The sequence below is a fragment of the Peromyscus maniculatus genome, chromosome 1, assembly GCF_049852395.1.
Source record: "Peromyscus maniculatus bairdii isolate BWxNUB_F1_BW_parent chromosome 1, HU_Pman_BW_mat_3.1, whole genome shotgun sequence".
NCBI lineage: Eukaryota > Metazoa > Chordata > Mammalia > Rodentia > Cricetidae > Peromyscus > Peromyscus maniculatus.
Window position 1 is genome coordinate 165,775,208 of NC_134852.1, and position 72,089 is coordinate 165,847,296.

At 37.3% G+C, this 72,089-nt stretch overlaps 1 long non-coding RNA gene across 1 annotated transcript; it reads right to left on the reverse strand.

The window, feature by feature from the left end:
- Positions 1–20,090: 20,090 nt before the first annotated feature.
- LOC143270481 (uncharacterized) lies at positions 20,091–46,081 on the reverse strand. The gene is made up of 4 exons (XR_013047658.1): positions 44,727–46,081; positions 30,160–30,212; positions 29,088–29,137; positions 20,091–20,339 (listed from the first exon to the last, which is right to left on the reverse strand). It is a non-coding gene; the product is annotated as an uncharacterized LOC143270481 (long non-coding RNA).
- Positions 46,082–72,089: the final 26,008 nt, after the last annotated feature.

Consider the following 72,089-nt stretch of genomic DNA (forward strand, 5'->3'; position numbering starts at 1 on the left):
TTTGAAGATCTGGTAGAATTCTGCGCTGAAACCATCTGGTCCTGGGCTTTTTTTGGTTGGGAGACCTTTAATGACTGTTTCTATTTCCTTAGGGGTTATTGGACTATTTAAATAGTTTATCTGGTCTTGATTAAACTTAGGTATGTGGTATCTATCCAGAAAAATGTCCATTTCTTTTAGGTTTTCCAGTTTTGTGGAGTAGAGGTTTTTGAAATATGACCTTATAATTCTCTGGATTTCCTCAATGTCTGTTGTTATGTCCCCCTTTTCATTTCTGATTTTGTTGATTTGGATTCTCTCTCTCTGTCTTTTGGTTAGTTTGGATAAGGGCTTGTCTATCTTGTTGATTTTCTCAAAGAACCAACTCTTTGTTTCATTAATTTTTTGTATTATTCTCTTAGTTTCTAATTTATTAATTTCACCTCTCACTTTGATAATTTCCTGGCATCTATTCTTCCTGGGAGACTTTGCTTCTTCTTGTTCTAGAGCTTTCAGATGTGCTGTTAATTCACTAGTGTGGGATTTCTCCAACTTCTTTATGTGGGCATTTAGTGCTATGAATTTCCCTCTTAGCACTGCTTTCATAGTGTCCCATAAGTGTGGGTATGTGGTGTCTTCATTTTCATTGATCTCTAGGAAGTCTTTAATTTCTTTCTTTATTTCTTCCTTAACCCATTGGTGATTCAGTTGAGCATTATTCAGTTTCCATGAGGTTGTAGGTTTTCTGTAGTTTTTGTTGTTGTTGAAATCTAGCTTTAAACCATGGTGATCTGATAGAACACAGGAGGTTATTCTGATTGTTTTGTATCTGTTGAGATTTGCTTTGTGGCCAAGTATGTGGTCGATTTTAGAGAAAGTTCCATGGGGTGCTGAGAAGAAAGTATATTCTTTCTTGTTAGGATGGAATGTTCTGTAGATATCTATTAGGTCCAATTGGGTCATGACATCGGTTAAGTCCTTTATTTCTCTGTTAAGTTTCGATTTGGGAGATCTGTCCAGTGGTGAAAGTGGGGTGTTGAGATCTCCCACTATTAATGTGTGGGGTTTTATATGTGGTTTAAGCTTTAGTAATGTTTCTTTTACATATGTGGGTGCCCTTATGTTTGGGGCATATATGTTCAGAATTGAAACTTCATCTTGGTCGATCTTTCCTGTGACGAGGATGTAATGTCCTTCTTGATCTCTTTTGATTGATTTTAGTTTGAAGTCTATTTTGTTGGATATCAGGATGGCTACCCCTGCTTGTTTCTTAAGACCATTTGATTGAAAAGTCTTTTCCCAGCCTTTTATTCTTAGGTAGTGTCTATCTTTGAATTTGAGATGTGTTTCTTGTATGCAGCAAAAGGATGGGTCCTGCTTTCGTATCCATTCTGTAAGTCTATGTCTTTTTATAGGTGAATTAAGTCCGTTGATATTAAGGGATATTAATGACCAGTGATTCTTCATTTCTGTTATTTTTGGTGGTAGTGTGTGTGTACTTCTCTTCTTTGGGGTTTACTGTTGTGGCTTTATCTATTGCCTGTGTTTTCAAGTGTGTATCTGACTTCCCTCGGTTGGAATTTTCCTTCTAGTGCTTTCTGTAGGGATGGGTTTGTGGATAGGTATTGTTTAAATCTGGCTTTGTCTTCGAATGTCTTGTTCCTTCCGTCTATGATGATTGAAAGTTTTGCTGGGTATATTAGTCTTGGCTGACATCCATGGTCTCTTAGTGTCTGCATTACATCTGTCCAGGTCCTTCTGGCTTTCAAAGTCTCCATTGAGAAATCGGGTGTTATTCTGATGGGTTTACCTTTATAGGTCACTTGGCCTTTTTCCTTGGCTGCTCTTAATATTCTTTCTTTATTCTGTACATTTAGTTGTTTAATTATTATGTGTCGAGGGGACTTTTTTTGGGGGTCTAGTCTGTTTGGTGTTCTATAGGCTTCTTGTATCTTCATAGGCATTTCCTTCTTTAAGTTGGGAAAGTTTTCTTCTATAATTTTGTTGAATATATTTTCTGTGCCTTTGAGTTGGTATTCTTCACCTTCTTCTATCCCTATAATTCGTAAGTTTGGTCTTTTTATGGTGTCCCAGATTTCTTGGACATTTTGGTTCATGACTTTGTTGGCTTTAGTGTTTCCTTTGACTGATGGAACTATTTCTTCTACTGTATCTTCAATGCCAGAAATCCTCTCTTCCATCTCTTGCATTCTGTTGGTTATACTTGCATCCGAAGTTCCTGATCTTTTACTCAGGTTTTCTATTTCCAGCATTCCCTCTGTTTGTGTCTTTTTCATTTTTTCAATTTCCCTTTTCAGATCTTGGACTGTTTCCTTTGTTTGTTTCATTGCTTTTTCATGATTTTCTTTCAGTGCTTTATTGTTTTCTTCCAGGATTTTAATGTTTTCTTCCAGGACTTTATTGTTTTCTTGGAGGGCTTTATTGTTTTCTTCTAATTTGTTTGCCCTTTCCTCTAGTTGTTTACAGCGTTCTTCCAATTTTCTTGTCTTTTCCTCTACACAAGCCTCTACCTTCTTCATGAAGTTACTCATAAGGCTACTTTCTTCTGCTTCTTCCAATTTTTGGTGTTCAGGTCTAGATGTTGGAGTCGAGCTGGGTTCTGGTGATGCTGTATTGCTCTTCATTTTGCTGTATGTCCTTCTGCTTTGACGTCTGCCCATCTCCTTGTGATTCCTTCTTGGTCTTATCAGTGGACTTGTTTCACAAAGAGCTGACAGACTCAGGAAGACTCTCTCTCTTGTCCAAAAGGGAGTTCTCTTGTCCAACTCTTTGGTCCAGAAGGGAAGTCAGGGGCAAGCTCTGGTCCAGAATGGCAGTCGGGGACAGGCTGGGAGCTGGGGGCCGGTCTCTAAGTCTCAGGAAGTGGGTGGGGTCTTGGGCAGATGGGCGTGGGGGCAGGGCGCGGAGACTGCAGGGGCTGCCGGGGGCTTGGAAATGGGGATCCCTCCCGGTGGGGCTAGAAGGGGAGCTGCCCGGTGGCCAGAACCTGGTGCCAAGTTGGGCAGGCCTCTCAGGAGTGGCTGGTGGCCAGGGATGGGGTCCTGGCTGGACCCAGGCACTCACCTCTGGTCCAGAAGGGAAGTCGTCCCCAATATCCAGTTCTTATGATAAACTTAACCCTAGTTCAAACATGAGCCCTGAATATGAACTTAGACCTAAATGAAACTGAAACCCTACATCTCGATACTATGCCTGAACTAACCCTAATACTAGTTCTTACAGGTGGGAAATCCAAGAAGAGATACAGAGAGAAGAAGGGTGGAGTGGAAGAGACACCAGCCTGCCACTGTGAAAGAATCAACAAGATACCAGGAGATTGGTAATGCCATAGCCATGTGGCAACATATAGTTTATAGAAATAGGTTAATTTAAGATGGAAGAGCTAGACAGCAAGAAGCCTAAGCCATAGGCCATACAGTTTGTAACTAATATAAGCCTCTGTGTGTTTACTTGGGACCAAGTGCCAAGGAGACCTGGTGGGACCTGATACAACACAGGAAAACTTCCTTCTACAATATACCTAGCATTAACCCTACCATAACCAAACCTCTAACACTATTTAATCTTAGAAGTATCAGGTACTATCTAAAACAATCTTTAAACTAAGCCTGTGAAAACCAAAACTTTAATCTTAACAATTTTTAAGCTTAATGTTTAAATCTAACATTAATCTTGGAAATAAATCTAAAACTGTCTGTAGCCTTAGCAACAGAGCTAGTGAAAACTCTAACATAATCATAACCCTAACATAACCCTACATGCATCCCAAAGAAAAATGCTATTGCTAAAACTAATGATAAACCAACTTAGAACATTGACTTGATTGGCTATATCCCTAACCTAAGATATGAGCCTTAACCTAGCTCAGATCCTAACCAAAAACCAAACCATAAATTTAATGCTCACATTGCACAATTTGTAAGTGCATAAATGTACCTGTAGACTAACATTAATTTAAAAGTACATCTAAAACTGTCTTTATTCCTAACTACTAAACCTGGGCTAAGTATAGCTGTAAGCCAAATGCTAACTCTAAAATTAATCTTAGAAATAAATCTAAATCTGTCTGTATACTTAACTCTAACCCTAGCTCTATTCTGATCCTAAACCTACAACTAAATGAAACTACAATTCGAGGCATAACACTGACCTTACCCTAGCACTAATCAATATGCTAACCCTATCAATAAGGAAAATCTACCCCTAACCATAACTTTAATCCTAAACCAAGCTCTACACCTAATTTAAACACTAGTTCTACCCCTCACCTTAACCCAAAAGCTAACCCTAAACACAGTCCTGATTCTAATAGCCCTAAGATTACCTTTGGCAATAGCTTTAACCCTGGATCTAACACTAAACCTACAATTAGCTTTACCTTATACCTATTTAGGCTACTAACCTAAACAATAGCGCTCATGTTAATCATACCTAGCTCAAATCCTAGCCATAAATATACCTCTTGCCCTAAATAAAAGTTTACTGTACCTTTAGACTGAACCCTAAAACTAGGTGTAAAACTCACATTAATCCTAGTTCTATTAATAAGTTAGGTACTTACACTAACTTTATACCAAACTCCAAGTTAATAGTATCTGTAATCCTAACCCTGATTCAACCTACCAATTCCAATACAAACCTAAACAAAATCTAACCTAAAACCTGGGGTTAAAACTAAACCTAATCACAAAGCACCTATAACCATAAACTGAAGTCTACCAATACCTCTAAATCTATCATTATAGAAAATACTAAAAGTATCAATAGCCCTTACTCTAACTCCAATTCCACAGATAACTCTATCATTAATGTTAGAAATATTACTATAACTGCCCTTAGCCTTAATACTAATCCTAATATCACCATAAAACTGTCCATAGCCCTAACACTAAACCTAGTCATAATCTAAACCATAACCCTAATATAAAATAACCCTATTGAATCTAGTCAAAATCCCAAATCTAGGATAAACTTGATAATTAGGTGTGGTGATACTTTATTTGTGCTGAAATGTGGTAATGTTTTATTTGTGCTTTAATAAATATAGCTTGCCTGGACAATCAGAGGAAAAAGAAAGCCATTTTAAGTAAACAAAGGAGTCAGTCAGTGTTATCACAATCCCTTAATCCTATCACTTGGCAGGCAAGATCTATGTGTGTTCAAGGCCACACTGCAAACAGAGCCAGGTGTGGTGGCACATGCTTTAAATTCCAAAACTAGTTAACCATGGAGGTCTGGAGTTCTGTACAGACAGACAGGAAGTAACAGAGCTGTGTAGGAAGAGGAAGTGATGTAGCTGAACAGAGAGAGCAAATCAGATGGCAGAACAGCAAGGTATATAGGCATACATAAACAGGAAGTTATGGAATTTAGAAGCTTCAGAGTTGGTAAGGTTGGCTGGTGGCTTTCCCTATTTCCCTGATCTCTCTAAGGCTTTCGCCCCTATATTTGGCTCCATGTTTTTTTATTTAATAAGACCATTTAGAAATTCATCTACAATTGGCACTCCAATGTGGCAAGAATCATTAAAAAGCTGTTTGTGGGTTTACAGGCCCCTAGCTCAGGCCCAGTTGCACTGCTCAGGCTGGAGCACATGGCCAGAATCTCTTTGGCTTTCTCTCTCCTGGTGGGTGATGGGCTCACTCTCTCTCTCTGGATTCCCATCTCAGTTTGCCACCATACTAATGTAGCTGCTTTGAAATTATCTCAGATTTCTACTGTTCTATGCAGTCAACAGACTTGGTGAGTCAATTAAGATATCTTAAAGGGTGAAAGCAGTTAAAAGAGAATTTTTTCCCACATTAAAAAATGGGAAACATTTTTACTATGGAAGGAATTTGGTCTCTGTTTGATAACACATTAGGCAGTCTGAAAATGGAACAATTAAATGAGAGGATAATTAATGTTAATGGGATGTACATAATACCAATTATGAATATTATTTGCTTGGTCATTTTTATTTTAGCATTAAAAAAGTGGGTCAATTTAAGTGCCAAGGTAAAAGCTTTAGAAAAATAGTTTAAAATGAATCATAGAGAAATTCAGATCCAGACAGGAGAATTTAAAGGTGAATGTATCTCAGGATTGACTTTAGAAAAACCTGTTTAAATGAATTATAGAAAAATTCAGACCCAGACAGAAGAATTTAAAGGTGAAATTATTTCAGGATTGAATTATACGGTTACAGAGAGACAGACTGTTTTCAAACAACCAAACTTAATCTATCCTGTAACCTTACAGGAACTGCCAAATGCTGATGTACAAGCTTACTGGACTCCAGTGAAATGTTAGATTTAAGGAAATTTAAAGAAGCTATAGTATCATGTGGCATGCATTCTCCATTTGTAAAGCAGATGTTAAACTCATGGTCAACTTGTAATATAATTATCTATCTCTCAGGACTGGAAAGAGCTAATTACAGCTGTTCTAGAGGCCATTCCACAGTTACAATGAAGAACATGGATTAAAGAGGAGGCTAAAAAAAAAAGAACAACAGTGTAGGACCAGAGGTGTGGAAATTTCCCAGGATCAGCTCCTCGGAGAAGGAAATTATGTTGATATACAAAGACAATGTTTATATAATAACCAAACCTTAATTCTATGCCACATGGCAGCCATGAATGCATGGGACAGAACTGAGGAAGCAGGGGGGTGGGGAAATTGAGTCATTTACAAAAGATATGCAAGGCCCTAGAAAATCCTTCACTGATTTCTTACAAAGGCATCTTCAGGAGGTAAATATTCAGCTGTTAGGGAATGAAACATTATCTCAAGTGAAACAGAGTACAAGATGACTCAAATGTATAGGGCCAGATAGGTGGAGAAGAAAATTAAAGCCATATGTGGCTAATATAGCTATAAATTTATGGAGCCATCATCTGTTGCAATAATGGAATACTAAAATTAACATTCCTCCAACCTCAGAAACAAACCATAAACTAACACATGTTTCTGAAAGCAATATTAGGAGGTATTATTATAAAGAACAGTCACTGGTCATTGTTCCATATTTACAATAGCAGTAAATAGAATACCAAATTCAGAAGCTAGACAGATAATAATTGAATCTTTGGCTTTTGAGAACATGAATGCAGCATGCAAAAGAATAATCAGGCCATTAAAGGCAAGATCAGCACACTTAGAGGATTATATCAGGGATACAATTAATATTGAGTCTCATGACCATGATGATATGTGGATAGGAGAGTTGATATCAAAAGCTTTGAGGAAAAATAATGACAGATATTTTGATTGAAGTAAACAAGGTTATTTGAAAAGAGAGTGTAAACAGGGCATTCCTAGAAACAATGTTTATTCAAGGAACAATGGCAACACAATGTCCCTCCCTTCTGGATTATGCAGAAGGTATGGTAAGGGTAAAAACTGGACTAACAAATGTAGATCAACAGGGGACAAACAAGATAATCCTTTGCCTCTGCCATTGGGAAACTCTCTGAGGGGCCTCACACAGACACCCACAGGAAATTCAGTTCAGACTTTGCTGCCATCGTAGAAGAAACTCCTTCTCAGAGCAATTATATAACCAAATGCCCATTGGAATAAGTCAGGCTGCTTGGGGTGATAAAACAGCTATAGCAGAGAGAACAGGAAATTCAGAAGAAACCATAAATTGAATGTTTTGGCAAACTTCCATAAATGAACAAAGACCAAAATTAACAATATGAATAAATGACATTCTCTTGGAAGGTTTGGTGGACACAGGTTCAGACATTACAATAATTGCAACAGAATTTTAGCATCCAAATTGGCCTCTTCAGGAGGCAAATATTCAACTGTTAGGGATTGAAATATTATCTCAAGTGAAACAGAGTACAAGATGGCTCAAATGTATAGGGCCAGATGGGCAAAGAAGAAAATTAAAGCCATATGTGGCTAATACAGCAATAAATTTATGGAGTCATGATCTGTTACAACAATGGAATACGAAGATTAACATTCCTCCAACCTCAGAAACAAACTATAAACTAACACATGTTTCTTAAAGCAATATTAGGAGGTATTATTATAAAGAACAGTCACTGGCCATCCAGATTGTACAAGAACAGGGCACAGCAGCTGCTGATCTTTCAAAAACACCACAAGTTCTACCTTTAAAATGGTTAACAGACAAGCCTCTATAGGTTCAGCAATGGCCTTTAACAATAGAAAAACTGCAGGCTTTAGAATAACTGGTATAAGAACAGTTAAATGCTCAGTGTATTGAAGAATCAACCAGCCCTTGGAATTCTCCTATGTCTGTTATTAAAAAGAAATCAGGTAAATGGAGAATGGTAACAGACCAAAGAGCAACTAACAAAGTAATTCAGCCAATGGGCTCTCTACAATCTGGAATTCCTTTGCCTACTCTGTTACCTAAAGGATGGTCTCTTATAGTTATTGATGTAAAAGGCTGTTTTTTTTTTTTTCAATACCCTTACAAGAAAAGGACGGAGAAAAATTTGCCTTCATGGTGCCTACTTATAAAAATTCTCAACCGGTTAAGAGATACCAATGGAGGGTTCTCCCACAGGGAATGTTAAATAGTCCAACTCTGTGCCAATATTTTGTACAACAGCCATTGGAAGTAATACATAAACAATTTCCCAAACCTATAATTTATCATTACATGGGCGATATTTTACTAGCTAATTCAAATGCAGATACTTTAGAAAGAATGTTCAAAGAAGTAAAAAAAAAATTGCCTTGTTGGGGATTATAAATTGCTCCTAAAATATACAAAGAAGAGATTCTATTAATTATTTAGGATGTAAAATAGGTCTACAAAAAATTAGACCCCAAAAGGTGCAATTAAATTAGGAGAGATCAATTGTAGTCTCCTGATGACTTCCAAGATTATTCAGAGACATTTCCCATCTACAAACTGTTGTTGGGGTAAAAAAATGATGAACTGAGTAATTTGTTCAAAACCTTAGAGGGTGACAAGGACTTAAATAGTCCAAGAAAATTATCAGTGGAAGCTGAGAGAGAATTGGCCTTGGTGGAAAAGGTGGAAAAGAGAGTACAAGAAGGATATGTGGATTGTGTGGATCCAAAGCTTGATTGCATTTTGGTTATTTTACCCTCTAAGCATTCTCCTACAGGAATTTTAATGCAGAGGGAAGATATTATATTGTAATGGATATTTCTACCAAATAAACAGAGTAAAAAATTAAAAACTTATGTGGAAAAGATCTCTGAGTTGATTTTAAAAGGAAAATTGAGAGTCGTCAACTAACAGGAATAGACCCAGCAGAAATTGTAGTACATTTAACTAAGAATGACATAGACAAATTATGGGCAGAAAGTCAACCTTAGCAAAGAGCTTGCAGTAATTTTTTGGGAGAGATTAACAGTAAATATTCCAAAAGTGATAGGATTCAACTTATAAAGACAGCTGATTGGATTCTGCCTCAAACTGTCCAATTACACCCATATCTGGAGCCTGTACCTTTTATACAGATGCAAACAAACAAGGAAAGGCAGGTTACAAGTCAGAAAATTTAAGTGAAATGGTTCAAAGTCTTTATAATTTGGTTCAAAAATTGGAATTGTATGCTATTCTATTGACATTAATGGATTTTTCAGAAATTCTCAACATAGTTACTGACTGACTCTCAGTATAATTAAATAAATAACAAAGTTAATCCTGATGACTCAGGATTAACTTTGTTATTTATTTAATTACAAGATATAATCAGGAATAGGGAGCATCCCTTATATACATATAACTCACATCTGATCCCATACAGGTCTACCAGGCCCTCTAGCACAAGGTAATGATGAGATTGATAAACTCTTGATAGGAAATATGCTGGAGGCCTCAGAGTTTCATTTAAAAAAATTATGTCAATAGTAAAGGTTTAAAAAAGGATTTTTCCATAACCTGGCAACAAGCCAAGGAAATTATAAGGAAATGTTCTACTTGTTCTTTTTACAATCAGATTCCACTACCAGCAGGATGTAACCCAAAGGGTACTCAGAGGAATAAAATCTGGCAGATGAATGTGTTTCATTTTGCAGAATTTGGAAAATTGAAATATGCATACCACACCATTGATACTTTTTCAGGATTTCAAAGGGCAACTGCTTTGAGTTCTCAAAAAGCTGATTCTGTAATCATTCATTTGCTAGAAGTTATGGTTGTCATGGGTATACCTGCACAAATTAAAACTGACAATGCTCCATCATATGTCTCTGTTAAAATGAAACAGTTTTTTGCTTTTTACAATATAAAGCCTATTACAGGTATACCACATAATCCTACAGGTCAAGCAGTCATAGAAAGATCAAATCAAACTCTAACGGATATACTAAATAAACAAAAAGTAGTAACAAAAACCCCAGAAATAGATTATATAATGCTCTGTTAACTATGAAATTTCTCAATGCTAATGAGAAAGGAACAACAGCTGCAGAGAGACATTGGATAATAGAAAAAAAACTACAAAATTAAATCAGCCTATATACTTTAAAGATGTGCTGACCTCAGAATGGAAACCAAGATATGTGTTACATTGGGGATGAGGTTTTGTTTTTGTTTCTACAGGAGAAAAAAAAAAGCTATGGATACCATCAAAATTGATAAAAGTTCAATTTGAACAAGAGACACTTCTTAATTAGAAGAGGTGATAGTTCATCAACCAGCATGATCATCCAATTTAAATTAACTTATACAACTAACAAATGCTTTTCATTTAATCAGATCTAACTTGCCAAAAGGGAACCTCCCCAAAGTTAGGCTTGAGGAAGAGTTTTTGTTTTTGTCTTTCATGAGAATGAAGGCTAAGGAATATGAAGAACACTGGACAAATGAGACATCTGAAGAAAAGGGACACGCCATCCAGAAAAAAAAAATGTCCCAAGAAAAAGAGTAAATTGACCTATTGGTATATCACATATAAAATTTCATAAGTCTTCCTAAATTATTGTTTCTGCTCTTCTCTACAAACACTTAACAAAAATGGTCTTTTTATAGTCCCAGTGCAATTAAAAATTAAAGCTGGCTTTGGAGTTGGAGAATGGCTGTATCAGTTTTCTTCAGAGAATCATGACCAGGCCTAACAGGGAATACTGTCCCTAGCTCTAACCTTATTCCCAATCCAATCTCTAAGACTAATATTGATCTTTGATATACCTAAAATTGTCCATAGCCCTAATAACCGTGGCCTAACCATAACCTGAACAGTACCACTAACTCTAATTTTAATCTTGGAAATTGACATAAAATGATATCAGACCTTATCTACAATCCTAACCATAATCATAACCATAATTTTACAAAAAAAAAACCCTAAATTAGAACCTGTTCAAAAATCCTTACTTGAAGCATAAGTACATATAGCAGGATTGCTGAAACTAGATTTAAAATAATCAAAAAACAATTTTTTTCTTTCTTTCTTTCTTTCTTTCTTTCTTTCTTTTTTTTTTTTTTTGGTTTTTTGAGACAGGGTGTCTCTATGTAGCTTTGTGCCTTCCCTGGAACTCACTTGGTAGTCCAGGCTGTCCTCGAACTCACAGAGATCCACCTGGTTCTGCCTCCCGAGTGCTGGGATTAAAGGCAGGTGCCACCACTGCCCGGCCCAAAAAACAATTTTTAATACTGTGTTTATTTCCCTAATTTTTAACTAGATTCTATGCCTAATATGATCCCTAGCACTGACTCTAACCATCACCACACCTTAAATTTAAACCTTACATAGCTCTGTTTTTAATTTACATCTAACCCTAGTTCTAAACATACATCAAGCCTACAAGTAACCATAACTACAATCCTGCCCATAACCTTACCCCTTATATCCTAAAACTAATCATTACCATAACCAAAACCTAGCCCTAACCCTATCTACAACCTTAACCATAACACTAACAAATTTCTATGCCTAATCCAAGTGTTGTCTCTGTCCCTAGTCTAAACCTAAAACTAACCCTAAAGGAAGCCATAATTCTAATCCTAGCTATATCACTTTCTCTAACCCTATGCCCAACACTAGCTCTAAACCAGGAACTAACTAAATAGTAAACCATACCCTTGGTTACACTCTAAATTTAAGCCTAAATCAAATACTAGTCCAAAATACAGCCTAAGCCCTAAAAGAAGTTGAAATGTACTCCAGCAAGAACCCCAAAATTTTTGTCTCAACTAAACTTAACCCTAGTTCTAAAACTAACTGTAGTTCTTACAATAACATCATACCTCTAATTCTAATCTGGTCAGCTGCCAATTCTAACCCTAAATATTAAACTACCTTTAAAACTAACTTCATGTCTAACACTATTCCTACCTACAAACCTAGCCCAAACTTCAGCCTTAAATTTACTTATAATTCTAACTCAAAACTTAGAAATAACATAAATCCTATCCCTAGCCTTAACCCTAACGCTAATCCTACCTCTAACTCAAACATTATATTTAGAACAATATTAACCCTGCCGCTAATCAGGCATAACCATAACTGTAACTCCAACAATAACCCTAGCCCTATAATAACCTTAATGAGACCTGTGGAATAACCCTAATCCAAATCCTAAAATTAACTGGAACGCTAATCCTGTCTACCCTTAATCACGAACATAACCCTAAATCTCACCCAAAATAAACTCTTATAAGACCAAAGCCAAACAATAACCATAACCCTACATGTAGCCCATTCTAAAAATATGTCTAAAATTAAACATAAACAATTTTCTAACACTATTTGTAATCATTACTGTAATGCTAAACCAAACTCCATCTGTAAACTGAGTCATAAGCATAACCAGAGCTTTGACCCTAAATCCTAAATTTAATCCTCACATAGATCTATGTGTAAGTTTAGATCTAAACCTATTCCTAGCCCTAACTCATTATTTAACTCAACTAACCATAACAGCCATCTTATACAAAACCCTAACCCTAGCACTAATGATCCTCCAACCCTAACAAAAACCATAACCAAATCCTAACTAGCCCTAACGATATCCATAAACCTAATCCTTACACCAAATAAACAATACACTTAACCCACACATTGTCTTTACCCCAATCTTAACCATAAATGAAGCTGTAATTCTAGACCTAGCTCTCATCTTACCCTAGCTCTCATCTTATTTATATTTATAAATATAGCCCTAGTCCCAACTCTAAACCTAAGCCTAACATAAACTCTAAACTGAGAAATAACTTCAATACTAACCTAAAACCTACATCTCACCCTAAAATTAACCCTAGTTCAAACAGTAGCTCTAATAGTTCTAAATAACCTTATAAACCTACATACAGCATAAACACTGAAACTAAGAAAGTAATCCTAACAAACAGGCATGCAAACAAACAAATAACAACTAAAAAGAAAAAAAATTGTTTTTCAAAGAGAGACACAAAGACTGTGGAGTTGGGTTGGAGGAGGCGAGAAAGATATGTAGAAGAGGAAATCAAGAAAAAAATCAATATAAAAATATTTGCTGTTTGAAACCTGGAGCTTATGCAGGGACACTTGGCTCAGTCTGGGAGAAAGGGACTGGACCTCCCTGGACTGAGTCTACCAGGTTGATCACAGTCCTCAGGGGAGGACTTGTCCTGGAGGAGGTGGGAATGGGGGGTAGGCTGGGGGTAAGGGGAGGGGGTGGGAGGGGGAGAATAGGGGAACCCATGACTGATATGTAGAACTGAATGGTATTGTAAAATAATATATATATATATATATATATATATATATATATATATATATATATATATATATATATATATATATATATATATAGAGAGAGAGAGAGAGAGAGAGAGAGAGAGAGAGAAAATGTAAAAAAAAATTCTGTTTAAAAAGGAAAGTCAAATGATTCATTTTAAATATATTCTTAAATTTAAAAACAGAAAGGCAGATGCTAATATTAGTTGTAACACTAAGTGGCGCTGTTGCTCTATCTTTACATCAAGCTCTAAAGTAAGGCCATCCATACTCCAAACACAGGCTCTGACACCAATCCTAACCATAAACTAAACCTAGCCTTAGCCATAACCTAGGACTAACTCTAACCCTAACAACAAACGCAGCCATAAATTTAACTCTAAGCCTGCCTCTAACTCTAAAACTAAACTTGGAAATAACACCAAATACTGTCCCAAACCCCAATGCTAACCCTGTCCCTATTGCTAACCCTAACATTAAACTAAAAGAATATATGAAACTGCTTCTAAAAGCCAAACCCTAGCAAGGCCCAGTTGTAACTCTATCCTTAGGTCTAATTGTAACATTAATAAATAAATAAACATAAAATTCTTTCTATCCTTTGCCAGAACACTAACAGTAAGCTAACCCTAACCCTAACATGAACCTTAACACTAACACTGAGCCAAACACAAACCCTGCCTACCCTACCGATAGCCACACAATCACCACCATCAGTCCATAGTGAAAATCAAACTCTAACACTAGCCTAAAGCCTATATCTAGGCCAAACTGGAAAACTAGGTCTACAATTATATACACCGAATGCTAACAAAACTGTACAATTTACTCATATGCTACACCCAGTGTTATCCATAAATTGAGCCCTAAGTCCAACACTAGTTCTAACCTTACCATACCTAATAAAGTTTAACTGTCAAATAGCTCTAAAGGTAAGTTGTATTTAACCCTCATCTCAAACCTAGCTCTCACCTTACTCTAAGTCTACAGCTAACCATAGCTACACTCTTAGCAGTAACACTAATGCTAATCCTAGCAGTGACATTAATCCTAAAGATAATGCTAACCACAACCATAATCAAATCTAGCCCAATCCATATCCAAAACCTTAAGCCAAACAATAAACAAAGATCTAAACCTAACCCAAACACTGGCTCTAACTCTAGTCTTAACCCTAAAACAAATCCTAAATTTAGTCTTAATTCCAACCGTAAACCTAACCCTATCCCCAATATTATCCCTAATCCCTAATCCTAAATATTCCTAAACATATACACAAGTACACACACACACACACACACACACACACACACACACACACCCCACACACGGCCATATACCAAATGTGAATATTTACCAAACCTAGCTCTCACTCTAAAGTTCATGTTAGCTCAAATGACCTAAACATATAATTGGCACTAAATACATGTTAGTGTATCTCCAGGCTGAAATCTAAAACAAGGTCTAAAACTAACCTTAAACATTGTTCTACCACTAAATGGAGCTGTTACACAAAACTTACACCAATTCTAACCTGTCCTTGTCAAGAGTCCTGTCCCTGGCTCTGCCTAAATCCTAATCCTAAACATGAACCTGGCTCTAACCTAACCCCAGGATTAACACTAATCCTGATGACAAACCCAGCTCTGAAATTCACCATCAGTCTATCTCTACACTCACACTAAAAATATGGTTTCCAGCCTAAACCCTAACAATAACCCTACCTCTTACTCTAATATTAACCTTAGAAATATACCTGAAACTACCCATAACCTTAACACCAACATTGGTATGAACATAAACAAAACCTTATGCCTACCTCTCACATTAATTGGAGAAATAACCAAAAATGTCTCTAGTCCTAACACTAACCCACAGCATAAGCCTACCCTAACCTAAACCTAACCATTGATATAAACATAACCTAACCCTACCCTAAAGTATGATGTAAACCTACCCTAACTCTAACAATAACCTTAACATTGCCACTATAATAACATTAATCAAACCAAAGAGAATGACCTAAACCAATCTTATATCTAGACTAAACACCAAAACTAGATTTAACACTGACCATAAACCAATTTGTAAAACTAAATATAACTCTTCCTCAATTGCTACCTGAAGTGCTATCCCTAGCCTGAATCATAAGCCAAATGACAGCTCTCATTCTAAATAAAACTAAGACCATAAAGTTCAACCTCATATAACTCTATTTTTAAATTTTTACTTAACAATAATCTTAATCCCAGCTCTAACTTAACCCTAGGACTACAACTTTCTAAAAATAAAATCCTAGTATTAAAACTATCTTTTTCCTTAGCATGAACCCTAACCCTAACCATTGTGTAACTATAATCCTATCCATAACCTTAACCGTAACACTGAACAAAGCTTGACACCCAACCTAAACAGTACCTTAAAACCTGCTCTTCAACCTAAAACTCAGCCCAACTGTGAACTAAACCAAGCTGTAATTCTCACACTAGCCATAACCCTAACTCCAATCTTAGCCTTAACACCAGTGCAAACTAAACCCATGATAGCTCAGAATGGAGACCTAACACCAATAACACCCCAACCCTAGATGTCACCCTAAACTCAATCCTAGCTCAAACACCAGACAAAAATACATCCTTGGGCATAGAAGAAAGTATAACACTACATAAGGAGAAGCCCAAAAGTATCTCTAAAACTAATCTTTTCCCTATTTCTAACATGAACGATAGCATTACCAACTCTAGCCCTAAACATAACTTGATATTAACCAAAACCCTGGCTCTCCTCCTAACATAACCCAAACTCAAACATTAACCCTAAATGTATTCTTGGCCCTACATGAAATTATAGCCTTAACGCTATCCAAAACCATAAAACTAGACTATTACTACTAATTTTGTTGATAATTCTAACATTAGCTATAGCTCTTACTACAACTTTATACCAAATTCTAACTTAACCCTAGCCATAACACTAAACAAAGTTCTGCACCTAATCCAAACACTGTCTCCATCCCTAATCTTAACCCTAACCCTTAATATGGAACTAATTTTAAACATACTCCTAACTCTAAACCTAACCTTAAACCTAACATTAGCCCTAAATCTGACATAAACTCTAACCTAGATCTAATTCTAATACTCACCCCAGGACTAACACTAATCCTGAGGGCAATAAAGACCTAAATCCTACCCCCAATCTTAGCCTTAACCCTTAACATAAGCTCTAAATTAACCCCAAACCTTGTCATAACCTCCATCCTAATTCTAGAACTGAAACTAACCCAAACTGTAGTTTTAACCCTAACCTTAACCAAACCTTTGCTATAAACCTAACTCAAACCTTAACCCTATACATTTCCCATCTTAACACTAAATATAAGTAACCCTAATTGTAATTCTAATCAGAACCACAACTCAAAACATAACCATAATCTTTCCCTAAATCTAGTTTTGGCTCTAATTTTAACTGTAACACTAACCCAAACCTGAACCCTAATCCTCATCCTAGCCCAAATCATAAACCTAACCCTGGTCTAACAATTACCATAACCCTAAACCTAACCCTCAGATAATACATCATCCAAACCCTATAACTAACATTAACCACAATCCTAACCATAAAACTAACCCAATAATAGCCTCTGTCTAACCCCAAGATTCTCCCTAACTTTAGCTCTAACCATAATGCTAACCCTAGCTTTAACCCTAGCCCTATCTCTGACCCAGCCTTAACTTCACATACATGCAGTTTCTAAGCATTTTCATACATCTCTGTTTGTGAACATACACACCTAAGTGCAATTTCTGAGCACTGTCAATAGGTATGAGCCTGAGTTTGGTTAAATGTCAGTATGTACTCATGTGCTGCTATGTACACCATTTCTGAGTATGGACACATGTTGGTATGTATGCACATGTTCACATGCATGTAATCTCAGAGCGTGGTTGCATGTCAATATGTGTATGCATGTTCCTACATGAGTGAATGATTATATCGGAGTGTATGTGCATCTTTATATACAGGAAGTTTCTGCATGTGGCCATATGGGAATGTGGACTTTTGCCTTTGTTTGTGTGTCTGGTGAGATAATATGTCATTTCATAGATTGGGCTAGTGCAGGAAGTTGCATTCCTGGTGCTAAGTAAAGCTGGTGAATCAGCTATTTAATTGACCAGGAAAAGATATCTCAAAATCACGGACCTGCTGCTAAGCCTGTAGGCACAGAGCTAGCAGCAGTAGGCAGAAAGATGTGAGAGGAAAGAAGCATCTCCTAAGTTATAGGAGGCTCATGGACAAAGTGGTTTGGAAAGCCACAGATGGAGCTAGTTCTGTGTAGATTAGGAAGGCAAGAGTTGAGATGAAGGATGGGGAAGGGAAGAAGAGACTTGCTTGGCGGAGGCAGCTCCTGAACAAACCTGGTATCTTAGGATGCAGATCTGAAGTGTGGCATAGAGGTGACCATAGGCAGAGGGCAGCAAGAATGCGGGGAGGGGGGGGGGAGAAGTGACTTACCCTGCAAGGGTATCTCAGGAACAAATGGAGTACCTGGGTCTGGCCCAGAGCTAGGCTTGCCATTGTGCTGATAGTGGTGGGCATTAGGGAGAGGCAGCAAAGGGAAGGTGTAACTCACTCTGCAAAAGGGCATTACAAATAAATAATTCATGGGCCAAATCTGGAGCTATGCTTCCCTAATCCTATCCTTATTCCTAACTTACCTTTGCTGAAGACCTGACCCTTACTCTAAACACAGCCACATGTAACTATAGAGTTTTCCTGCCTTGCCCAAAGTCAGGACAAATCTCTGTCACCTGCCAGTCCCACAGCTGCTCAGACCCAACCAAGTAAACACAGAGACTTATATTGTTTCCAAACTGTATGGCCATGGCAGGCTTTTTGCTAACTGTTCTTATATCTTAAATTAACCCATTTCTATAAATCTATACCTTGCCATGTGGCTCGTGGCTTACCAGCATCTTTACATGCTGCTTGTCCTGGTGGTGGCTGGCAGTGTCTCCTTCTGCCTTCCTGTTCTTTCTTTTCTCCTCTCTGTTAGTCCCGCCTAAACTTCCTGACTAGCCACTGGCCAATCAGTGTTTTATTTATTGACCAATCAGAGCAATTTGACATACAGACCATCCCACAGCAGCCACAACCCTAATCCAAATCATACCTCAAATCTCAATTGTAGACCTTATCCTAAACCTAATCCTAGCTAACCCATGTTTACCCTAACCTTAACACTACCATTACCCTAAACCTAGCTCTACATCTAACCATAATTCTACTGCTAATCATAACTACAAACCCAACCTTAACTTTAACACATACAGTAACCCTTATTGTAAGTCTAATTTCAATTCTATCCTTAATAGTAGCTCTGTATTAGTCAGGTCTCTCTAGAGGAACATACATACATACATACATACATACATACATACATACATATATGAGTGTGTATTTATAAGGGAATATATTAGAATGACTCACAGACTGTGGTCCAGCTGTTCCAACAATGGCTATCTATCAGCAGAAGGTTCAAGGATCCAGTAGTTGTTCAGTCCATGAGGCTAGGTATCCCAGCTGGTCTTCAGTACAAACCAGAATTCCAAAGAAGTCAGCTCTAATGACATGAAGGAGTGGATTGACCAGTGAGAGCAAGAGTGAGTGAAAGCAGGCAAAGAATAAGCTTCCTTCTTCCATGCCCTTCATATTGGCTGACATTAGAAGGTGTGGCCAGATTAAAGGTGGATCTTCCCACCTCAAAAGATCTATATTATAGGTGTATCTTCCCTCCTCCAAACATTCGAATTAGAAGTGGGTCTTCCCTCTTCAAATGATTTAAGTAAGAAAAAAAGAATTTCCTCATAAGTTTACTCAGCTGCTTGAGTTTTAGTTAATTCCAAATGTAGTCAACAACTGAGAATAGGCAAAACATACTCTAAAACTAACTCTAAACCTAACCTTAAATTAAGCCCTCACTATAAATGTAGCCCCAAAGCTAACTATAATGCTATCGTAGAACTAACCCTACCCACAACCTAGCAATATTCACAACTTTAACCCTAGCTCTAACACTAACTAAACATGTTCCTGATCCTTACCCTAACTCGAGGTTTAAAGAGCTATATCCCTACCTACATTTGACTGCACTTGATGCTGCATGTGAATGAATATGTGCATAGAGTTTGACATGGAATGATAATCACTGATTACATGTGTTATGTAACCATGCTCTAAAGCTTCATGTGCATGAAAATGCATATACATTATAAGTGAGTTCTCAGAAACTTCATACATGCCAGTGTATACATACACATAACCATGTGACTGTGCTTAGAAATTGCATACATGAGAACACGCACAACCGTACTATTACAAATGCACTCAGAGAATGCATTGTGTAATTATGAACACATGCATTGACACATGACCATGCTTAGATACTGCACAAATATGAACATGAACACATACGCCATAGCATGATAGTACTAAGAAAGACCAGGGAATGAAGATAAACTCAAAGCCTGAATGCATGTGAACATACCCATATAGTTTCTTTATTTCTTACTTGATCCAATGGTAAATCAGTTGAGAGTTGTTCAGTTTCCATGAGTTTGAAGGTTTTCTGTAGTTTGTGTTGTTGTTGAACTCTATATTTAACCCATGGTGAGCCTATAAAATACAGGAGGTTATTATAAATTTTTTGTATCTGTTGAAATTTGCTTTGTGACTGAGTACATGGTCAATTTTAGAGAAGGTCCCATGAGGTGCTGAGAAAAAAGTATATTCTTTTGTGTTTGGGTGAAATGTTCTATAGATGTCTGTTATGTCCATTTGAGTCATAACATCTGCTAGTTCTTTTATTTCTCTGTTAAGCTTCTGCCTGGCAGGCCTGTCCATTGGTGAGAGTGGGATGTTGAAGTCTCCCACTATTAGTGTGTGGAGTATGATGTGTGATCTAAACTTTAGTAATGTTTCTTTTACAAATGTGGGTGTCCTTGTATTTGGGGCATAAATGTTCAGAATTGAGATTTCATCTTGATGGATTTTTTCCTTTGATGAATATGAAATATCCTTCTTTATCTCTTTTGATTAATTTTAGTTTGAAGTCCATTTTGTTAGATATTAGGATAGCTACACAGCTTGCTTTTTAGGTCCATTTGATTACAAAGTCTTTTCCCAACCCTTTCCTCTCAGGTAGTGTCTGTCTTTGAAGTTGAAGTGTACTTTTTGTATGCAGCAGAAGGATGGATCCTGTTCTTGTATCCATTCTCTTAGTCTGTCTTTTTGTTGGAGAATTGAGTCCACTGATATTAAGAGATACTAATGATCAATGATGGCTAATTCTTGGGGTTTTTTTTTGTTGTTGTTGTTGTTATGGTAGTGGTTATAGTAGTGTGTGTGTGTGGTGTGTGCGGTGTGTGTGTGTGTGTGTGTGTGTGTGTGTGTGTGTGTGTGTGTGTGTTTCCTGTCTTTGGGATTTGCTGGTGTGAGATTATCTATTGCCTGTGTTTTCTTGGGTGCAGTTAACTTCCTTGGGTTGGATTCTTCCTTCAAGTACTTTATGTAGGGCTGGATTTGTGGATAGATATTGTTAAATCTGATTTTGTCACAAAATATCTTGTTTTATCTATCTATAGTGGTTGAAAGTTTTGCTGAGTATAGTAGTGTAGACTGGCATTCATGGTCTCTTAGTGTCTGCAAAACGTTTGGCTTTCAGAGTCTCCATTGAGAAGTCTGGTGTAAATCTGATAGGTCTGCCTTTATAAGTTACTTGACCTTTTTCCTTTGCAACTCTTAATATTCTTTCTTTATTCTGTATGTTTAGTGGTTTAATTATTATGTGGTGAGGGGAATTTTCTTGGGGGTCCAGTCTATTTGGTGTTCTGTAAGCTTCTTGAACCTTTATAGGCATGTCCTTCTTTAGGTTGGGAATGTTTTCTTCTATGATTTTGTTGAATATGTTTTCTGTGCCTTTGAGTTGGGATGCTTCTCCTTCTTCTATCCCTACTATTCTTGGGTTTAATCTTTTCATAGTGTCCCATATTTCCTGGATGTCTTGTGTTAGAAATGTATTGGATTTAACATTTTCTTTGACCAATCAATTTCCTTTATTGTATCTTCAACCCTGAGATTCTCTCTTCCAGCTCTTGTATACTGTTGGTGATGCTTGCATCTGTAGATTCTGTTCAGTTACCCAGGATTTTTCATTTCCATAATTTCCTCAGTTTGTGTTTTCTTTATTGCCTCTATTTCAATTTTTAAGTCTTGAACCTTTTTCTTCCCATTTTTTGTTTGTTTTTCTTGATTTCCTTGGCTTCCTTGGGGGATTTATTGATTTCTTCCAATTTTTTGTTTGTCTTTTCCTCAATTTCTTTAAGGGAATTTTTCATTTCCTGTTTATGTCAAACCACTATCATCTTCATAAAGTTATTTTTTAGATCATTTTCTTGTGCTTCAGCTGCATTGAAATGTTCAGGTCTTGATGTTGTAGCACCACTGAGTTGTGGTGGTTTCATATTGACCTTTCTGTTGTTGAATATATTCTTACACTGGCATTTAATGGTCTGTTCTTCCAATTGGTGTGGGTTGTGCCTGTGCCTATGTAGTCTGCTGGAGTTGCAGGGGAGAGCTGGCCACAGGGAGAATGACCAGGTCCCTGGAGTTGAGCAGCAGAGTGGGTCTTGGGGGAACCAAATTCAGTGAGTGGTAGAAGTGGTGGTTTTACTTTAGTAGCATTAGTCAGTAATATTCTTTCAGGAAAAGATGGTAAGGAAGTGGGATTGGCCTGTGTACAACTTGGTGCATGTTATTCCCCTCACATAATCCCCTCCTTGATCTTTCTTTCACAACCTGTAGCTATGCCCTTTCAGCTGCTTTTTTAGATCTTCCCATTACAGTTTCATTATGCTTCAGAAGTTTGCATCCTCACTACTTACTCCACCATGCCAGGGAAAGTAGACTTCTCAGGACCTACATCCTTCCTAGAGAAGCTCAGGAAGTGACTGTAAATAATATGAATAGAAAATGGTGACTAAAAATATTATTTTCCAGGGTAGATAATAAAACAAATACAGAAGATTCTGAATTTGTGGGAAACCCAGGAGTATGCATCCCTGTTTCTTTATTTCCACAACAGAATGTTGTAGTGGTATTTTCTCTGCTCATGACCTTGGGCTATAGGGCCCAAAGGAGGTGGTGCTTCCTGCAGTTGTATGTGAACTCTTAAAATGAGAGGGAGCTGGGTCACATGCCCCTTCTCCCTGCTGCCTGCCTGCAAGGTGGCTTTGCTCCTAGTCAGAACAGAGGACAACTTCAGCTATTTACTCAGTTCTGTACTTGTGAGTGTATTTCCTCAATTTATATCTTAGTAAATCCATATTATCCATCAAATAGACTCACGTGGTTGATCTTAACAAGGGGTACCCAGTGTGGGGCTCAAACCCATGACCCTGAGATTAAGAGATTAAGCTCTACCAACTGAGCTAGCCTGACAATTTTTTCCACACTTGCCATTGCTTTCTGGGAATCCCTTCTCAATCTAGCATGAATCCAAACTTTCCATTTTGATATTAATAATGTTCAAGTTTTCCACAGTGAAAAATATGTCTTTCCAATAGTAATCTCTGAAGTGTCCAGAAGGAAGATGGGGCACCCACAACAATGACTCTACTTGATCCAGAAAGATGCCATTGTACCTAAGTATATTACTCAATGATCAGCTTTGGACTGAAAACTCTTCAGAACAGTTCTAAGATGAGATGGTCCATCATACTACACCTCTAGCCAGAATCTCAGACAATCTTATCTACTACTCTGAGACTGGCTATAGATCCTATAGCTAGTGCAATTGAGACCTATCTAAGCTTTCTTATAGGACCCCACAGGGATACTACTGCCCCCTAAACAGCAGGAAGCAATTCTAAGAAAACAACACCCCTTCTCCCAAAGGTTTCATTTTTCTCAGCGTTATGGATGGATAGTTATAGGATTGGGGTGGAACAATTTAGATTCAGTATTCTCCTTGAGAACAGAAAAAGGGAAATGGATAGGTATAGCATATTAAGGTAGATTATTGTATCTACTAGTAAATTGATTTAGCAAATTATCAGTTTTGGATAATTTGCAGTGATATGGATTCTTGCATGTTGATACAAAAGTGAACTATTCTTATATTCCCATTTAAGATAATTTGTATGTTGATACGAACACAAAATGAAATTTGTTGTATTATACATATATTTCTACTCCTGTTTGAAATAATTTGTATAGTGATGCATATAAAGGATATTGTTGTCATATTGCATATTGTATTATTCATTTCTAGCTCTGTTTAAAATACTTTGTGTATTGTCACAATTTTGAGGTCATTGTCCTTATATGGCATATCAGCTTACAGACTTGTTTATCTTGTTAATGTGAAGCCTTAGTCTTTAGGTTATTTAGGTAGATAAGACTTATACAATTATAGTCACCCATGCTTGTCATTGCTATAGTTATGTTAGGTTCTCCAGATTTACAGAAGCATATGTCAGATGGATAGGTAATGTTCAAACACTTCATCGACCTAGAGAATATGGCATTTAAATGTTTTGATAACTTAGAATTCTGTTGATGTAAGACATGATTGCTCCTGGCAGGATCTATCTGATCCCAAGAGAATGTTGGGCTTCTAAGACATTTCCATTTGGAAATTTGTCTTCTTCTTTGCACAAAATAGCCTGCTAGGCAAGGAATTTCCCTTGCCTTGACTGCTGACAGTATGTATGCTGTCATTTCTGGACAAGTAGGACGCAGGAAATGTGACTACTGAACTCTGCCAAGACAGGGTAAGATAGTCTTTCAAAATTCCTGCTTCTAAAAAATGGTCTCTCAGATATTCTAAGCATGTAGCCAAATTGGATGCCCCAATCATACTGCAAAACTTTAGGTGACTATCCAGCCTGCCAGCTGTCGCTGTCTATTCTTGCAAGAATTTTTGGAAAATGCTTGCTTGCATTTCCATTTTCTCAGGTATTATTATTTTCCTTCTCAGGTCTTTGATGGAGTTGAAGACTTGATAGTTATGGTTACAATCTTCTTCTATTATTCTTGCATATTAGTACTAGGGTTGGAATCTTCAGGATAGGACAGCTATTGGAGTAATCTTGGTACTTTGCCATTTACCAATGTTCTGGACATTTCTGGACATTTAGCATATCTTTCTTGTTTGATGTTTTTCTTGTTGGTTGTAGTTCCATATTTGTTTATGTTATTACCTTTTGTTTTCCTTGGGCAATACTTGATAATCATTCTTATTCTATATAGTTTGCATTAAGTTTAGAACCTTCTTATTTAGACCAAATGGGGAAATGTAGTGGTATTTGCTCTGCCCATCACCTTGGACTATAGGGCCTAAAGGCTGTGTAGGGCCTAAATGTAGACTTCCTGTCTACATTTGTACATGACCTTAAAAGGAGAGGAAGAAGGGTCACATGCCCCTTCTCTCTGCTGCCTGCCTGCCAAGTGGATTTGCTCCCAGTTAGAACAGAGGATGACTTCAGCTGTTTTTTCAGTTCAGTATTCATGAGTGTATTTCCTCAATTTATATCTTAATAAATCCCTATTACCCATTAAATAGACTCACATGGTTGTTATTAACAGAATGTGACAAGAAGACAAGTTCTGCCAGGCACTTCTTTTTGAAAGCTGCCTTTTAGCATCTTGGTACAGGAAGCTTCTCTACTGGGATGTCTTAGAATCTCTGGTTTTACTTCTTATGTTTCATACACAAACACTGACACCCAATAATAAGAAACTTCCTAAATAACATAATTGTTTAAAAGAACAAGCAATTCGCTGGATTTATCTCCTAAATGAGTAAATAGTCATTAGTGGGCCTAGTGGCTTAACAAGTCATTCTCTATGTGAGACCAAAGTTAAAATGGAGGCTTTAAAGGCCAGAGGAAATTAATTACAGCAGTTCACACAGTCCATAAGTTCTCAAGAGCAGCATGTTAGATCTCAAAGGTGGATTTATTCCCCACTATTTTTATCCAGTAACTTAATTCTTGGGCAGGACAGGTACAGTGAACTTTAGAGTGGGGGTCCCTAAGACATTCTACTTTTACTGTAAATCTGGCATGGGAATTATGAAACAAGATACTCAGTGTGTTGTGGACTATATTCAGGCAGGGACTCCATAGAAGCATAAGGCCTCTCTCTTCCTTTCATATTCTTGCTGGGGCGAGTGCTCCAGAGCTCCTTAGACCTTGTAGGCCATGTAATCCATGTGGTCCACCTATCTATTGCTATAATTGTATTTATTGTCATACCAGGAAATGAGATTTAAGTTGTCATTGAAAGCAATGCCAGCCCCAGCATCAAAGTTAGAAGAGTTGACATAACTGTTAAAGTCACATGAGACAAGCTGGTCCTCAGTGTAGTCCAGGACATCCTTTACTGAGCCTTCTGATGCTTGATTATTCATCTTCTTGATGTCCTCATACTTGACAAATTTCTCCACATGGCATGTCAGATCCACGATGGAAACAGTGAGGGTAGGAACATGGCAGGCATGCCAGTGAGCTTCTCATTCAGCTCTGGGATGACCTTGCCCACATTTTTGGCACTGCCAGTGGATACAAGGATGATGTTCTGGGTAGCCCCACAGCCATCATAGCACAGCTTCTCAAAGGGGCCATGGGTAGCAGGGATGGCATGGACCATGTTCATGAGTCCTTCCCTGTTCTTATAGTTCACACATATCACAAACATGAAAGTATCAGCAGAAGGGGCAAAGATGATAACCCTCTTGTCTTCACCTTTCAAGTGGGCCTTGGCATTCTCCAAGGTGATAGAGATACAGTAGACTCTATAACACAGTAAGCACCAACATCACCTTTTTGATGTTGGTGGTGTCTCACTCCTGGAAGATAAAGGTGTCCTCCCTATTGATGACGAGTTTTACTTTCTCATCTTTGACTGTGTCATTGACCTTGCCATAGATAAAGTCATACTGGAATGTGTAGATCATATAGGTAAGGTCAATACTGGGGTTACTGATAGCAAGAATATCTATTTTTTGCCATAGTTAAAGGTAGCCCTGGTGATTAGGCATCCAATACAACCATTTCTGTTCATTACTACCTCCACCATTGTGTCTTGGAGACAAGAATGGCACTGCACTAGAATACATGTGTGTCTCTGGGCCAGGGAGGAGCAGAGAGGCAAGTGACATAACTTTTGCTTTTGTTAAATAACTCAAGAACATAAACAAGAGAAGAGAAGTATTAGACCAGAATCAGGCATCCTCTATTTACGTCCCACTGAGCTTTGTGGTAGGAAACAAAATGCAGCTGAGTATCCTTAGATTTCATCTTTAATCTTTATTGAATGTATTTTCTTTCAGTTTTCCAGGGAAGTGCCTACATTGATATATTTAAAAGAACATTAGATTTAAGGTGTTTTTTTTTCTGTATGTGTCATTCACTATGATTTGGAAGAGCCAAATCATTGAACCACATTTCTTTCTGCAAGGCCAACCAGTATATCCTGAACCAATGATCACGGGCACTTCTTTGTTCTATTGCCAATTAGCTGGAAGATAAAAACAGAAAGGCTACCCATTCACTCAGAAAATGAAAGCTCACTCTTTGTGGCTATTCAAGGTCTTTTATTTAAAAATACTGTTGAGTACTACTTGTCTGACTTGTAAAACTATTCCAACAATAGAAATAGGTTAGAAACTTGGAGGATGGAAACACTGAGATAAAAAGAATTAGAAACCAGATAGTAATATTTAAATATTCTCAAAAACATTCACTTCTGCTTTTTATTTTAAACTTCCACAGTACTATTTTTACTCTCCTCACTGGACCTACTTTTTTCTCTTTTTGTGCTTTGCTTTTCCATTTACCTACTTTTCCCCTCCATTCCTATTTCTATTTATGAATGACTATTACACTGAATAATTTTCTTACCTTTTCCTCCATCAGAGATAACATGATAAAATGATGCATTAGGAAATATCATTTTGTTACCCTTATCAAAAGTATATATCTATTTTTAACCTTTCGATGCATTATGGGTAAATGGAGCATATGCCTGCACAAATTACAACCTACTAGCTACAACTATGGAAAAAAATATAGCTACACTGGTTTACATGAGAAGAATTTAAGAGAATCCAGGAAGATCCTGAAAACGAAGGGCCTGAGGTGTTTGGGTTCTAGAGCAGGTGGCTACCAGGGCTGCAGGGAGAAGTCAAGAAACAACTGTCTGTGGTTTGTTCTTTCTCAATGACCCTACAATTGCCTTCTCCTTGTCCTGTTCTCATGCTTCAACTGTGCTCTGTTTTCATTCTTTCTTTTCTTTTTTCTTCTAAAGCCCTTCTGTTCCTATGATATTTCATTCTCAACTTTTTCTCACCTTCACTCCTTCATGAAAAAGGCTGCATTTCTCTTTGTCATTAGCAACAGCTTTGTAATACAGAGTGCTGATAACCCACACATTCTGCAGGTTCATGTGCCACCTTTGCAGTTTCAGCTTCATGGCAAAGGAATCCAGTTATCAGCTTTGACAATCCCTGACTTAACCAATTGGGCTGTAGGATGGTAATCACATGGTTTAAAATCAACACTTTTGCAATAATAGTCAGAAGAGAGCCAAAGTTAACATTATTAACTCCTTAAAATAAAACTTTATTAAAATAAAACATCTACTATTTAATCATATCCATGGCTCAGTTCAGAAAGCTTCCTCTCTACACATCAAGATGCATCTCACAGATTGACATCAGGATGGGTTTGGAAGTGTCAAGATCTCCTGGCAGCATTGTGAATAGTTAATTCCAGAGGGTCATGTAACCATGGGCTTTCACAAATGTGAATGATTTCATGTGTCAATTAGAATATTTAAATATACATATTTATATAGCTATATTCCATACTTGATTGAATGACCTTGGAAATTCTGATGTTGAGTGTTTTTGATGACTTTCTCATTACACTTCATTTCCTTATTGCATCAGTTACTGTGGGCAAACACGACTCGTCATCTGAAAGCACACATAAGGCATGGTTCCCAGTGCAGTGGATTTGGGGAGTAAATCCAAATTGGAGGAGGTGTTTGGGTCCTCAACTCATAAGCCAGTTTTCTTTATGAATGAGTTCTTACTCTCAGAAGTACTGGATTAATAGCCATAAGAAAAGGTGGTTGTAAAGCAAGGATGCCCATGAGTTTTCCCATGTTTTCTACTTGCTTCTACACTTTTTGACTGCAATATTATGATTTGACACCCATCACTCATCAGAAATAGCTATTAAATCTAACACTTCCCAGCCTCCAAAACCATGAGCTAAAATAGCCCCTTTTCTTGTATAATTACAACTCTCTAGTATTCTTGTACAGCAAGAGCAAAAGTACTCAGATGGGACTCACCTTGATATTTACAGGACTACCTAGCAGGATGCACTGTTGGTTAATTCTCTCTGGAAGAATATATAGATAAAGGTCAATTAAACATAGGTGCATGGTACTCATGCACACAGTAATGAGTATCGTAAGTCCTTTCATGGTAAGCCCTGGCAATTTTTTTAAACTGAGAATAAATTTGCAATTCAGTGAAAGCAAGTAGGAGACTATTATTACTTCAGTATTTCCTATATTGTTTCTGTTCAGAGCAGAAGCTAGGAGAATTTCATTTACTTCTCCTTTTTATTACTTCTTCTCTACTCTTTCGTTAAACAGGAAGATATACAAGTTCTTAGTTCTAACTGTTCTTCCAGGATAGATCATATCTTATCTACTACCTCCTGTGTAGTTTTGTACTATTAATACAAGCCTCCAGGTAATTGTTAATCAATTACAACTTCTGAGCCATATTTACTGAACCAGCTAATTTTTAATTTTCACATGTTTAAGTAATGACATTTCAGATGGTTATTTAATCATATACATAACAGCTTCAACTTTTCCTCTTGGCCTCTAAAAGCTAAATATTTACCATCGAGCCCAGTAAGGAAAGGTTTGCAACCCTACCTTTAGCCTGTTGACTCTGCTGTCTGCTCTTGATGGAGCCACATTTCTAATTCACTGCACTCGTATCCTTTTCATTAAGTTCCTCCAAATCACTCCTAAACATGTGTGTTTTCAAACTTTTATTTGGTATAACAAGATTTCTTTTCTGAATCTTTTCCAATAATTTTGTCTAGAATATTGTTGATGGACTCAATAATAATAGCAATAAATTTAAGACAGCAACCAATAAAAGGACAGTGTTCACAGAAACATGTTACATGAGATTTCCAAACAACTAACAAATATGTGTTTGTGTTACAAAATTACAGATTTTAATATGATATATATATATAATATAATACAATATAATAAAAAATAAATATAAATAATTATTAAATCAGGAAGACATGGTCAATGGTTAAGTATGAAATACTGCTCCTGCAGAGGACTGAAATTCAGTTCCTAGCACCCACATTGAACAATTCACAAGTACCTATAACTCCAGCTCCAAGGGATCCAATGCCCTCTTGAGGTCTCTGTATGCACCTGCAATAATGAGAACATACACACAGCCACACACATACAACATAATTAAAATTAGAAGTAAAATAGAAATCTTTAAAAAATAGTTTAAGAAAAGCAAGCACAACTACTTTCATGATAAAAATCTGTTCACTTGGGTTTATTTTGTTGAAATAGGCATATTTCTGTGTATGTGCATATATAATCAGATATTTATATATGTATATTTATTATCTATATACATGTTTATGCACATATATTAAAATCAGTATTTATATACATCATACTCAAATATATGTTTAGATCATACTTCTATGTATCAAATACTAAAGCATATACATGTAGTGTTAGATCTTGCATATGTACATATAGATAAACAAAGATATATGGTTATGACTTAAATGTTGCTCAAAAATTTAACAGTCCCTATCTCTGAAGCTGTGGTGCATTTAATTTAAAGTACTACCTATTTGTATATTAATTTGCTATAACTCGCACATTCATATGCAAATAAAAATTAAATTTATTTATATTTACAAATGCAATATATACTTAAAACATATTTAAATATATATGCCCCCCTAAAGCCAATCACAACAAGTAAAATGAGATTGGGAAGATGGCTGTGGTAGTTTGAATGTAATTGGCCCCCATAATCTCATAGGAAGTGGCACTATTAGGAGGTGTGGCTTTGTTGGAGTGGGGATGGCCTTGCTGGAGGAAGTGTGTCACTGTGGGGGTATGGTTTGAGGTTTCCTATACTCAGGTTACCTCCCAGTGTCTCAGTATACTTCCTGTTGTCTGAAAGTAGGACTCTCAGCTACTTCTTCATCATCATGTCTGCCTGCATGCTGCCATGCTCCCTATTATGATGATAATGGAGTAAACCTCTGAAACTGTAAGCCAGCCCCCTCAATTAAATGTTTTCTTTATAAGAATTGCCATGGTGTCTCTTCTCAGAGAAAATCTAACTAAGACAATAGCCTAAGCAATTTCTAAAGATAGCAGTTGTTTACATATCTTACAGAAGTTCCATGTACTGATCAAGGAACACAGCAAACTCACTTAGAAGTTCCAAAAAGGAAAGAGTGTTTATCAGATCCTGTTAAATGTGTGCACTTGTCCTCATCCTGTTAGGGAACCATGAACTGAGCTTGAAGAATCCAATAGAACCCAATTAAAACAAAAGTTTTTATCCTTACAGCTGAGACCATTAAGTTCCTAGGTGATCCCTGCGTGGAGTGCCAAGTGGCCTGAATGAAAGCTGTAATTTGGGAGACTTGCAGGACTCTGAAATGGTAGCTGATTCACAAGAAATAAAAGCAGTGCAGGCAAGTACTATCTTTTCTGTTTGAAAACACCAGGGAGGAGGTGCAGGAGACTGGAAGGGAAAGAAAAGGAGCTAAATTTCTCAGTGGCACAAGGGAGCTGCCATCTTTGGCAACCATCTTATCTTTTGTCTACCAGGCCAGTCAGAGACATTGGTTTTCGTCAACACTGGAAAATCCATTGAATTGGGACTGATGGTGTCCTCACCAGTGGGCACCATTAGAAACTAGAGAGAAACATGAGCAGTGTAAGACTCATTATTCTTGAGTACTAGTCGGCTTACTTCACCAAATTCTTATGTCTTGGTGTTGTAAAATGTGCATAGCACAAAATTCACCATTTCAGTTATTTAAAGTATTTAATTGGGGCAATTTAGCATATTTTTGCTGTTTTACAACTATCACTATTTATCTATGTCCAGAACCCTTGCCACATTCCTAAAGGAAAACCAACCCCCCTGCCTCTGGCAACCAGCTGCTGGGTTCCTGTCTCTGTGCATTGGCCAGTTAGGGACAGCTTGTGGAAGTGCCGCTGTGCACTCCCTAACCTTGGACGCCGTCTGCTTTTCTTTTCTTTTTTTTCAGCAGAGGGGGACAAACTTCATCTGTGCTGGAGGACAGGTCCACACTTCCTTTCTTTTGTTACTGAATTCCTTGATGATTTACTTGTTAGCTTTGTTCGTGCTGCTTGAGTCAAAAATTAAAAAACCTCACCTAGCCTTGATATGAAAGTATGTGCCTAGTCTTATTGTAACTTCTCAAGTCATCCATGCTTGTTTGATATCCTTGGGAGGCCTGCTCTTTTTTGAAGAGAAATGGAAAAGGAATGGATCTGGGGGAGAAGGGAGGCTGGGGGAGGGACTGGGAAGAGAGTAGGGAGGGAAAACTGGGTCAGGATAAGAGAAGAATATGTGAAAGAAAAAGAAACAAATAAATAAATATTTAAACATGTCAAGCATGAGGCTTGGCTTTGTTGTTCATTTCTTAGGCCCATTCATTTGCAGGTATGAAAATGGAGAAAATTCAGTAAAGGGATGATCTATGGAGTCGAGGCAACTTACAAGAAAGGTAAAGCTACCAAATACACCTAGCTCTGCTTTTGCTTTCTCTCTCTACTCCTTGTGAGTTTACTTGTGTATATAATGTGAGTTTAACATACAGATTTATCCTTCTCTATTAAATGGAGCATTTTTTCAATTGGCTTCAAAATAATTAATAGTTCTTTTTTCTGTAATGTTCATGAATACATGAGTAATCCCTTATTTCATCGTGTCCACTGTAGCCATCACTAGTCTCTATGGCTAGCCAATCCCTGGGATACATTATATGCCCAAATTGCCTACTGTGTTTCAAATTTTATTAATTGAATTGTGAAATAGCTAATAAAAATGTTGCATTGACTACATGATGAAATGACAATGATTTGGTTACATTTGAATAAAATATAATAGATTATGGTGATTTATAACATCTTTGTAAAAGGTACATGAAGTATTAAAGCCACACATGTGGCTTCCTTTGGTGCTGCACAGCACTGCTGTTTGTTCCAACATGTTGGTGCCTCCACCAGAGACAGAGGTGCTATTCAATTATTCTTATTATCATGCCAGGCAACTTACGTTCTTTATTCCTTTATTAATCAAGTTGTAAACCTCCTTTTCTGAATCCTACTTATGAATTACAATTACTAAAACAAAAAAACCCAGCATTTTCACTCTGTGAAAAGATTCACAGAATAGCTAATTATGAATGATATAGCTAAGTGTTACATTGTGCTGTTAATGAACAATGTGTCTTTCCTTGGAAACAATGTTCTTTGATATTCTTCCACATAGTTTTTTCTCCACTTACATAGTATTTTTTTCTAGGTTAAATTCTAAACTACAAACAAGTGTGTCTGTACATGCACATGCAATATATATATATATATATATATATATATATATATATATATATATATGATAGCATTCACATATTCAAGTTGAAGGTGTGGCCTAAAATCTAGCTAAATGATAGTTATCATTGCTTATTCATTCATTCTGTTGGATTTTCTGAATGTAGCATGTACAAACAACAAAACTTGCCTATTCCATTCCATTTTTACATATAAAATGTTTTTTCTTTCATTGTCATTATAGACTACTAATATAATATTAAAAGATAAGATCTTAATGAATATTCATTTTATGCACTTTTTTGCTTTGTTTTGTTTCGTTGAAACAAGGTTTCACTATCAGCCCAGCCTGGCCCCAGACTTGGAATCTTCCAGCTGAGCATTTAGAGTGCTGAGGTTATAGGTGCCACATCACAATGCCAAACTTATTCAGTAAGTTTGACAAAGCTTTCTTCATAAATTTTAATGTAAAATTCTTAGTTTTCATTTATTATGTTCAACTCATAATATGCTTATCAAATAGGAAAATTTCTATTAAAAGTTTTATCTAAAATGTTTTTCAAATCTATTTAGAGAAGTGATTAATAATGGATTGATAATGTTTTCTGCATCAATATGGAGATCAATATTCTCATATTAGATCATCCTTGAATTTCTGCAATAAATTATGAATTATTTTCAAATACATTGCTAGAATTGGCTGGCTGTCATCCTATTTTGTAGTTTTTTGAACATGTGTGCATGATCTACTTTGGAAAAAACCAATGAAGTCATTATTTCCTGATTTTTAATCCTACTTGTAAATTTTTCTTATAGTTTGCTGTATTTTGTGTTAAGTTTTCTATTTTCTTATAAAATTGTAAAAGGTCGTTGGCATAATTAGTCCTTGAAAATTTTATAGAACCATCCAGAAAACGAGTTGACTTTAAACATTTGTCAGCTTGCCCCTCTGTTCTTCTCCAAGGATACACATTTATTTTTATTTCAGTCTCTTCAGTAGCGGCCTCTTCATCTGTGTTCTGTTTCTGCTCTTTTTATTTATGGCAACTAGGCCACTGCACTGTTTTTGTACTCCGTGAAGTTATTTCCAAAATTAATTTACTACGTTTGTTTGCAAACAAACATATTAGCATGTAGCTTATATGTTTTAAGATTAAATTGTTTCAATATTTTCCATCTTGTATTTTAATGGTTTCTGTTTTTCTTCTTTTAGATTTTTCCAACAATCTCACGAGAGCTTTTTTTTTTTTTTTTTTTTTTTGAAATACACAATTAAAATATCTAAGACTTGTCCTGGGAGGTGAGCTTATTTGTTTTGGGGGTCATGAAACTCAAGCCTAGGTTTCAGTTCCCAATACAAAAAAAAAACATAGATATTTTCACATAATTTCTAGTTAAAGACATATGTCATTTATTTTCAATATATTATGTAACAAACATAATATACATGATATCCTAACAAGCAAAGGTAGGTATTTCTAATATTCCTGTAACTGAGCCACTCTACACTCTGATCAAAACATAGTTCCAATATCATTCACTTTTCTTTAAGAGCTGTTCTTAACTATAACTTTTGGGAGTTCATAAAAATCAGACAAGAGAAATTAATGCCCAGCCCTTCATATGTTAACAAGACACACATGGGATTATTATAGAAGATGATCTTTCCATAGTGGATTATTGCTTTTTTAATATTAAATGAGGCTCTCCGACAACACTCCCCCAACTTAAAAAATATCATTTGGCTTGCTGAATGTAAAGTTCTTCCTCACTCAGATGGATAGCATTGCTCTGACTTCTCTGTTCTATTTATTATAGTGATGGTACCAAGAACCCCACTTACTATAGGCAAGCCACTAACCACAATGCTATACTCCCAGCTCCTTTTTCAAATATTGATTTCTGCCTACTACCACCACACACCACCCCTTTGGTATGCTTGATCTCTCTTGTTCTAAAACACTGACACTAAAATATCACTTCTTTATCTTGTATTTATTGCACTGTCATTTGATTCTTTTTTTTTCCTCTGCAGCATTCCATGACAAATATTCTTATCTTGATTTAAGTTTGGGCATTATAATTTTTCTTCTGGTGGTTAAATGGAATATCAAACATCAATATCTCAAGAATAGTAATTTAGCATTTAGCATGATATTATTTCCAAAAGACTACTCTCATCTTCCTTATCAAGAATTTTGTGAATTATTGTGTTTCTGCTGATAAGATCTTTAAGGTTTTAAAGACAATGTATTAAAACATAAAAAATACTTTATGTTTCATAGTGTATTTCCAAATTGTTACATTTATGGAACACTTTATTAAATGCATTAAAATGAGGGATTTTAAAGTTTCTTTTGACAGTTTCATATACATACAATGTTTTGGGATTATGTTCACCCTCCTTTTCTTTGTGAATACTTCATCCCAACTAGTTCCTCAAGGGCTATATCATTTAAAAAAAAAAATGACAAGGCCTCCTGAGTTGATAGCTCCTCCTAAAGGTTGGGGCCTCACAGGCACCCCCTTTATCAATGATGGAATATAGCAGGTCCCTTCTAGTATACATACATATCTATTGCTGCCATGTGTTCATGATTGCAAGAGTTGTGTTGTGTCTGGGAGGTGATGTTTCATAGCATTCCTCACCATCTCCAATGAGGTCTTTCAAATTCTGAAATTTCTAATGGGTTATGTGACCAAGACCATATTCATTGTAATTTCATGAAAATGATAACTTACCAGGATATAAATTTTATTCTAAATTCTGTATATACAATCCTTTCTTGACATTGTTACCTTATGGTCTTTTGCCCATGTGTACAGTCCAAGAATCTGAAAGGAATACAACTCCTGAGTGCCTTGGTGTTTATCTATTCTTTCCTTCCCCCTGGGACTTCTCAAATTTCACTTCATGATGCTTTAGCTTTCTTTTTTTTTTTGGTTTTTTTATTATTATTATTATTATTATTTAGCTTTCTTTATAGGATTCTGAAATGTAGTTTTCATCTTTCCAATCCTGTGTGTTGTGATTGACCATTTGGCCCCAGGGCATCTTCCATTGTGTTCACAAATGTTTTCTACTTAAAGCATTTTGATATTATTTCAGACATTTTTTTAAAAACCTTTTGTAAGTATTTAGCAAGTAGATACAAAAATACCCTTATATTTTTATCAAGATTGAAGATATAATTTCAGTATATTGGTCTTTTTAATATTTATTTAGTATTATGTATCCAGCTCCTTAATACTTGTATTATTTAGTGTTTATCTAGTATTATTTCATGTTTAATTCCTTGGATGCCTTGATGTACACTGTAGGGTAAGGAAAAGACTCTGTGGTTCTCTCTGTCTTCCTCTTTTCTTTCATCTTCAGCAAAAGTTGTTGGCAATCAACAAGAAATAACACAAGGAAGAAAGTGTACATACGGTGAGGTTCTAATGCTGTTGTATGTCAGTTCCCTCCAAATTGAAACATTCTCTCCAGGAAGGAGGGAAGCCTCATGAGCCTTAGGAAGTAAACAAAGGGTCTTCTGGGAAAACAGAAACTTGGAATACACTTGATGTTTCCTACCTACCAGTATAAAAAGAAGGAAACAACTACTGGGATGGAGACTCTGCCCAGAGCAAAACTGCAGAGGAAAGATATCCAGACTTTTGAGCAGTCTGAACACTAAAGAGAGCTCCAGGTTTGTAGCTCTTGTGTGTAGTCACCCATGTTGAGGTAGGCTTTTCAGTGATGCATCTAATTTTGTGTCATCTCTGTTCCTTGGAAGTAACCCTGACCCATACTCTTTGTGGTGATCCTAATGAAAGATAACTGGTTGACAAAGTTGGGCAGTGATGCAATCATTTCTTTGGTTTGTCACAGGTGCCTTTTCTGGGGTCAGTAGACAGATTTGTGTTAGTGTGTGGGTTGCATCCCTCCACACCCCCTCAGACAGTTGATTACACAACAAATGCCACATGGCTTCTTTGGGCTATCAGCAACCCCACTTAGATGAGGATCTAGCATGTCTACTTGTATTCTGTTCAATTCTTATCTCATGCTTGTGGAGCATCATGAATACTGATGTGGGAGGAATGATGGTGGGTACCCATATGGTACCTTTTCTTCTACCTGTTCATACAGTAGAAGATTTCACCTTCAAAGTATAATTCAAAGACAAAACTACTAAGAACATCAAGATGACAACAGCAGATGATTTAACCAAGTTTGGTGGTGGAACCCACTAGGTCTCCTAGTGTCTGTACCCAGCAGGACTACATAAGAGGATGATTGGACCACAGGCTCAAGTGCCAGGTGTTTGTAAGGGTCTACACTTGGCAGTAACTAGCAAGGGAGAGGTCCTTTGACCCTCTCCTTGGCATTGTTATAAAAAGCCCTTTGGAATAAAGCTCTGAGCCTGTTGATAAGGATCCAGGCCCACCAGGGGCTACCCTGCATTTCTCTCTGTTTCTCTTCCCTCTTTATTTCTATCTAAATCTCTTATCCCTCATTCCTCAAGAGTCCCTGGGGTAATTAAATGTGGGAGATGTTTTCCCACAGTTTGAGATGCTATATATAGGTTCCTGTGTGATTACACAAATCATAAACATACACACCTAGCCCTAGGTCCATGCTATGTCTCTGCTAAACTCTGGCTCCATCCTGTACATCTTCATGTACACTTTAGCTTGAACAACCAAATCACCTGAAAACAGATGTACTGCCTTCTGTTCATCAAAACAAGAGGCAAGGAAGAGGCCTATGAAGGCACCAAAAGTAGACATAAAGTATTAGATGAGAAAATTGAGGGCACAAAGCTCATTGTTGCAAACTTAATAGGAACACTGTTTAGGCATATGTTTTCTAGTTCTTATGTCTCCTAGATTTTATGGTTGATTCACTTCACAGGGAGGAAGGGAACCAGAGCCAGAAAACAGAAAGACCTTTGGGACTCTGTCTGGGTCTTAGGTAACACCAAACATTTTTCTCATTCTCATCAAAACTCATCCTCTATTTTTTAGCTTTTAAAATGCTTTAGAATATTTATTATCTTTTAAAATAATATTTTATTAATTCTTTGAGAATTCCATACAATATATTTTTATAATATTCACTTCCCCCCAACTTTTTGCAGATCTGTTTTTTAATTTAGCACTTTGAATTTTAATCTTATTAGAATAATTTCCCCTTTGTTTCAGAGTTCTTTTCATCTTTTGTGTATGTTCTGTCTTAAATCTGCCACACTAAACAGGTTCCTGAGCATCTATAAAGTCTATCCACATACCTTCTCTTACATTATTAATGACAGTATTGTAAAAATTTCATTTTCTATTGTTCTTATGAATTGACACAGATAAAAGAAAAAATGTAGAATTGAAAAATTGTAGAAATATATTGTCTAAGTGGATATGTGGCTCAAGCCATTGTAAGCAGGCTTTTCCTAAGGAAAATAGGTCATTGTTGTAGCAAAGGACAGGTCCCCGACCTCTCAACTATTCTAGTGCTCTGTACTATGCTGCTCAAAATAGAATTAGCTGGTGATGTCTTACCCTCAGGACCAAGAGTTTTTCAGCTAGCCCACTGCCCTAATATAATAGGCCCTGGATTTCAGGGTTGAGAAGAAAAGTCCAACCCAGTATTAGCATTTGTATAGGTAGCTCAAAATATATAGAACATACACCTTTGGTAATCGTTGCTCATCAGAGTCCTTTTTTCTCCTTGAAGCTTATTAGCAGACAATTAAAAACTGCCCTGAGAGATGAAGTCTATACCATTTTGCTCATTTAACAAGGAAACTTCAAATGTATAGTTGAGAACATACATGAAATATTGAAATATTGAAGCTGAATAAAATAACAATGTAACTAATTTATACCTAACATTTTGTAATTAAATATTACAAAATAAGCTGTGCTCAAGCCCTTGTATCAGTCAGGAACTGCTAATATAATGCTGTGTAAAAAAATCAATAAAATAAATGATCAATTTATAGCAATCATTGCCTTATATGGAATATTATAACAGCTATACTTCATACTACAAGCCTGAAGAATCAGGTCTGAGTATATGAGATTATATACACTGGCTGAGGGGAGTAAATCAGAACTGTTTCTTGGAGTGATATCAGAGGTCAAGAACATAGTTATACAGGACCTCTTAAGACTTAAACTCAGAACAGGCACATGTGCACACAAGAGCGCTTGAGTGCACACATACACAAAAAAATTAGAAAACTAAGTCACAATACCATGCTCAAATTTAATTTAGAAAGCAAATGATTAGAAATTTAGTAAGAATAAACAATAAAAGATGTGCTGATAATAGAAGTCTTGTAGGTTTTTTTTTCTGCTAAACCATTGATCATCTCTTCACATGTTCACAGCTGCATATCATCTCTTCTTCTAGAAAAGTTTTAGTCAATGTTCCTCACACAAGCTCTCAAGCAGGACCATGTCTGAAAGGTGGCGACTTTTTCAGTAGTGGAGCATCAACAATGAGCAAAAGCAATCCAGCAGTAGAGCTTCCTTTTTGGACATTGCTTTCTAAATGGCTCAGGTTCTACAGCTCCACAATGAGCTCTTTCCCCTATGGATAAGCAAATTGCCATAAAGTGTGCAACAGGAGACCCTGCTGTGTCTCCTGTCACCCCACAGTGCTGGAAAAAAAAACACTGTACCCAGACAGCAGTCTATGAATGAGAACTCCTGAAAAGAGCCTGTGTCTGAGAAACTGACTGATGGGAATTTCAGTACTGTGGAGGGATTACAATGTTACAGGTCCAGAGGGTAATTATCTTATCTTGGGCTACTTCTAGCCCTCTGGGACAGCCATTCCTTGTCCACCTCGGTGTAGGAACTAACATTTCATGACTAATAGATAATAACCTTTTATAATTTATTAGTTTAACAGACCACTAGCATCCACCAACCCCAAACCTAAGAAAGTCATCAGATAACATCTTGAGGCTACAGAAAAGCTTCCCCCATCTGGCTGTACCTGCCTCTCTGATGTACCCACCAAGGTTTTTTAAACTTGCCTTGATTTATTATTTTCTTTGTTCTGAAAAACTATAAAAACTATAAAAACTGCTTCTACATTGGATCATGGAATTTGGGGTCCACTAAATCTGTGATCCTGGGCCATGGTTCTTCAAAATGGCTCCAAAATTATCTCTTGTTCCCTTAAAAAGGTGAGTTTGGCCTTGACAAGCCTAAGCAATGTTAGAAGACTTTATTCTGAACTTTTGTGATACAGGAAAGAGGCACCATAGAGAACAGAGCTAAGTTTTAAAGACAGCAGGGGAAAGTGTGCTCTAAAGAGCAGAAAGGGAGTCTAAGGGTTAAGGTGGGTTCTGAATACACTGGCATAGCAGGATTCTGGCTAAGATGTAACATTATGTTTATATGGCCCCGCAGAAGATTCCAGAGTCTGACTCAAGTTGGTAAGCAGAGATCTTTGTCAACAAAGACCTTTTTTCTCTGAACAGAAAGTCATTTTCTGTTTTGATGTGGATTTGGACAAAACTGAGTTGGAAAAGATCTTCATAATAAGAGCAATTACAATTATGCAAGGACAGCAAAGCACCCAAATGCTTCCCACTGTGACACCAACTCCAATGGTGAGCAGTCTCGCTACCCTGGTCATTTACTAGGGAGAAGAAATTTTATCCATTAGGAAGCATGTTTCCTTCTAATTGTTGTATAAAGTTCAAGTCTTATGCTGGCCAAACAATTTCATAAGGATCTTTCTGTCGTTGATGACAGGAAATGGAGAACATTTTAGCAGCCTATGAATTTCAAACACTATGGTACAGAAGAAAATATAAATCATCTCTTCTGTTGTTACCTAATTTCAGTTGCCAAATGATATGTCACTTGTTACTTTTCATGAAATTATTTCCCAAGAAATTGCCTTATTTGTTTTATGCAATTAAAGAAGGAAAAAAAGAAAATTCATGACCTGGAGGACAATGAAATGCAGTTAGTAGGAACAATACTAAATTGGAAATGGGTTATATTTTCTTTTGAGAAGACATGAGAAAAACACATCTATATTGTGTGCTGTCACTAAATTCTGACCTTTGATTCATTACATTTGTTATTAGGCACACATGCATACACAGTGAAAAATGCAATGAGTTTTCTGTCATTCAGAGACACAGATCTCAAAATTTTAATGAGCACATATAATGATATTAGAACTGACAACACAGTGAAAGCCTACAACCTCAGTAACATCAAAAACCCACTCCCTCTTCAGGCAGATTATTATTATCAGTACAAAAGAAAATTTATTGTTATTTCTCAATAGAAAATGTGTAATTAATTCTATATTCCCCCAAAGCCTTGAACACTCAGGAGTTAAATGCTGTTGTTTACTATGTAGGATTCAAACAACATAATTTTCATTCCACTTATACTGGGTGATTGCAACATTGTCCTACATACTTAGGGGAACATTTTCCCCAACCTTTCATCCTCCTCCTCCTCCTCCTCTTCTCCTTCTCCTTCTTCTTCTTCATCCTCCTCCTCCTCCTCCTCCTCTTGCTCCTCCTCTACCCCTCCTCCTCCTTCTTAATATATTAAGGATACTATTGGGAGTGAGGAAAACAAATGGTGTCAGAGTTAGTACATTAATGCACATTTCTAATCCTTCATAACTAGCCTGCATTTACTTCATTCAGCATCACTTACATTTCCCACGCCTTCAATTAACACTGGTTTCATTTTAAATGTGATCAGCTAAGACAAGATGCGATAAGAAAACATCATGCCAAGCAAGCATTCCTCAAACACAGCTGATTTATCTCTTTGTAATTCATTAAAATGCAAAATACACTGAAATTGATTTCCAGCACTCTCAGGCAGAAATGTTTGTAATAATGTTAATTTGCAAATTTGCTTTTTTCCCCTCCCCAATGCCTCTGCTGTTGCCAGGTTTAGCCAGAGGCTATTTTATTTTTATTGTGTAGAGAGAAAATGAACAGTGAGCATTTATTCCTCCTATCTTTCTGAGAAACCTGAGGTGCATGAAGATGTTTGGTTTGTAACAGGCATAGCCGGCCTCCTTCACTAGTCCCTGTGTGTCAGCACCTGATTCCCAGCTAGCCCTACCACAGCAATTAGCCCACCAGAGTTGCCTCCTGTCAGGCTGTTGCTGATCTGCCCCACCCCCACACAGAGGGCTTGCTGGAGCTGTGACTTTCATGGAGGCTGAATTACCAGAATCAGCATGATTAAGAAGATGACAGGGTTAGTTAAAAAATCACACTTTCTCCTCCTCTTCCTGACTGAGGTTTAAACCTATTAAGGATTAAAGCAAATGGAGGCAGGCAGTGATCTTTCCCTCTTTGGTGCACAGTTCCTAAAATAGGAAATCTCGACAGACTATTTACAATACCTTGTCAATTTCCAATCTTAAGGACAGAAGTAGACACCAGGAGGGGAGCATCAGAGTCAAAACGTACAGCTCATATAATTCCAGGAACTAGCTAAAAATAATCTTTTCACCCCGACGAGACAAAGAGAGGATTTGTTTCTTATAATTAGTCACGTTTCAATTGTTATTCTTCAAAGCAATGGGGAAAACCTCATGTTTGTGGATTTGGGGTACTTTCAAGTGAACCAAATTGTGATGAATTATAAATTAAAAATCTAAATGCACAATCTGTCAAGTAAGTTGGTAGACTCTAGAAATAGCATTTCCCTAGCAATAAACCTGGTCTTCATGAGAAGGGCAGGATTATAAATGTCATATTGGCTTGTATATGAGCCAGCTGTTAATGATTTGCTATAGTTCTTGACTAAGAGAAGAGCATGTGGGAAATAAAAGGTGACTGATAAAAATTTACTATTACTGAGCCACAGGGGATGGGGGTGGGTGGGGGCCGATGCCCAAGGAACTCAATTTTTACACATTCCCATCCAATTTCCCTTTGCTGGTGACTTTGGGGGTGGGGGGTGTAGCTTTTGAAACCAATTGTATTGTTCCACTTTAAGGTGCCGTCTAGTATATTCAATAGACCCATCAGAGCTCTGTGTTCCTTTTTCAGTCCCAAACTGCCCTCGCCATGCGAGATTGGTTACAGTCTAAGGACTTTCAGAGAAGGATTTGAATGCAATTTCAAAGGCCAGACAGAGTAGCTTTCAAAACACTGCAAGCTTAGGAAGACAGGGTTAGTGGCCCAGGAGGGGTGACAGGAGAGCTTTCTGTTTTTCATCTCACTTTCAGCTAAATCACCTTTGATCCTAACCAGGTGAAAGTGAGGCAGAAGAGCAGCTCTAATTGAATGACCCTCCCCTGACCAAAGCCCTCAAGAATGACAATCACCAGACACTGTATTTATGCAGCACTGTCCACCCTTAGTCCTGGGAGACCGACATTCATTGTGAGACACAAACACTTAACTCTTCTGTGTCTGATGAAATCTCGGTTCCACCCATGAGCTATCAGCAAAGAGCCAGGCTGTTAGGGACTCTGGTTAGGGAACTGCCATTTTCAGCACATCTGGCACAAATCCCAGGTGTTTGTCATACAAAGATCTCATTCAAGTTTTCATGAGTATTTCTCAGCAAAGCAATCAATATGTATGTATGTCAGGGCTGGGGGAGATTACAACTCAGAGCGTTTGTTTTTGTGGGGTCTTATTGTTCCTCTGTTCAAAAATTCAGTCCAGGAGATAACTCTACCCCTGGCAGGTTTGCATTTTCAGATGAAGTGTCTTACCTCCAGCTGCAGGTTTCCTATCTATAATATTCACGGAATGGTAGCTTTTAATTAAAGTGTCCACTACTCTGTGGCACTCAAAATTATTTGAGTGCTGCAAGAAGAAATAGTAAAAAAAAAATCTATATTTAAAATTTGTTTATAAAGCTTAGATAGTCAGTTGTCATAAGTGGTGGTAGTCCTGCAGCGATGTGTGTCATGTCCCCAAAAGATGTGCATTTCACATCTGGAGTCCAAAAGTTCTTGAGACAACTTTCACAAATGTAGCATGTAGAAGTCTGATTCTGTCAAATGCATGGGACATCTGTACTGTCTTTACATGTCACTTTCCCAAGCATGGTTTTACTCACATGGTGAACCTAGACAGCAATGTAAGTAACCAAAATGATTATTTCTTTAAACTGACCATCTTTTTAAAATGTTATATGCATTGACTTCCTGCTTCCTCTTCTAGCGCCTTTTTATTGATCTCTTATTATCAATCCTAACTGTTAAAGCCCAAAACACATCTAAAAGTTTCAGTCTTCAGATTTTAGTTCATCTCATTCTTTCCTGAGATTCTAAGTCCTGTGTTAGTTGAAGTAGAAACCCAAATTACCTACCCAAATTCCACTGCAACATCCAGACTCATATCTTCAGACTTCTTGCACACTGGGCCCCCCACTGGCACTGAAATTTGACACATCCGAAGCAATTCATGATAACACTAATGTTAATAATATTTAATAGGTATCTAGTGCTCACAATTATCATCTATATAAAAACCCCTGTGTCTTAGTTTGAGTTCTTATTTCTGTGAAGAGATACCATGACCACAGCAGCTCTTATAAGGAAAATGTTTAAAAGAGATGAGTCACTTACAGTTTCAGAGGTTCAGTCCATTATCACCATGGCAGGGAGCATGGCAGCATGCAGGCAGACCTGGCGCTGGCTACATCTTGACTTTCAGGCAACAGGAAGTCAGCTGAGACACTGTACAGTATCCTAAGCATAGGAAACCTCAAAGCCCACCCCCACAGTGACACACTTCCTCCAACAAGGCCATATCCACTCCAACAAAGCCACACCTCCTAAGAGTGCCACTGCTTATGAGATTATGGGGGCCAATCACATTCAAACTACCACACCCTGGCAGGCAAGAAATTCACCACACAGGTACAAAACTGGGATTGACTCAAGTGACTTGTCAAAAGTCATATGAGCACAGGAAACGGTGCCCTGACTAGCCTATGTTCCTAATCTCTCTGTCCTGAGCCACCCACCACGGCTTTCACTTAACAACTAGTGCTAGTGTCTCCTTTCTACTTCAAAAAGTCACTTCCTCGGGGGCGCTGTTTTCAGCCGCAGAATCATCTAGATTTTCAGGACTAGAGGTCTACAGTTACAAAATGGCCCTTAGAGAGAGCCCACAGTTATGTATCTGACTTTTAATCATCTCGGCTGCTTAGGAAATGTATTGGGCAGATAAGAGACCAGGCCACTTTGAAAATGAGAGAAACAAAAAGGAGATAAAAAAAATAAGAAAGCAACTATTACCTGATCTTCTCTAAAGTAAAAGCACAAACAAAACCATTAACATGATGAGAGGCAAGAGCACACATAGATACAGCAAAGCCAGCTCAGCGTTCCAGAGAGGTCTTACAAAGACAATGTAAGAAAGGTTTTATCAATGGGAAAAAGTCCAAATTGCACTATTTAAGTCATAGCCACCCTTAGTCAAAACTGGCTTTGGAGACTGAAAGAATGGTCTCATTCTGTCCAGCATGCCCAAGAAGCATAATTAGAAAGCATGACAGCCACTGGTAGCTATCTTTCTACTGATGCATTATGGTGCCAAATAATCTAAGGCTCCCCACGGAAAACATGGAGAGACTACAACTTGAGATTGTCTATTATCTATATATGCAACTGTCCATCTGTCCATCTATTATATATATATATATATATATATATATATATATATATATATATATATATATATATATATATACCTATTATCTACTTTCCTACCCAAGACTATTCCTAAGAGTGGTTGAAGCCCCAGTAACACTGAGCAGGGAACATGAGGCTCACTATTTGTCCTGTTCATCCCCATAAACATCACCCTTGGTATATAATTCCTAAAACTGTAGGGACACCTCAGTGTCATCCATGGTCCACAAAACACATGTAGGTTTACTTGGTGATGTACATTTCTAAGGTTTGGACAAATCTATGCCAACATGTCAATCACAGAACCATAAAGGTAGTCCTGGACATTTCATATCGAGCCTCTCATCTTCATAACCCTCAGTAATTGCTGAGCTTTTTTTCCTAGTTTTTTTTTGGGGGGGTTGTTTTGTTTTTAGTTTTGCTTTTCCTAGGATATCATATAGTTAGAATCAAATAATATCTATTGTTCAGATGGATTGTGTTAATTTAGTAAGATATATATATTTATATGTTCCTCAATGTCTTCAGGAAATGAGATCTCATTTATTTAACACTGAATGATAGTTCATTCCATTCCAAACACACACAGTTTGTCCATCCATCCATCCCTTAGTTGAGGCACATCAAGACTCCTAGGCTGAAGCAATGATGGGGATAAGATTACTAGGACCCCATTTGTACAGAGCTTTGTAAAGACATGTCTGTAGCTCCTCCTGGTAGGAAGGTGACTATTGGATCTTGTGGCAATCATGTGCTCAGCTTTATGGGGGTGTGTCAAGCTATCCCCCACACTGCTGTACAGTATTGTGTTCACTACAGTCAGGCAGAAATTGTGTCACTCCATGTGCCGTGGCCCTAGTGGACACACTGAGCCATTCACTTCTGGTGAAGTCTGCAGCTCCCTGGTGAGGTTGAATATCTTTCCTACTTGTCATTTGTAAAATTTCTTTAGTAATGAATCTGCCTAGGGTATTTGCCGATTTGCTTTATTTGTGATACTGATTGTTTACCAGATATGTATTTATTTTTAATACTGTAAAATGTGTCAGTCAGCAAGGCTGAATTAATTCAGAGAAGCTCTAGGGTGATTTGCTTTTTCTATCTTTCCCCAACTATTGGAGGGTGACTGTATTTTTTGGATTATGGTCCCATCCTTCATCTTCAAAGGTACAATAGCAGATGCTCTCACACAGCATCACTCTGAACTTGCACATGCCATTATATCTTTCTTTAACTCTTCTTCTGAAATCTTCCTTTACTTTTAAGGAAGGAGTCTGATTGCACTGGGCATGCCCAGATAAACCCAGACAGCATCTCTAATTTTAATAAAATGAAACCTTAATTTTCCTTTGCCATATAATATAATCATTTATTGACTCAAGGGATAACTAGAACACAGGCATGTGGAAGAGACTATTTTCCTGAAATTCACTATGTTTCAAACAAATAACAAATACATACTTGGTACTTATTTGAATTAGAGTGAAGGACCTTAATACAACATGAAACCATCACTTATGAAGTGAATAATAGTAGTTAATAAAATCTTTCTAATAGTTTCTAACTCTCATGTAGACATATAATTCAGCAGTAACTTGATTTTTTTCTTTGCTTAATTTTAGCAGCTCAAGTGTTTGAAGCCTGTTTAACATATTTAACTTGGCTGCCACAAAAACAAAACTCCTATCCTTTCATATGCACATGAGGCCAGAAATTCATACAGTGTTTAATTAAATCGTACAACAGTAATAATTATACCTGGATGAAGGCACAAGAAGAGAAACAGCCTGGTGTTGATAAACACATAACAAAATTGGAGAAACAACAAGATTTGGATTCAGTAGAGGGCAGCCCACTGGTGACAACCTCACAGCATGCAGTGAGCATCCATCCAGAATGGAGACTGTCCATCAATCCTGCAAACAGCTGAGTGGATATTTTCAGAAAGAAACACAACACAAGCTCCAGAGGTAGACATGAATTCTAATTCTTCTTTGCTTCTGTCTTCCAAGGGATTGTTCTGAGTAAATTAATTAATGTCTAAGAACTTCTGCTCCTTCCTCTTGTCAAAGGAGAGTGATGATACTACCTACTTCTCAACATCGTGCTGTGTGTAGAAGCAGCCTTACAGGTAAAGATATTTGCTGAATAACAATCCTGGCAATGACAAATACTGAACACTATTTCTGTCACTTTTCAGAGTGAATTCCTTGACAGGAGCTGCTCAAGACAAATGTTTATAAGTCCTTTACTTTTATATGTCAATATATTATCAAAATGGCCTCCAAAAATACATACTAATATTACTTTTGTGTTTATGTGTGTGAAAGTGTATGTGTGGCATATGTGCACTTGTGTAGACATACACACTTGTGTGTAAAGAAGCCACAGTAAGGCTTTCAGGGTCTTGTTCTGTCATTCTTTGCTGTATTCCCTCTAGACAATATTTCACTGAACATGGAGGTAGGCTGACAACCAGCAAACTTCAGTAGTCAGCCTGTTTCTAATCCCCATTGTGCTGGGGTTAACAAGCACTTAACAGAATCAACATTTATCTCTACTTTTTTTCTTTTTAGGTTTTTAAAATTTATGTATATGTGTGTGTTCTCCTGTGAATTTGTATGCACCACTTGACTCTGGAGGCTAGAGGAGGGCATAAGATCCCCCGGAAAGAGTGTTACAGGCATAAGCTACCAGATGCAGGTACTGGGAACTTAACTGAATCCTCTGAAAGAGCAATGAGCACTCATAACTTTTGAGCCTTGCACACATTCATCATTTTTACATGGGTATGAAGAAAAATCCAGGCCCTCACGTTTGTCCATTGGGCCATCTCTCCAGTTCCCAACTGCACATGATACTGCAGAGTATAGAGAGCAATTCACGTCTTTTACAAACTTGTTAATAGTATGACACAAGTAAGAAAAATTGCCAACTGAGTTGTAAAAATAAGCAAATATGAAATTGTTCATTCAAATTTCTGTGATTATTGCTTTGGGGAATATTTTCATATGAAATTATATCAGGTAATGGATTTCATTTTTTCTTTGTGTGAGTTGTTAATATCTTTATGTCATTTAATTAAGAAATGTATACTTTTCCCTATATTTGTAAGATTTTAAAATGCTAAGACCTGTCATACATGTGCTTCATTTATCTAACTTGTGTTTTATTTTATTTTGTTTATGATCTAAGGATAACCATGAAAGACAAGTCCCCAGTTACCTCTGTCCTTTGGGGACCAGTTTCACATACCATCTGCTTGATGTGTCCTGTGTAATGTTATCACATGCAGCTGAGGACTCATCAAAGTCATCATTTTAGTCTTTAGTAATTTGACTTTTTAAAGCAATCACATGTAAGAAAATTTGGGTTTCCTGCTTTCTTTTCTCACATTTGTACATACCAAACGAGCTTGCATTTGAAATCTCCGACTTATGTTCACTAGTTTTTGTTCTTTTTAGTGCACATTTTACTGGGTTGCCTTTATGCAGTAACTGTTACCTTCAAGCCTATTCTAGCGGTAGCAGCAGCAGCTTCCCATCCCCTCAGCCCTTCTAGCCCCCTCAGCAAGGCTCCTGTTGGATAGAAGGCCATGCATTTTTGTTATAAGATTTGAATGAATAATTTATTTGGAAAACTCACCATGCTGTGCGTGTTCAGGAAGCAGAGCATTTCCCTTGTCAGTCACATGGGCTGGGACAGAACTGAGTGCTGTTGAATGGGTTCCAAGAGGATGCTGCTGATGGTGGCTGCTGAGATTGCCAGCTGTGTTAATCCTGACCATTCTTCTTTGTCTTTCCTGACAGGAAGATTAAAAATCAGAGTCTTGTTCAATTGTTGCAGTTCTACCGTTTTTTATTTTGTTGTTTCAATCCTTCAAGTTACCAACAGATTTTCATCATCTTCCCTCCCACCTGTGGCATGGCAACTTTCTCCTGTAACAGCAAGGAGAAAGAGGAAAGACTGATGTGGCTTTTTACAAAGGAGAACCCATGATTTACACTCTAGGTTTGTCAATCAATAACTTGAGGTTGATGAGTTGTGTAACCTTGACAAAACTTAACTTCTTTTTTTGTTAGATTTGTTTAAGTGTGTGTGTGTGTGTGTGTGTGTGTGTGTGTGTGTGTGTGAGAGAGAGAGAGAGAGAGAGAGAGAGAGAGAGAGAGAGAGAGAGAGAGAGAGAGAGAGAATTTATGTGTACTACATGCATGTCTGGTACCCACAGAGGCCAGAAGATGTTGGATCCCTTGGAAAATAGACTTACAAGTGGCTATAAGCTTTCTGATGTGGGTGCTGGGAACCAAACCTGGGCCTCTGCGAGAGCAGTGATGTTCTTGGTGGCTGAGCCATATGTCCAGCCCCAACTCAACTTCTTGATCTGGAAAATGACCTAATTATTGCTACACAGCAGTCTAGAGAGGCATTTCACATTTATTTATTTATTTTGAGATAGGGTCTCACTCTGCAGTTCAAATTCAGGACTCCCTGCATTACCTTCCCCTGTGATGGAAATATAGGCATGCACCATCATACCCAGCTTTCAAAACCATTCTTCTTATGGAAGTATGACAGACTTCTAGTTAATGATCAGGTCTTTCTAAATAATCCTTCTCCATTATTGTCCCCATCCCCTACTTTCTCTCAATACTCTGCTAAAGGGTACAAACTATTGATTAAACACACCATTTTTCATCTAGTAATATTCTTTACTTCCTTATTTTCACAAGATAAAGTTTACTCTACCCACCATTCTCCTTCATCTTTCAGTCCACCTCAGGTACTCAGTGGATCAACTATGTGGAAATAGTCTTCACTTTTCCTAAATCATTTCAAGCAAGTTCAGTTTCCTGGCCTTGCAGCTTCTACCCTTATACTTATCCTGTGATCATTACTGGACTGTGAGTGCTCGTGAGAATGTACATTTCTCATTGTCTCATTGTTCGATTACAGAAAGCGCCTCAAGGATATTTTGGTGAATGAATGGGTAAGTGCATAAAGTATTGAATTGTAATGAAGTAGTAAATTGAAGTATTGAAAGAAAATGCAATGGAAATTTGAAAATACTTAAACATGTATGTCACATAGCTTTACTGCACCAGCTTTGAATCGTGCTGATAATGTTAGTATACTGATTTACTGAGTATACGCCATCACTATAATCACTGAGTGCTTTCTCCAACTCTTCCTTTTCCTACCCACTTTTGGAGAAAATAGAATTAAGAGGAATGAGTCTGTCCAGAGGCTGGTAAGCTCAACTGTGTCAAATGGAACCCAGCTTGCTTTTACTTGCTGGGCCTATAAAACGTTCTTACAAATGCTGGAAGATAACACCTTCCCTTGCTGTTAAGCCCCTCTTTCCTGCTCAAGGGCTCGGGTGGTTCTACACCTCCTCTTGGAATTTTCAATCCTTTCAAACCTAAGAGCCATGTATTGCCTTGGTCTGTGGAGGCTAAAACTGTTAGACAGCAAACTCCATACAACCAAAGCTTAAGGGATTTTTCTCCTGCAGTTTCTACATAATGTTCATGGATTTTTTTTTCTGGAAGGAACCCCCAGGTTCTTCTTCCTCCCTGTGGAGAAAAGCTGGAGTCCACGCACAAGTCCAACATCTTATCCAGCCTCCATGTTAACGTTTAGTGTGTCCATGCTGAAGTCTGCACACGGAGTATTTCATTTGACATGGCCTTCACATGAACACTAAGTATGTCCATGGTAGACTCTGCACACAGAGAATGTCATCTAACATGGCTTCCACACTAATACTGAGTGTGTCTATGGTAGAGTCTGTACATGCAAAGGCTAAGTTCTCACTCAGAACTCAATACTGACAGGACCAGCAATTGTTCTGAGGAAAAACAGCCTAAAAACTTACAAGTGAATGTGACCATTTTATGCCTTAAAAAATATTAAGACTATAAAGGAGTGATATTTCAGACCATGCTGGTGATATCTTACACTCATGGACACCATGCATGTAAGCATGTCTATGCACATGTGTGTTTGTGATCTTTCCTGAAGAGCTGGTGATAACAGGCCCAGGATTCCTATGAAAGGGGTAAATATGGGCATTTTGATTCTCTCTTGAGTTACCAAGAATGGTAGAAACAATAAGAGCTGTCACTGCCAAGTACTCATTGCCATAATCTGCATACAGTATCATATTTAATGGGGTAGAATAATCTATAAAATCAGGAACTATTACTTATTGCACAGAGGAACTTACATCCAAGTTGATGCAACTTGCCAACTATGGCACAGCAAGAGGAAAAAAACAGAGCTGGGTGTGCTTTCAAAATCTGTTTCACCACTGAACCATACTGCCTCTTACTGGTTTACTGCGGTACTATATCTACACTGTGTATCCCAAAATGACAGGTCATTTTATAAGCAATTAAGAAAATAACTACTGGATTGGATAAAATAGAAAAACCCATCAATACATCTTTATTTGATTTGATACAGTCTGTCTGCTACCAGTTGGTGATTAGTCAAGGACTAATATGTCACCAAGAACTGACACATGGAGGTACATCCACTCAGGCCTTTAGGACAATTGAGCATCAGTAGTGTGGCCTGTCAGGAGAGCTTTTGCAGCAATCAGGAAGGTTACACTCCAGGCACACATTTCCTTCCTAGGATAGCACTGACCCCTGTCATTAAGGTTTATAGATATTTGTGTGGGTTATTGCTGTTACAAGTTGTTCCTGGGTCCTGCAGAGAATTCAACTGAAAGCTTACAAAATACACAAGCTCCTAAGAGAAAGATGCTCTCTAAAGATATAGTATTACTATGAATTTCAACTACCTCCTCCATCCTGAAAGTGGTGTCCTGGGGAGAATGGTCACTTAGCAGTCATTGTCTCATTTCCTGGGGCAGTAGGGAACCAAGGTAGTTCTCCAGACATGGTAAAAGAGGATATATGTGGGTCACTGGAGCAAAGGACAGAGGAAATACTTAACCAAATTTTACAGTAATCTGTCAAGTTCTTATCAGTTATAAATACAAGTGGCTGTAATGATAACTAAAGCAGGGACTTACAAAACCATTACCTGTTCGTAAATGGAACACTGTCTTTATAAGAGAGTTTGCTTAATTTCCTGATTTTCTTAATGCAGCCAGGACCTGACTCAGCTTAGCATGAGGTAACATCAGAGATACTAATCCTCCTCTTTACTCCTTGAGAAGTATCAATCAGTTGAAATCTCCATTGGATTTCTACAGTGGCTATTTGATCAAGGAGAGTTTTTGAGAAGTTAATCTTTTAAACTCAAAGTCAAACTCCTTTTAATGATCTCATCTGAATGAAACTAAATGTCTCTGAATTGCTCATAATCTTAGAGAAATGCCAACTTCAGGTCTGCAGATAAGCATAGAGCTTCACCAGTCCTGAATATCTGATGCCCAGTTGTATGTGTTCTTGAAAGAGATGGATAGGTTTGTAGACAGATGAAGGGACTGTAAATCAAGCAGTGATTTTAAATTGCATTGTGACCACAAGCCTTGGGAACATCAATAACACTAATTACATGTATTTACATTATACTTCTATATCTATATAAATATTATAAATAACTGGTAAAAATATTTTCAATTGCCCCCAAATACATCTAATGTACATGTGTTATTGTACCAGTGCCCTTGCCCTATTTTAAGGTTTATGCTAGCAACCATTAAATCTTTTAATTTTGTGCCCCAGTTGTACAGTTGAGATAAGGATGTATCTCAACATCCCTTGGATAACTCAACTTGAAACTAGACTTTTTTAAAAGATGATTTATTTGTGTGTGGGGGAGGGGGAGGGCATGAGTACATGTGTATGTGGGTGTGTGCATTTGTGCATGTGTGAAAGCCACAGAATGTGGTACATCCTTCTGAACTGAATTTACAGGTGTTTACAGGGCACATAATATGTTGGTACTATAATCGAAACTCTGGTTTTCATGTTTGCTCAACAAGGGCTCTTAACCACCTACACTGAATTTTTGACCCTGCCTACCTGTTCTTCTGAAAATCTTCTCTATCTAAAAGGGGAACACCCTTCAACCATCTTTTCTAGATGAAAACATTAGGATGTTAAACTCCTCTCTTTATTTCACAGCAAACAAGACTTTCCATGGACTCTTCCCTCAATATGAATCCAAACTTCATATTCTTCCCCTTTCTTAATTCCCATTCTCAAAATTATCCTATTTCAGTAATCAGAAGTAAATTATAATTGAGTCACCACTAAATAGATACCCCTGATAGTTTTGTGTACAAATAGGAATATTTGAAGAGAGGAGAAGCATAAGAAGAAGAGAAAGAGGAGGAAAAGGGGGAGGAGGAAGAGGAGGAGAAGAAAGAGGAGAAGGAGAAGAATAGAAGGAGGAAGAGGAGGAGAAGGAGGAGGAGAAGGAGGAGGAGGGGAAGGAGGAGGAGGAGAAGGAGGAGGAGGCGGAGGAGAAGGAGAAGGAGGAGGAGGCGGAGGAGAAGGAGAAGGAGGAGGAGGAGGAGGAGGAGGAGGAGAAAAAGAAGAAGAAAAAGAAGAAGAAATAGAGCCTAAGGAATATATGTGAGGAACATCATTTATTGGAGGTAGAAAATTGAAAATAATTAGAATGACAGTCCCAGACCCTTGCTGTGTTTGAGGGGAGAAAGGGGTAGAATGCTTGGTGTGCTCCAAAGAAAAGAGCTATATTATATTGCTGTTCTAAAAATAATCTGAACTATTGTACAAACACAGTAACTCTCCCTATACATGGGTGATATGATCCAAGACCTTTAAAACAGCAAATAGTAGTAAACTAGAATACTTGCAATAAAATTTAATTCATAAATGAGCATGGGAAAATATAAGTAACAAAACAGAAAATCATGAAATTGATTCTGATACATGTAAGTATTATTTCTCTCAGTACATCTTGCTGTAGTAGTCTCACCATTATGCTGGTTACATCACATGCAATGAAGCCAATGTGATGAGAGAAAGTGAAACACGGGCATTTTGAGTAACGTCAGGCTACTACATTAAGAGAACAAGAAACACTGACACCAAGTCAATCATTCTGACAACTAAATGGCTGTTAAGGGACAGCAGGCAGATAGCATGAATGGTCTGGATCAGCCAATTAGAGGGGAAACTCTCATGATTAGCAGAATAGTACAGGATAGACACAAAGAATCCATCATGCTACACGGGGAAAAATGCACAGTTTAGAGCTAGGAATGCTTATTTCTGAAATTGTTCTTTTAATGTTTTCAGTCTATGCTTTACTATGTATAAGTGCAACTGCAGAAAGTAACACCATGACTACAGGGAACCGTTAGAGATACTTATGACTAGGACCATGTAAGAGAGAACTTGAGTCACATCCATGGGAAGCCCATCCAGCCCATCTGGTACTATAGATGCAGTAAGAATGGGTGATGTTTTTCATGGAGCAAAAGGAAAAGAAAGAGAGATATCCTTTCTAGGTTGTATGACCTCTGGAGGTTGGGGGTTGAATCTCAGTCCATAAATGTACAACCTTCTTAGTTGTGACAGCAGCAGCCATCTGTGGTCATCAGCAAAGCTCCTGTTGGAGAGGTGAGCAAAGAAATGGAGATTCTGAGAAAGTCACTGTGGGTAAAGCCACCAGGGAAAGGTACATTAAGGTCCAATGCTCAGTACCGTCCGTGTCTCTAGTTACATACATAGAAAGGAATCTGTACCAATGCTGAAGTTACAAGGGATTAAAGGAAGTAAAGTATAGGTGGAGACAAGGAGCCTACAGTTGGCTGAATGGTGGCTTTCCCAGAGTAGGAGAGTAAACAGGCATCACTGGGTTTCAAAGCAGAGAGAATGAGAGTGCCACAGAGTAAAACTCTCTTTATGACCCTTCCATGCACATTGGAGACTCCCAAAGAGAGTTACTTAGGCAAAAACATCTAGTGAAAACTGAGTTCCTTCTAAACAAAAGAATCAAAGATTTAAATCTCATTTAGACTTGAAGTATTCTTATAAGCCCTAGTATGTACCAATCATATTTTATTTCCAAATTATCTTTCATAAGCATTAACTACTTTTGTTACTTTAATCAATAAAAAATAAGATATAACCATGGTTTTTGCACTCTTATTTTGTATTGATGTTTCTACAAGATTTACTGACATCATATTTCAACTCATATGTGCAGTAGTTAGCTAATATCCCATTTCACTGACTGGAAAACTGAGTACTACAGAGATTAATGAACCTTGTAAAGGTGAGCATTCTATATATTAAACCCTACACATTATTTCCCTAGGCACAAATTTTCCCATTCAACATGTTCAAGTAATTTCCAGGTTATAATTTTTGCTTCATCCCTAATTCTCAGCTGGTGAAATTATGTTAATTTATATAAGGCTAGTGATTCAGATGCTGGAAATCCTATCTGGCATTATTTCCACCAAGATGCAGCTTGTGTGATTTTCCTTCATACTTTTTCTTTTTTCTTTGTTGCTTTTTTTGTCTTGTTCTGTTGTAAATCTTACCTGTACCTTTTTCCTAGGAACATCTATCAGATGAGATTTTCCCTTTATTCCTTAATTAGAGACATTCTTTTTTCAGTGAATGCTTTTGGTATTACTTTGTGTGACATCTTTTAGAAACAATAAAGTCACAGGTGTCAATTTTGAGAGTTTTTTTATATTAGTGCCATACATTCATTTTGTTTAAATTTATGTTAATATGTTACTAATTAATTTTCTCAAATATCGACATTTTTGTTTGCAGTTGACTTACCCATTTACTTCCAAGTCCTATGTATGGGTAGACACAAAGGAAAACAAATCACACACATCAGATCTTGTACAGTATAGAGTAATTCTAGAGAATAAAGTATATTTTTACAAGTGTTTCTTTTCCCTTCTCCCTTTTATTTTTTAAATTTATTCCCACCAACTGTCAGTAATTACTCTTATGGGAAGAATCAGAAAAACAAAATTGTGGTATTAGGAGCCAAAAAGTAAGAAACAATTTTAAGAAAATACCTCAATGCATGTGGTTTCTCATTGAGTTATGACTTGACTTTCTTAGATAAATAATTCTTTTGACCAAGTTGTCAAACATAAGGCTAACACAAATAAGCATTACTGTTCAAGCTTCTGGCTCAGAGAAACATACATATACTCCCATGTCTACTCTATGATGATCACATGTACAAATAGTCTTCATGAAATAAGCCTGGGAGACATGCCAAGACAGAAAGGGCCAATAGCTAGCATGTATAGGTGAACTGACAGCAGGTGGAGAGGGGAAGAAAAGGAACTATTCAGGGAAGTCTGCTCTGCTTCCTCACATGGAGAATAGCCAGTGTGACCAGGATGCCAAGAAGAATCAAAGCCTAGGAAGCTTTTAACGCTGAAGCAAAACTTGGCAGTCATTTAATTCAATTATCACATATTTCAATGGGGGGGGGGGACCCTCAACTCTGAAGAAGTCATGGAGCTCAGTCAAAATTATATAACTGGTGGGAACGCCAAATGGTTCTGCTTCTATTGAAGTTCTACTGTTCCCCCAAATTCTTTGCAAAGAGGATTGAAATGGATCTGATTTGTTCAGGTTTAGCATGGAGACTAATTGCAATATTAGAGAGGAGGAGGGACTTGGGAGACAACTATCTGGGAAAGTGATTTGTGTGGAAATGTTTGACAACATTAAATATCCTATAAACACACAGAGTTGATGTGGGTGGGGAGCATGGTGAAGATAAGTTAGACAGACACTCATACAGAAACAAAACAGAGAGTTGACGCTCAGGAAGTGATGGGGCTGTGAAGAAAGTCTAAATGTGGCCTAGAGGCAAAAGCACTGCATGTCCAGCACATCTGTGTAGAAGCTAAAAGCAGTGGGCATAGGAAGTAGATTTCATTGACAGGGTTCATTGAAGGCAATTGTGTGGGTTGAGGGATTTCCCAAGCACTGTTACCTGGAACTTTTCTATTCCCTGTGGGTCTTGAAAGTGCACTATGCTCTGAACAACAGTTTTCTATTTTTTATTCACTATCAGAGATCAATATCACTGCAGTTTTCTATTTTTTATTCACTATCATAGATCAATATCAGTACATTCAAACCATCAAGGGAAGGTGACACTTTTACAGAACTACTTGGAATTGTGAAGTCTTTTTTCTCTCAGTTGACCTATTTCTGTCCATAACTTGTTATAATTCCAGATGATTAAACCAGTCTCCTTCTTAAAATTTTAGACCAATTCAAAATGAATTTCTGTCATGTAGCAGATACCTTTTAATCAATGAGGTCAGTAGAAACACCAAATTCAACATTATTCATTGAAATAGTTGCCATTTTAAACCAGATGACAGGATACTTTCTAAAAATATCAGATGGGCAGTAACCAGGGTGAAGATCATTAATGGATTCACACCCTTGAGTCTAGTTCACATCTTAACCCTCCAGGTCAAAGCTCAACTATTTCAATTAAAGTTCACTAATTCATTGAGAAGCTTAGAGATTAACTTTCTCACTGAAAGCAGCCCATTCAAATCAGTTGAAGTAGCTTTTCCTCTATACAGTTCCCAGTTGCTATGGGTTGTGATGTGCTTCCATGTTTGGTGGCTTCTGATGTGCTTTCTTGAACTATAACTCATTAATGATGCTGTTTCTCTAAGTTAGAAGAAAAGAGGCCTGTGCAATTAATTTTGTGGATACCATTAGAGAAGGCTTTTACATGCTGCTGCACACTATTTAGACCCATTTAACATGACTGTGTTATCCCTTATCCACAAATTCAACATATAGAAACTTGGAAAATCAAAGTTTTTTTCTATTTAATTAGCAACATAATTATTTGGTAGCAAAACATTTGAATTTTTATGAAACCATTTCCAGCCCATTTACTTCATGTGTCACAGATATCTATGTTTTTCTTTTTAATATAATTTTTCATTGTAGAAATCCTACATTTGATTATGTGGCTATCTTACTCTCTACTGAGGTCATTATGTAAAATAAAATATCTGAATTTGCATGCATACTGTATTGACTTTTAAAGTAAAAAAAAATCTAAAATGAAGCTGGCGAAATACGTTTTGAAATGAAACTGATGAAATATGTTTTAGAAAATACAAATCCTGAAAAGGCATGGGAGACACGGTGGGAACACTCAACTCAAGGTTTGTTGAGTAAGAGAGAATAAAATAAAGAATAAAAGCTAAACACACTGGCTTTTTTTCCTCATTAAAAATGTGAAGAAAAAAAAAGAAAACATCCTGGGCTCACTATATATTCAGGCTACGGACTAGAAACTAGTTGAAGTTAATGCAAAACTAGTGGGATACACCGACCCACATATGTTCATCTGAGTAAAATTGAAGTGCTTTTCGTTTCAACAAGAACTCTGGAAAAGCCCACCTTCAGGATATATTTAATGTATGGTCATGAGCTTTCAATAAATGGCTACTTTTTAAGAATTCAATGGAAACCTCAGTAGGGAGAAAAGCAGAAGCCAAGAAGCAAATGGGATGTTACAACTCCCATGAATTAGTGTTGCTTCAGAAAATCAATGAAGAAATGTTAAACAACTTGAGAAAAAATGTTAGGTAAATCAGGTACCCACCATATGCTAAGCCCGTATTAGGAGAATTTTAACATCTAGTTAGACATTATTATAATAAAGAAAAGACAGGGCTAATGGCAGCTGGGCACATCATTAGACACACCTAAATCAAAGTTGAATTTTGGTAAGGTAGAGAATTCCCTAATTCTTCCTTCTATAATCACAGGTATTGTAGGGGTATCTCCATTAACCTTTTAAAGACAATTGTAAGTAATTGAGAATTAATAAGAAATTATTAATTATTTCCTAATTAATAATTAATAAGGAATTCCCAATGTAAGGAGTTGAGAAACCATCACACAAGAAGGAACTACAAGAGATAACTCCTTTAATCTCTCAATTTAAAAGTGACATAAATGTTGGATGCCCCATCTATAAATTCTTTGTGTGGTTTCCTTTTGCCATACCAAGTTCAGTGTCTTTTCTTCTTTTCATAAAGTATATTAATTTAAAAACCTATGGCATTCAGATTATATATTCTGACATTTTATGCTTTACTCATTCTTCACTAGATTTCAGTATTATTACTAAAGAAAATATTTGAATTTTTCTTTAAATATTTGTGTAAATAGCTAAACATAAAAAATAGCGTGGCAAGTTGGCACACACCTTTAATAACAACACTAAGGAAGCAGAGACAGGCAAATCTATGTGATGGGTTCACAGCCATCTGGTGTGTATAGTGAGTTCCAGGCCACCCAGGGCTACAAGGTGAGATCCTGTTTCAAATTAAAAATAATAATAATAGGTGTCTTATTCAGTGTTCTATTACTGTGAAGAGACACCATAACCACAGCAACTATTATAAAAGAAGCCTTTAATTGAGGTCTGCTTACAGTTTCAGAGGTTTAGTCCACTGTCATCATGGTGGATCGCATAGCAGCATGCAGGCAACATGGTGCTGGAGAAGTTCCTATGTGTTCTACTTCCACATCCCTGGGCAACAAGAAGACAAAGAGAACCCGGCTTGGGCTTCTGAAATCCCAAAGCACATCCCCGATGACACACTTCCTCCAACAAGCCCATACCAATTCCAACAATGTCACACCTCCTAATGCTTCTCAAGAAGTGCTACTCCCTGATCACTAAGCATTCAAACCCATGAGCCTATGGGGGTCATTCTTATTCAAACCACCAGAATAAGTAAACATAATTATCCCTCTATTCCATAGAGAGTTAAGGTTCTTATCTATATTTTCTTGAAATTTTTAATTTAGATTACCATACCCTACTTTACCCTCTCCTACAACTTCTTTTGTTCTCTTAACAAGTATCTTGGGATTAATTCCATGTCAGCATGGAATGAGGAAGGTGCCTCATTTAAAAGAACAATGCTTAGGTATCTAGTATAGAAACAAAACAAACTTTTTCGGCTTCCTATCAGTAGATACTTTGGAATCTTTGTAAAGTTTACTAACGTTCCTGCAAACACAACTCTGTTTGCATGTTAGGCATAATTACAAAACAGATTCCTAGAAACAGGATTTCCAGTTAAAACATCAGGTGAATTCAATGTTTTGAAACTTTTCTGAACTGAACTTCAAAGCAGGTGGCCCCTCAATCCTCACTAACATTGAAGTTCTTCATGACTTCATTAGTGACATGTATTACCATTGTTTTTTGACAATATGAAAGTTAAAATATTTCACAATTTATTTAAATTTTTAAAAACCATTCATGTCATTTCCCTTCAGCCTGATGGATTTATTTAGTCTTCTCATATTGATTTATCACAGCTATTTACATACTAAATTTGTTTAGTCACCTACTAAACAAAAGACGTTGGCATGATAATATACTGAGCAAGCAATACTTTTATCCTCTCCTCTCACCCCCTCCCACTTTTCCTTTTAACATGACAGTATTTGCCTTGATTTTACAAAATTTTTCCTAGACCAGTTTTTAACTGCTGGTTATAAAAAGTTGAGTAACTTTTGCAGAGAAATAAATGATCACATGACATTTTGTTTTAGTTTTTGAGATTATAATATAATTACAATATTTCTCTCTTTCCTTCCTCCCTCCAACATCCCTCTTTGCCCCCTCCTGCTCTCTTCAATTATATAGACTCTTCTTTCATATATATATATATATATATATATATATATATATATATATATATATATATTTCCTAAATATAACCTGCTCAGTCCACATAATGTTACCTGCATGTGTGTTTTTAGGGTTGATGATTTGGCACTGGACAACCATTTGGAGTACTCTTGCTTGGGGAAAGACCACTTCTCTCACTCCCAGCTTTCCTCAGCTGCCTATAGTTCCTCATGTAGGGCTGAGGCCTCATGAACTTTTCCATAATCATATGATTTTAATTACTGCAGATATAAGTTAAACTTCTAGTTCTTTTTTTTTTTCAAAAATAAATACATTTGAAAGTTTTTTTCTTTTCATTAAAAAAAAACTGAGTCACTATGATTTTACATATACTGTTTAAGGAAAATACTATTTTTTTTTTCATTTTGAGATTACCAATATCAGATTCAGCAATAAGAGTTTCTTTCTTCAGGTTCCCTTTTACATTGAAATGTAATGTTGAATAAGAGAGATATTTTAATCTAAGAAGCCCCACAGATTGCAGTTTGCTCGTCTATGGAAAGCTAATGGTCTCTAGATGGTCTAGAAGGTTCTACATCATGAGGCAGCATCTCATTGACTTGCAATGAGTATCTATAAAGCTGTCTTGCTGCTTCCTGTGAGCCTCTGACAACCTACTGGAGCTAGATAGTCCCAGAGCTACCAAGCTTTCCCTATGGTGAAGATTGCACAGGAAAAACTCCAGCCTGTGTGGAATTTCACAAAGGAACTAAATAGAACACAAGGATGCAAAAACAATAATAAAATGAAATTCAAATACCAAATAAAATATAATTTGAGTCAAGGAAATGCCCAAAGCTGAAAAATCATTAGTGAAAGACACATGTAAGCTTTAGCTGATATTTGAGAAATGTTACATGGATTCATGTCTGTAAGATCAGATATCTGGCATAGACCACTCATCAAATTCAGTGGTTCCTGTATCATTTCTTTCACGATAAATCTTTGCTGTATAAAATAAGACCTTCCCATAGATTGGAAAGCAAACATCTAGTTTCTACTTCTGTTCTCTCCCTCTACCTGTGTATTCTGCATGAGATGACAGTAACAGACAGTCCAAACTTCTGTGGTAAGAGGCCTCCGCCTCTGCTATGCTAGTCCTACATGACTGGCCTTTTATGTGCTTCCTGTTCCCATTGTCCAGTGTGAACTGCTGGATAAATAGAGCTTATTGTTATTGATTACTTGTACTTGAACTAAACATACTGTCACAGACTGGATCAAAAAAACCATCACATCAATAAAAGCTTCTAAATTTCACCAGAGTGCCATGAAGAAAAAAGTCTAAATCAAGCCCATCTTCAAGTCTAAAGAAATCTTTTGCTAGGGTTTCCTGGTCCTATAAAGGTAAGCTATAAGTACTAGTTGACTTTCTCAGCAGCACGTAGGATACTCTGCACACAGTACCATCAACTAGCACAATGGGGAAGCCAAAACAGGAAGACTCATTCCTCTGTATTTGGCTACTGCAACTTTATTTTGTATTTGGCTGTTGCAACTTTATTTTTCAAAATAAAGTAATATATGTGGTGCTCCAGTAGAAATTTGAAAGTTTAATGTTACTGTTCTCATCACAATTCAAAGGAGCTACCATAAGTTTCACTGATTTCTCTTTGCTCTCTTTAAACCTCTGTGATTGTGTGCATTCACATGTCCACACACATATGTTCACATCCAATCCAGAAATAGATTTCTATTGTATTTGACAATCTCTAGCTTGTGTCTAATCTAGCTAGCTACCAGGGGTACTTTCTCCAAAAGCATGTGAAAAATATGATGAATCAAGGTCAAATTTCATCCTATTTTGAGAGAGTCCTTGTTGTTGCTTTAACATATTATCCAGAAAGGTTTCCAGGATACCTAAACTTGTGCATTCCTCAGGACTTAGCTGTTAGGGCATAGCCTCCTATCTATGCTACTATGCATCTATCTTTCTACCTGTTCCAATCAGACCTCAGATCATGGAGACCAGGACTCAGGACACCATTCCTGGAATGGCATCGCTATCAGGTTGTGTCAGAATGAGGTTAAGCATGTGGGCCCTATACTCATACTGCTTGGGTTCTGGCAACTGACCAGCTTGAAAACCTTATACCACATGCTTCATTTATTGGGCATCTACATCCTGATTTATAGGGTAATCAGAAGAAAGGTAAAATGATATAATCCATTTACTATTTTCTCAATAATCATGGAACTACAGTGACCTACAGTAAGTCTTCCATAGTTATTGATACTTCTCTAGTTGAATTTCAGTAGTTCAATGTGAGGACTTCTGTCAAGGAAGTAACATGGTTTTGAGTCACCTCAAGTAAGAGGCAGCACCCTGGACAAATCTCTAGTTGACTACACTAAAGATTACAGCAGTACAGTGGTAAATGACTACAAGAAGATAAGTACTTTAAACCAAGGAATAGAGATGTTAGTAAGACATCTCTGTACTATAAGAGCCCTCATGAAGGCAGATGAGAAAATAATAAAAAAAAATACTGCTAGATTAGGAAGGAAAACATACATTTTTAGAATGCAGAATCAAGAATCAGAATGTATAAAGATAACTCCTACTATATCCTTATGAGCTATTGAAGGACACCATGATGTCTAATGTCCATGGGCAAGTAGTACTTAAACTCTCCTAACTGGGGTTTGCAAATGGAGTCTGTAAAGATCATTCATCAAATATTCTCAGCTTTGTATATCATCCAGTCTCTATATGAGCAGTCTTGTCTTCATATTATGAAAATTGTGAGTGAGGTAATACAGCAAATAAGCATGACTATGTTCTCCTGACACTTCATTTACAAAACCAAGCAATACCAAATTTGCTAGCTGGAAGCAGTTTCCTAACACCTCCTTTGAAACAACAATAATAAAAGTTGCAATACCATTGTTGCTGATACTATGCTTACCATGTGCCAGGTACTCTCCTGATAAATCATGTGACATTCTCATACACGATGAGTAGCAAGCCATGATTAACTCTATTTTACAAATGAGGGAAGTGGGCCAAGAAGTCTATCCTGTTCATACAGATAATAAGAAACAAACAGGAGTTATGTTCAAATTATTTGGCTCCCAAGACTGAGTACTTTATTATATTTTATTGCCTGTTGTAGAAAGGGAGAGCAACATCTTGTCCTAGAACATGCTAACAGAGCCAAAGCTTTTCTGTACCTCAACTAACATATTCAGTTGGCTCCTACTTTCTTGAATACTTCTATGTATAGGCCTAACAATACTAAACTCAAGGGGTTCTGATGGTTAGTGCCAATTGCTAACTTAACAGAACCTAGAATCACCTTGGAGATAAACTTCTCAGCATGTCTGTGATGAACTGCATTAGTAGCATTTCCAGTGTTATGAAGACACCATGACCAACACAACTTAGAGAAGAACAGACTTTAGTGGGAACTGTGTCACAGGGTCTGTGACCATCACAGTGGGAAGGATGGCAGCAGGCAAACAGGCAGGCAGGCATGACACTGGAGCACTAGCTGACATACCTTGAGAAAACAACCACTGAGGAGAGGGGAGAGAGAGAGAGAGAGAGAGAGAGAGAGAGAGAGAGAGAGAGAGAGAGAGAGAGAGAGAGAAATGGGAATTGGCTTTTGAAATATAAAGTCCCATTCACTCCCCATGACATACCTTTTCTAATTACATTATAACTTCTAATTTTCCTCAAACAGTCCCACCAACTAGAGATCAGCAAGCATTCAAATACATGAACCTATGGGGGGCGGTTCTTATTTAAAACACCTTAGGGATTATTTTTTCTTTCATCTTTGAGACTGTAATATATTTAAATCATTTTTTCATTTCCTTTCCTCACTCCAAAACCTCCCATATAACCCTCCTTTCTCATTAATTGTTTTTACATGCATATATGTACTTGTATATACAGATACATTCCTAGATGTAACCTGCTCAGTCTATAAAATGCTACTTGTATGTATATTTTGGGGGCTGACTATTTGGTATTGCTCTTCCTTTCTCCTGATCTCAGTATTCCTTAGTTGCCTGTAGTTCTTTGTGTAGGGTTGAGACCTCCAGATTTTCCCCCATCCACTTTGGCATGTCTATTTGTATTGTCCTATTTCAACTTGTTTAGGCAGTCATGTTGGTGAGACTTTGTGACTATAGATTCTGACATGCCTAGGAGAGACTCACAGCAAACTCCATGATTGTCCGGCTCTTACAATCTTTCTGTTATTTCTTTCAAAACATTCCCTGACACTTATTTGTGAGATTTTTTTTTGGTAGATGTATCCAGTAGAACTGGGATACATAATTCTGGATTTTAATTCGCTGTAAATTTCTGTAATGTTGAAAAGAGAAAATTCCTCAGTGAGAGGTTAAGACTACAGTTATCTCTGGGCATGAGGACAAGTATTTAGAGTGATTAAGGTTTAGTAAAGTAGCTATTGTAGGTTCTTATCCAGGATACATGACTCCTCTAGCCCTGAGTAATTGGGTAAGTTTCCATGCTAAGCATAATTTCCCCAGTTGAGCAGGTTTTAAGTCTAATTGGACAACTATTGGTGCTCTCTGTTCCCACAAACCTAATCCTTCAACATAGTCCCTAGTGCTGCAACAGAACACCACCTGCAGTCTTCCTCCCCCATGCCCACATCGCTTGTGGATCCCGCAGACCATACCCTCTAAATATAGATGTACCTCCATTTGTAGCTGTACCCCAACTCAAGCAGATACTCCTAAACAACCACATGCTATGCCTGTCAGAAAACCTAGTAGGCTGCTTGCATACATTCCCCAGCCCCTAAGTTATGTCCCTGGTGCTACAACAGATCACCAACTGCAGCTTCCCACTTCCCCTGCCCACATCTCCTGTGGATCCAATAGACCATCCCCTCTTAACCTCCCTCACCTCACTATTCTTTTCACCCCAGCCTCGAACACCAGCAAGCATTCCCTGTGAAGACACTAGCTGAATAGGCCAGGAAAACATGGAACACATAGCTATCATACTATCTGAAACTTCAGAGTGGAAATAGAAACCAAGAGCAAAATAACATTCAACAAAGACAAACCCAGAAATAAGTACCTAGACATATAATAATCCCAAGCCTGGATGCCTAGACATCAGCACAAGAACACAATCAGTAACAGCCAGAGCAATATGTCTCCACAAAAGTAGTTTTCCTAACACAGCAGGCTCTGACTATTCCAACATAGCTGAAGCATGAGGAAACGAACTTCAAACCAACTATATGAAGATGATACAGATCTTTAAAGATGAAACTAATAAATCCCATATATTTATAGGAAAACACAAACAATTGGAGAAAATGAATGAATGTCTTTAAAAAAAATCCAGAAAAACACAAACAAACAATGAGAGGATATAAATTAATTCTTCCCCCTCAAAAAAAGAAAAGAAAAGAAAAACAACAACAACAAAAAAAAAAACCCCAAGAATTGCTGCCCCAGTTGCAGTCCAGCAGGGAAGACTTCTCTGGGCAGGCTGCTGTACCAACACTCCATATCAGACCCTGCAATCTACAAGACCCACTCCCTACCACAAACCCACCCATCCTCCTGCGACCTCAGCAGAATCCACCAGCTCTAATTAGACCAAGAATTATGCTTGGATCAGGAGTGGGCCCCTGAAACAGACACAGCAACCACGGATTGGACCAAGAGCAGCTCCCTCAGATACAGACACCATTTGCACTGATTTGGGGAAGAGATGGGTAGACACCAGTGCAAAAATACATACAACAACATAAAGAGCAATATGGCACCACCAGAATCTATTGATTCTACAACAGCAAGATCTGAACATCACAACATAGAAGAAGCAGAAGAAAGTGACCTTAAATATAACTTTATGAAGATGATACAGACCTTTAAAGAGAAAATTTAAAAATCCCCTTAAAGAAACTGAGGAAAAGACAAACAAAAAATGGAAGAAATCAATAAATCCATTAGCGAAAGCCAAGAAAACCATGAAAAAGCAAGACCTGAAAATTGAAACAGAAACAATGAAGAAGACACAAACCAAGGGAATACTGGAAATAGAATAGCTGAGTAAATGAACAGGAACTACAGGTGCAAGCATAACCAACAGAATACAAAAGGTGGAAGAGAAATCTCTGGCGTGGATAATACAATAGAGGAAATAGATTCATCAATCAAAGAAGAAAACACTAAAGCCAAAAAAGTCAACACAAAATGTCCAAGTAAACTGGACAAACCTAAGAATAATAAGGATAGAAAAAGAAGAAGAAAGCAGAAGGTGTAGAAAATATATTCAATAAAATCATAGAAGAAAACGATTATAGGTTATAGGTCTATTTAAATTGTTTATCTGATCTTGATTTAACTTTGGTATGTAGTACCTATAGTGAAAACTAGCCATTTCTTTTAGATTTCCCAATTTTATGGAGTACAAGTTTTTAAAGTGTGGTCTAATGATTCTTTTAATTCCCTCCATGCCTGTTGTTATGTCCACCTTTTCATTTCTGATTTTGTTAATTTGGATATTCTCTCTATATCTTTCATTTAGTTTGGATAAGGGTTTGTCTACCCTGAAAATTTTCTCTTCTCTTTGTTTCATTGGTTCTTTGTATTGTTCTCTTTGTTTCTGTTTTATTGATTTAAGCCTTCATTTTTATTATTTCCTTCTGTCAACTCCTCTTGGGTGTGCTTGCTTCTTTTTGTTCTAAAGCTTTCTGGTGTGCTGTCAGGTTGGTGATATCATAAATCTCTCCAGTTTTTTTTTTTTAACCTAAGCACTTGGTGCTATGAACTTTCCTCCTAGCGCCACTTTCACCATGTCCCATATGTTTAGGTATGCTGTGCATTCATTTTCACTGAACTCTAGCAAGTTTTTATTTCTTCCTTTATTTCTGTCTTGATCCGTTTTTTATTCAGTAGAGAGATGTTCAGTTTCCATGAGTTTATAGGCTTTCATTTGTTTCTGTTGTTGAAATCCAGCTTTGATCCGTTGTGATCTGATAGGATGCTGGGGGTTATTTCAGTTTTCTTGTATCTGTTGATATTTCTGAGTATGTGGTTAATTTTGAAGCAAGTTCCATGAGGTGCTGAGAAGAAGGTATATTCTTTTGTGTTTGGTGAAATGTGATATCCGTTAGGTCCATTTGGTTATCACATCTGTTGGCTCCCATATTTCTTTGTTTAGTTTTTGGCTGGATGATCTGTCAGTTGGTGAGAGTAGGGTATTGAAGTTTGAAGCTATCAATGTGTAGGATTGGTGTGTGATTTAAGCTGTAGTAACATTTCATTTACAAATGCCCTTGAGTTAGGGGCATAGATGTTAATAACTGAAAAGTAATCTTTGTGGATTTTTTTCTTTGATGAGTATGACGTGTCCTTCTCTATCTCTTTTGATTAATTTTAGTTTGACGTCTATTTCGTTAGATATTAGAATGGCTACACTAGCTTGCTTCTTAGGTCCATTTGCTTGAAAAATCTTTTTCCAACCCTTTACTCTGAGGTAATGTCTACCTTTGATGTTGAGCTGTGTTTCAGCAACTTTCTGATGTAGCAGCAAGATGGATTGTGTTTTGGTATCTGCTCTGTTAGTCTGTGTCTTCTTGTTGGGGAACTGATATGGAGAGCTATCAATGACCAATGATTGCTAATTCCTCTTATTTTGTTGTTCTTGTTGTTGCTGCTGGTAGTGGTGGTGATGGTGGTAGTGGTGGTGTGTGTGTCTGTTCTTTGGGTTTTGCTGGTATTAGATTATCTATTGCCTGTGTTTTCAAGGGTATAGTTAATCTCCTGGAGTTTTCTTTCTAATATTTTCTGTAAAGGTGGATTTGTAGATATATATTTTTAAAATTTACTTTATCATGTAATATGTTGCTTTCTACATCTAAGGTTATTGAAAATTTTGCTGGGCATAGTAGTCTGGGAAGGAACTTTGGTTTCTTAGAGACTGCATCACATCTTTCCATGCCCTTCTGACTTTGAGAGTCTCCATTGCCTTTTTATGTTACTTGCTCTTTTTCCCTTATAGCTTTTAATGTTTTTTTCTTCATTCTGTATGTTTGGTGGTTTGATTATGTGGTAAGGAGATTTTTTTTCTATTTTCCAATCTATGAATATTCCTTTACACTGTGTAAATATATGTCATTGTGATTGGTTTAATAAAAAACCTGACTTGCCAAAAACTGGACAGGATAGGGTTAGGAAGAAAGCCAAACAGAATGCTGGGAAGAAGAAGGTTTGAGTCAGAGGACTACCAAGCAGATACAGAGAAAAGCATGATGAACATGCCATGCTGAGAAAAGGTACCAAGCCACATGGCAAAGAGTAGATAAAAATATGGGTTAATTGAGAATGTAAGAGTTAGCTAGAAACAAGTCTGAGCTATTGGCCAAGTATTTATAATTAATATTAAGTCTCTGGTTAGTTATTTGGAAACTGGCAGGCATGAAAGAAAAGTCCATCTACACCAATCTATTTGGTGTTCTGTGTTCTTCTTGTACCTTTATGGGCATCTCCTTTTTTGGGTTAGGAAAATTTTCTTCTACAATTTTGTTGAAAATATTTTCTGGACCTTTGAGCTGTTATTCTTTCCTTCTTATATTCCTGTTATTCTTAGGTTTGGTCTTTTCATAATAGCTCAGATTTCCTGGATGTTTTGTGTCAGGAATTTTTTAGACTTAACATTTTCTTTGACTGGTGTATCTATTTCTTCTATTGTATCTTCTGCTGTGGGATAATGATCTTGTATACTGGTTTAATAAAATGCTGGTTGGCCGGTAGCCATGCAGGAAGTATATATTGGGTGAGCAGACTAGGAGAATACTGGGAAGAGAAAGGGCAGAGTGAGGAATCGCCAGAAAGACACAGAGGAAGCAAGATGACAAGGCAGAACTGAAAAAAGGTACCAAGCCATGTGGCTAAAAATAGATAAGAATTATGGGCTAATTTAAGTGTAAGAGCTAGTCAGTAATAAGCCTGAGCTAATGACCATGCAGTTGTAATTTTCTCTGTAATCACTCTGAGTGATTATTTTATAAGAAGCTGCAGAACTGTGGAGCCTGGTAGGACTGGGGGAATGTGGGAGCACAGGGTCATGTGGGACTGGAAGAAACTTCGACTACAATCTTAAATACCTGAGATTCTTTCTTCCATCTCCTATTCTGTTGGTGACACTTGCATCTGTAGTGCCTGTTCACTTACCTAGATTTTCCATTTCCAAAATTTCCATTTCCATTTCCAGAACTGTATTTTCCTTATTGGTTCTATTTCCAACTTAAGGTCTGAAGTAGTTTCATTTGTTTCCTTCAAATGTATGTTTTGTTTTTCTTGGTTTTCTTTAAGGGATTTACTCATTTCCTCCATTTTTTGTTTTATCCTTGATTTCTTTAAGGGAGTTATTCCTTTCTTTTGTAAGGACCTCTATCATCTTCATAAAGTTGGTTTTAAGGTCTTTTTGTTGTGCTTCAGCTGTGTTGTAATATTCAGAGTTTGCTATAGTAGATTACCTGGGTTCTGGTGGTGACATATTGCTCTGGCTGTTCTTGACTGTGTCCTTAAGCTGTAGTCTAGGCATCTAGGTTTGGGGTGTTTATAGGTGTAGGTGCCAATTTCTGGGTTTGTCTTTGTTGGATGGGTGCTTTGTTCCTTGGTTTCTATTTTCTCTCTTCTGATTTGTGTAAACTGTGGTTGAGCAAGGGGTCTCTACCTTGGTTGGGAGCTGGGCTTCTGTTGCCAAGTGTGGTCTCTTGTTGAGCAGGAGTTCTCTGCCCAAGTAGGGCAGCCTGTGTGACCTTTGATTCTAGTGGCCAATGTGGCCTCTCTGGTCCTGCAGTCTTCACCCACGTTGGAGTCTGGGATATGGTGATGAGGAGGGGATGGGGATTGGGGATAGTGTTACAGCAGAGCACACTAAGAAAGTGCAGAAGGTCCTCAGGTAAGCAGCCAATCTGATCTTCTGATAGGCACAGCCAGTGTTTGAGATGTATATGTTTGCGAGAGTTGAATGCTGGTCATCTGGTAGGCATGGCCTGTTTTCTGGGTAAGAGGCATCTGCCTGAGGGAACCAAGAGAGTCCCAAACATGTCATTTTTAAGCCATTAAGTTTTAATTCCTTGTCCCCAAGATCTCATGCTATTATTACAATATAAAACAGTCCAACTTAAGAAGTCCCACAACCTTTAAACTTCCAACACTTTTAAAAGTCTAATGTATCTTAACTGTGGAGTTCTATAAGATAAATATAACCAAAAATAGTTTCTTATTCCAAGATGGAAGAACCAGCTCATAAAAACAATGAACTTAAGCAAACCCAAAATCTAGGACAATACATGTATCATCCAGATCCTTAATGTGCGGCATCCGGG